Source organism: Lotus japonicus, chromosome 2 (assembly GCF_012489685.1).
Source record: "Lotus japonicus ecotype B-129 chromosome 2, LjGifu_v1.2".
NCBI lineage: Eukaryota > Viridiplantae > Streptophyta > Magnoliopsida > Fabales > Fabaceae > Lotus > Lotus japonicus.
This window is the reverse complement of record NC_080042.1, coordinates 26,462,874-26,534,962: the sequence shown is the minus strand read 5'-3', so window position 1 is coordinate 26,534,962 and position 72,089 is coordinate 26,462,874. Positions and strand designations below refer to the sequence as shown.

At 40.4% G+C, this 72,089-nt stretch overlaps 1 protein-coding gene across 2 annotated transcripts; it reads left to right on the top strand.

Annotated features, from left to right (window-relative positions):
* Positions 1 to 17,369: 17,369 nt before the first annotated feature.
* On the top strand, positions 17,370 to 60,119 carry LOC130737856 (cleavage stimulation factor subunit 77). Of its 2 annotated transcripts, none has more exons than XM_057589713.1 (23): positions 17,370 to 17,587; positions 17,670 to 17,750; positions 17,871 to 17,933; positions 18,107 to 18,216; positions 18,932 to 19,032; positions 19,293 to 19,354; positions 19,441 to 19,581; positions 19,709 to 19,840; positions 20,572 to 20,615; positions 22,171 to 22,234; positions 36,224 to 36,344; positions 36,779 to 36,837; positions 44,465 to 44,533; positions 45,681 to 45,821; positions 47,183 to 47,247; positions 47,761 to 47,857; positions 48,622 to 48,681; positions 54,978 to 55,130; positions 56,591 to 56,657; positions 56,737 to 56,832; positions 57,435 to 57,521; positions 58,238 to 58,459; positions 59,748 to 60,119. In XM_057589713.1, the coding sequence occupies exons 1-23, from the start codon at positions 17,585 to 17,587 to the stop codon at positions 59,909 to 59,911; spliced, it is 2,202 nt and encodes a 733-aa protein (XP_057445696.1). In that variant the 5' UTR covers positions 17,370 to 17,584; the 3' UTR covers positions 59,912 to 60,119. The 2 variants fall into 2 exon arrangements, with proteins under 2 accessions (XP_057445696.1, XP_057445695.1); XM_057589712.1 differs by having other exon boundaries at positions 17,373 to 17,587; positions 57,429 to 57,521.
* The last annotated feature ends 11,970 nt before the right edge of the window (positions 60,120 to 72,089 follow it).

Genomic DNA, 72,089 nt, shown 5'->3' with positions numbered 1-72,089 from the left:
TTGGAATTTGACGTTCGTACTTTCCAGGATTTCGCATCGAAATGATTGTTTAAGGACAGAAAAGAGAAGTTCTAACATTTCTCTGAGGATTTTTGGAATTAGTTTCCATCGTGTCCTAAAGCGTAAATTAACTATTCACTAATACCTTTGACCTAGGATTAAGCGTATGTTAGTCGTGCTATAACTCTTTCGGTTTTTCGATAAATTCTTGGACTTTTCCTGAACCTTTTTCCTTCCCAAATTTATCTTAATCAAATAACTCTTTTATTTTATTCACTTATCCAAAGCGTTAAACTTGGGCCTTACAGTGAAGGAGTCAAAGGCGTGGGCCTTGATCAGAAAGTATGAATCCTTCCAAATGGAATCCAGTGAGTCCATTAAGGACATGTTTTCCAGATTTCAGTTACCCATTGCTGGAATTAGACCTCCCAACAAGAGTTACACAACTGCTGATCATGTCATGAGGATTCTTAGAGGCCTTCCTGAAAGCTGGATGCCTCTGATAACTTCCTTGGAGCTCACAAGAGATGTTGATCAGATGAGTTTGTAAGAACTCATAAGCATACTGAAGTGTCATGAACTGAAGCGTGCTGAACATCAAGATCAGAAGAAGAAGTCTATAGCCTTGAAATCCAAATCTGAAAAGGCTAAAGCTCTCCAAGCAGAAGAAGAAGAATCTGAAGAAAACTCTGAAGATTCTGATGAAGATGAGCTAACCCTGATCTCCCGAAAGCTCAACCGCATCTGGAAGCACAGGCAGAGCAAGTACAGAGGCTCTGGAAAGACTAAAGGAAAGAATGAATCTTCTCCTGGTCAGAAGAAGTCTTCATTAAAGGAAGTCACATGCTTTGAATGCAAAGAATCAGGGCACTACTAGAGTGATTGTCCTAAGCTGAAAAAAGACAAGAAGCCAAAGAAGCATTTCAAAGCTAAGAAAGGGCTCATGGTGACTTTTGATGAATCAGAGTCAGAGGATGTTGACTCTGATGGAGAAGTTGTTGAAGGACTCATGGCTATTGTCAAGAACAAGGAAGCAGAGTCAAAAGAAGCAACTAACTCTGAATCAGCATCAGAGGAAGACCCAGACTCTGACGATGAAAATGAGGTATTCGCCTCTTTCTCAACCTCTGAACTCAAATGTGCTTTGTCTAATATCATGGATAAATATAACTCTCTCCTGACTAAGCATAAAAAGTTGAAAAAGGATTTTTCTGCTATTTCTAAGACTTCTGCTGAACATGATAAAATTATTTCCGAGTTGAAAGAAAATAATCATGCTTTAGCAAACTCTAACTATGTGTTGAAAAACCAGATCCTTAAGTTAGAAGAAGTTGTTGATTGTGATGCCTCTGATATTAAAAATGAATCCAAATATGAAAAATCCTTTCAAAGATTCCTAGCTAAAAGCGTAGATAGAAGCTTGATGGCTTCAATGATCTATGGCGTAAGCAGAAATGGAATGTGTGGCATTGGCTATTCTGGACCCAGTAGAAATGAGCCTCCTATGCCTAAACCTCTGCATGAACATTTTGTACCCTCTGATACTATTTTGCCTGAATCATTGCCTGCTAAAGTTGCTAAACCCTCTCGTAAAAGGGGAACTCCTTCTATGCTTAAATGTCATGCTCAAATCCCTTTATGTTATCATGTTGAGAAACCCAAGGTCATCAGAACCTCTGGGGTAACTAACAAGAAAGGACCCAGAAAATGGATACCTAAGGATAAGATTATCTATGTTGCAGATATCCTTGATCGCTCCACTGAAACACCAATCATGGTATCTGGACAGTTGATGCTCGCGTCACATAACGGGAGAAAGGCGTATGTTCCAAGAGCTAAAACTTAAGCCTGGAGGCGAAGTTGGCTTTGGTGGTAAAGAGAAGGGTAAAATTGTTGGTTCTGGTACTATTGGTGTTGATAATAGTTCATGCATTGATAATGTTCTGTTGGTAGATGGCTTAAATCATAACTTTTTGTCTATAAGTCAATTAGCTGACAAGGGTTATGATATAATCTTCAATCAAAAGTCTTGCAGGGCTGTAAGTCATATCGATGGCTCTGTTTTCTTTAACAGCAAGAGGAGAAACAACACTTATAAGATCAGATTATCTGAGTTGGAAACTCAGAAAGTAAAGTGCCTTCTATCTGTTAATGAAGAGCAATGGGTATGGCATAGACGGTTAGGGCATGCCAGCATGAGAAAGATTTCTCAACTGAGTAAGCTTGACCTTGTCAGGGGCTTACCCACTCTGAAGTTCTCTTCAGATGCTCTCTGTGAAGCATGTCAGAAAGGCAAATTTACAAAAGTCTCTTTCAAGGCAAAGAATGTTGTTTCCACCTCAAGGCCATTGGAACTTCTGCATATCGACCTTTTTGGACTAGTGAAAACTGAGTCTATAGGTGGTAAAAGATATGGGATGGTCATTGTTGATGACTGTATCCGCTGGACATGGGTAAAATTTCTATCCCGCAAGGATGAGTCTCATTCTGTGTTCTCTACCTTGATTTCCCAAGTGCAAAACGAGAAGGCTTGCAGAATTATGCCTGTCAGAAGTGATCATGGTGGAGAGTTTGAGAATGATAAGTTTGAGAGTCTGTTTGATTCCTATGGAATTGCACATGATTTATCTTGTCCTAGAACTCCTCAACAGAATGGGGTTGTTGAGAGGAAGAATAGAACTCTTCAAGAGATGGCTAGAACCATGCTTCAAGAAACTGACATGGCAAAGCACTTCTGGGCTGAGGCAGTAAACACAGCATGTTACATTCATAATAGGATCTCTATCAGACCAATTCTGAATAAAAGTCCTTATGAATTGCGGAAGAAAGTAAAACCCAACATTTCTTACTTTCATCCTTTTGGTTGTGTTTGCTATGCTCTGAATACTAAGGATAGATTACATAAGTTTGATTCTAAATCTTCTAAATGTCTATTACTTGGTTACTCTGAACGTTCTAAAGGCTTTAGAATTTATAATACTGATGCTAAAACTATTGAAGAATCTATTCATGTTAGATTTGATGATAAGCTTGACTCTGATCAGTCAAAGCTAGTTGAAAAGTTTGCAGATATGAGTATAAATGTTTCTGATAAAGGCAGAGCTCCAGAGGAAGCTAAGCCAGAGGAAGACTCTCCAGAGGAAGTTGGTCCCTCTGATTCACAACCTCAGAGGAAGAGCAGAATTGTTGCCTCTCACCCTAAAGAGTTGATTCTGGGAAACAAAGATGAACCAGTCAGAACCATATCAGCATTCAGACACTCTGAAGAGACTCTACTTAGTCTGAAAGGATTGGTATCCTTATTTGAACCAAAATCAATTGATGAAGCTCTTCAAGAGAAAGACTGGATTCTGGCAATGGAAGAAGAATTGAATCAATTCTCCAAGAATGATGTTTGGAACCTTGTCAAGAAATCTCAAGGTGCTCACATCATTGGAACCAAATGGGTGTTCAGAAACAAGCTGAATGAAAAAGGAGATGTAGTCAGAAACAAAGCAAAGCTAGTTGCTCAAGGCTACAGTCAGCAAGAAGGAATAGATTATACTGAAACATTTGCTCCAGTAGCAAGATTGGAAGCTATCAGACTGCTGATCTCATTCTCAGTGAATCACAACATAATTCTTCATCAGATGGATGTTAAGAGTGCCTTCCTGAATGGATACATCTCAGAGGAAGTGTATGTGCACCAACCTCTTGGTTTTGAAGATGAGAAGAATCCTGACCATGTTTTCAAATTGAAGAAATCTCTCTATGGTCTGAAGCAAGCTCCCAGAGCATGGTATGAGAGACTTAGCTCATTCCTTCTGGAAAATGATTTTGTAAGGGGTAAAGTAGATACAACTCTCTTTTGCAAAACTTACAAAGATGATATCTTAATTGTGCAAATTTATGTTGATGATATTATATTTGGATCTGCTAATCCATCTCTTTGCAAAGAATTTTCTGAGATGATGCAGGCTGAATTTGAAATGAGTATGATGGGAGAACTCAAGTACTTTCTGGGAATACAAGTTGATCAAAAACCAGAAGCTACTTACATCCATCAGAGCAAGTACACAAAGGAACTTCTGAAGAAGTTCAATATGACAGAATCAATAATTGCTAAGACTCCTATGCATCCTACATGCATTCTGGAGAAAGAAGATGCCAGTGGGAAAGTATGTCAGAAGCTCTATCGTGGAATGATAGGTTCACTTCTATACTTAACTGCATCTAGGCCAGATATTCTGTTTAGTGTACACTTATGTGCTCGATTCCAATCAGATCCTAGAGAAACTCACTTAACTGCTGTTAAGAGAATTCTCAGATATCTGAAAGGTACCACTAACCTTGGCTTGATGTATAAGAAAACATCAGATTATAAGCTTTCAGGTTATTGTGATGCTGATTATGCTGGAGATAGAACTGAAAGAAAGAGTACTTCTGGAAATTGTCAATTTTTGGGAAGTAACTTAGTCTCATGGGCAAGCAAGAGGCAGTCTACCATTGCACTATCCACTGCAGAGGCAGAATATATCTCAGCAGCTATTTGCAGCACTCAGATGCTCTGGTTGAAACATCAGCTAGAGGATTATCAAATCCTTGAGAGCAACATTCTAATTTATTGTGATAACATTGCTGCAATCTCACTCAGTAAGAATCCAATCTTACACTCAAGGGCAAAACATATTGAGGTAAAGTATCACTTTATGAGAGATTATGTTCAGAAGGGCGTACTTCTTCTGAAGTTTATTGATACTGACCATCAATGGGCAGATATCTTTACAAAGCCCTTAGCAGAGGATAGATTTAAATTTATACTGAAAAATCTAAATATGGACTTTTGTCCAGTATGAAGTTGGATCAGAACCTCTGCCTATGATGCTTCCTCATCAGAAGATGTCTAGTTCAGAAGGTAACTTAGTCAAAAGATAAGTACCCATTGGTGCTTACTCTGAGAAAAGACAATAAACGTGTGTCAATACATTCTGATGCCTCGTTCCTTGTGCCCTCCGGATAATCTGTTGTAATGAGTGTAGTTATGCTTATTCTCCACCGTGTGTTTTGTGTATTAACTGTTCATATTAATGTCTTTAATTTTTAACCGTTTATTTTAATTTTGCTTTACAATCTACAACGGTTACTTTCTAAAACCCACTACGCACACACGTTCTCCATCACTTGTGTTATTTGCTTCTCTCTCTTGTATGCAAAAACACTTATCTCCAATTCTCTCTATCTCTCGTTCATCCCTCTTCTACCCAAACCTCCAACCTTCAACAATGGTGAGATCTGAAAGAGCTGATTCCGGTGAAAGATCTGATTCCGCCGATGGAAGAATGTTTCCAAGGATGGTTGTGGGTCTTCCAACAGGGCAAGTAGGTCCTGTTCTGCATCCTAGATCGACAGAGGGTGCTCAAGCACAAATCCAAGATGCTGAGGATGTTATTCCCTTGTCCCAAAGAAGCTGTGCTGTTACATGTGTCTTTCCTCTAGAAGAACTTCAAGTTCTTGCTGAATGGCGTTTCGACCTAGACAACATTGCTGCTAATGGGGTCGATCTTCGTCCTGAAGTACAAGCTCAAGGCTGGGAAGGATACTTCAATAGGTTGCATGGTCCAGTCTATGATAAACTGGTGAAGGAATTCTGGAAGCATGCTGATTGTAATGAGTATCAAGTGGTGTCCTTTGTTCTGGGAAAAAGGATCATCATTCCTGAGAAGTCGTTTGCAAGGCTTCTGGGTGCAGACACAAGTCGTGGCTACAGATTTCAGATGCAAGAGTCCAAAGTCAAGACAAGTACCAAGGAGAAGGTCAACAAGGCCTTATACTCTACATGGAGACCGGGCAAAACTGATTGCAAGACTAAGGATCTTCATCCTGACCTGAGAATCTGGCATAAGATCCTCCTGAACTGCATAAACCAGAGGCCAAAGGGAAGCTCTCCTGATTAAATCAATTTCACTCAGAAGGTGATGCTCTTCTTCATCAAGGAGCACAACAAAATCTGTCTGCCTTACTTTCTCTTCTCCTATCTGACGGAGTGCATCAAGAAGTCAAGGACTACTACTTCACCAAAGTCTGCCATCAAGTACATACCTTTTGGCAGATTACTGTCAGACTTCTTCATAGAAGACCTAACAACAATTGTTGGAGATGTCTTCACTCCCACATCATTGAAGAGAATGGGTTTAGTGGAAACAAAGGTTGAAGTTAACCCTACTACTTCAAAGTCAAGAGGAAGAAGACTCGCTCTAAAGGACTACCCACTCTGGTCAAAGGCTGATGATCCAGAGGCTATCAGGATCTATCTTGATGATCTGAAGAAACAAGGCTTTGTGATTGACGTGGATGAATTCTTCAGAAATCTTCAAGATCCTCCAGACTTTGAGTCTCCCAGGAAGAGGAAGACTAAGAGAAAACAAGTGGAACCCTATGAGACACAGGATCCTTCTGATGGTGATGATGATGATGATGATGACCCTCCACCTCAGAAGAAAGCAAAGAAGGTCAGAATTGCAAAGCAAGTCATTCATCTGGAACCTGCAACCTCTACCAGAGTCACAAGATCTGCAGTCAAGTAAGTTCATTACTCTTTCTGATGATGATGATTTAAATCTGATTGATGCAATTCCTGCTACTTCCAACCCTGAACCCTCACAAATTGATCAACCTACTTCATACACTTCCCCACCTAGGGCTTCATTCTTTCAACCCTCCATTGAGGAAGAACCCCTCTGGAAAATGCTTCAAACACCTAAGTCCACTACACCAACCTCACCCATTATTCTTCCATACAATCCACAAACCTCTGAAACAATAGTTTCTGAGACACAAGCTCAAGAGATACCAAACCCTGAAAAATCCAACTCTAAGCCTCAACCCTCTGATCACTCAAATGAGGAACCCTCTGATAGAGAAGTTCTCTCTCCTGCTCCCTCTGTTTCTTTTCCTACAAATGTTCTAGTTTCTTCTCCTTCAGATAAATCTGAGGCTTCTCGCCAATTCTTTCAACTTGCCAGAGAAAGAGTTTCAGAAATTCCTGAACATTTCCTAACTGTTCCAAGTCCAAATCGCTACTCTGGACCAAGGCCAGAACCTTTGGAAGCTCATGATTTTCCAATCCATGCTGTTCTTTTGTCCTCAGTACGACCACCCCGTCCTCTTTCTCCTCCACCTCAAAATGAAAACTCTGTCTCTGACCAATCTCCAAATCCTGAGACTGAAGTTTCTCATCAAAACCCTGAGACCAGTCACTCTGAACCCCAAACCGTGCAAATTGGTTCTCCTCATGGTGTTTCTGAAGCTACAAGTAGCAATCATCTCTCTTCATCTGAAACCCATCTTTCCATTGTTCCCTATACTCAACCCAGACAAACAACCCTGCTAGATTGCATCAACTCATTTAATCATGAAGCCTCTTTAAGGGTTCGCAATGTGCAAGGTTGCACTGATCTCAGTGAGAAACCACACTTGGTTGCTGAAGATTGGGATCATCTTTGCACTTGGATGCTTGACCAAGCGGCAGTGATGATATGTTTCCTTACTGCTGAAAGGGATCAAAGAATTGAAGCTGCTAGTCAGCGTTTCAGAAGAAGAGAAGCAATGAATGAACAAAGGTTGAGAAATCAACTTCATGCTGCCATTGAGGAAGCTAGAAAGAAGAAAGAACAAGAAGAAGAAGCTGCAAGGATTGAAGCAGAACAACGTGAAACTGCAAGGTTGCAAGCTCTGGAACAAGCAGCTGTAAGATCAAGTTTTGATCTAGTAGTACAACTCTACGTTTTGATGATTACAAGTTAACCTTTTGATATGAACAATTATGGTACTCTAACGTGTTTTTCTGAGTGTGCTATTTACAGGCTCTGACCTCAACTCAATCTCACACAAATCAGAAGCACTGTGTATAAAGAGTGACCCAAGCAACGCTTTCGCATTGACCATGTTCAATATGAACAGTGGAAAAGCTTCATAAGTTCTGAAGCTACACAAACTCTGATGTGGACTCAGTCACTAGAAGCTCTGAAGATCCAGAAGTTCTGATAACCAAGAAACACTGAAGGTTCAGATGTTCTGATGGTGCAGAAGACTCTGAAGATACAGAAGCTGAATAGTGGAAACTCTGAAGTCCAGAAGCAAGAAACTCTGAAGACCATGTACTTCCCTCTGAGTTCAGAATCAGAAGATACAACGGTCAGAGGATCTGTGCTTTCCCTCTGACTCTGATCAACCGCCTTCACAAGTTCCAACATGAAGCATTCCTCTGATCAGAAGTCTCCTAGGTTTAAAGGTCAAGTCACTATCCAAGTACAAAAGCAATTGTACCATCCTGACGACCTACCTAACGTTCTCAGCCACAGCAGAAGCTGGAATTTCCAGAACTGCCCTCCAACGGTAGCATTCCCATGCAGCGTTCAAACCCTAATCCTTGGAGTATAAATAGAGGCTGAAGATTGAAAGATGCGGTTGGAAGAATCTACACAAGCACAAGCTATATTCAAAAACCTTCAAGCATTCTTTCATCACGAAATTCATTGTGTTTACTATTAGCTTTTCAGAAGCAAATCTCTTGTAAACATTTATTTGATAAACAGTTTGTTTAGTTCCTTTAGGAGATCAAGGTTGATCGGATCCTAGAGAAGACTAAGAGAGTGAATCTTAGTGTGAGCTAAGTCAGTGTAATTGTTAGTCACTTGTAGGCTTCAAGTGCAGTTGTAACTCTTACCTGATTAGTGGATTGCCTTCATTCTAAGAAGGAAGAAATCACCTTAACGGGTGGACTGGAGTAGCTTGAGTGATTTATCAAGTGAACCAGGATAAAATCCTTGTGTGCTTTTCTATCTCTCATCTTTAGCACTTAGTTCTCGAAAAGATTTGTTAAAATCTTTAAGGTGGAAGTTTTATCTTGAACACGTTATTCAAACCCCCCCCCCTTTCTACCGTTTTTCATACCTTCAGCAGCTAAATTACAAGCTGAAGCTGAGGCACTAAGAAATCAAGCACTTGGAATCATTCCATTTACTGATGTTGCCTCCACATCTGCTCAAGTTCCTCACTCTGATCAAGCTGAAACGTCTGCTCAACCTCAGTCAGATTCAAGAATTGATCTCAATGAACAAAGACTTGATTCTCATGAAGCTCTTCTTCAAAGTCTGAAAGAGATGTGCGCAGAACTTCTGAAGAGGACACCTAAACCTTAGACTTTAGGAACTCTCTTTATTCTGTTTTTCTACTATGTTTTTCGTGTTTAACTCTGGTTCTTCTATTCAATTATCGCTTTTATATATGCTTGCATAATTCTTGTTTATCATTACTTAATTCTCACTCATACACATTAATCAACAAACAAGTCTTTTTATTTATTAATAAAATAATTCATACAATGCATTGATACATTTAAAAAGGAAGATTTTTCCTCAATACTCTACATTGCCTAAGAAGAAGAATCTGAAGAAGCATCAGAAGATTCTGATGAAGATGAGCTGACTCTGATCTCCAAGAGACTCAACCGCATCTGGAAGCACAGGCAGAGCAAGTACAAAGGCTCTGGAAAGGCAAAAGGAAAGTCTGAATCCTCCGGCCAGAAGAAGTCCTCACTTAAGGAAGTCACATGCTTTGAGTGCAAAGAATCAGGGCACTACAAAAGTGATTGTCCAAAGTTGAAGAAGGACAAGAAGCCAAAGAAGCACTTCAAGACGAAGAAGAGTCTGATGGTAACATTTGATGAATCAGAGTCAGAGGATGTTGACTCTGATGGTGAAGTCCAAGGACTCATGGCTATTATCAAAGACAAAGGAGCAGAGTCAAAGGAAGCTGTTGACTCTGACTCAGAATCAGAAGGAGATCCTAACTCAGACGATGAAAATGAGGTATTCGCTTCTTTCTCTACCTCTGAACTGAAACATGCCTTGTCTGATATCATGGATAAGTATAACTCTTTATTGTCTAAGCATAAGAAGTTGAAAAAGAACCTATCTGTTGTTTCCAAGACTCCTTCTGAACATGAGAACATTATTTCTGATTTGAAAAATGATAATCATGCTTTGATCAATTCTAACTCTGTGCTTAAGAACCAGATTGCTAAGTTAGAAGAAATAGTTGCTTGTGATGCCTCTGATTGTAGAAATGAATCTAAGTATGAAAAGTCTTTTCAAAGATTCCTGGCTAAAAGCGTAGATAGAAGCTTAATGGCTTCAATGATCTATGGCGTAAGCAGAAATGGAATGCATGGCATTGGCTATTCTAAACCAATTAGAAATGAGCCCTCTGTGTCTAAAGCTAAATCCTTGTATGAATGCTTTGTTCCCTCTGGTACCATATTGCCTGATCCTTTACCTGCTGAAGTTGCAAAAACCCCTCTCAAAAAGGGATCTTTCTCTATGTCTAAATATCATGCAAAAATTCCTTTACATTATCATGTTGAGAAACCCAAGGTGATCAGAACCTCTGGGGTAATATTGCTTTTGTCTATATTTGAGCCGCCTTCACCTTTGTGAGTGAAAGATTTCTTTTTCATGCTTGATTCTCGTTTGTTGTCTTTCCTTGATGTTCCTTTTCCTCTTTGCTGTTTGATCCACATCCTTTTGAACTTTCTGTTGAAGAGAGCTTGTTCATCCTCTGACAATTCTTCTGAGGATTCTTCTTCTTCTTCAGATTGTTCCTTTGCTTGAATGGCTTTGGAATTGTTTTCTTTGAACGCAATGTTCTTCTGCTTCCTCAGTCCTTCGTCATGAGCAAGTTCTATTTCATGGACCTTCAGAGATCTGAGGAGATCTTCCAGTCTCAATGTGCTGAGATCTTTAGCTTCTTGAATAGCGGTAACTTTGGGTCTCAATCTCCTAGGGAGGCATCTTAGAATCTTTGTGATTTGATCAACATTTTCATATTTGCGATCAAGATTCCTAAGACCATTAACGACGGTTTGGAATCTTCCAAACATATCATCAATGCTTTCGTTTTCCTTCATCTTGAAGGTTTCATATTCTGCCACAAGTAAGCTCACTTTGGCTTGTCTGACATTTGTTGTACCTTCATAGGCAAGCCCTAGAGCTTCCCAGACTTCTTTGGCTGTTGCTAGACCATCAACTTTGTCCAGTTGAGATTTGCTCAGTGCACATGACAGGAACAACTTTGGCTTGTGATTGACACTTAAGATTTTCTGCTTGAGCTTTGAATGCTTTTGAGAAGTTTGGAATGAAAGCTTGAATGCTTGTATACTCGGAATTAATTCTCTTGTCTTCAGATCTTCAAGAGTGTCTTAAATACTTGCTTGCTGGTGTTGTAGCCGTTGAGAGACAAGATCCAACCGTTGTATTAGCCGTTGTGAAGTAAGATCAAACCGTTGATTCAAAAGGCTTGGTTGGTAGCTCCATTTAATGCGGACTCAGAGGTAAGTCTATCATTTAGCTATAAAGATGATATTTGTCAGCTAGTAGGTGGTGATAGACTTTGGGCTACTTTTCAGACATGAGACAATTTGGAAATTTGATGTTGACGGCATGCACTTTTCCTTGTTGGTCAGCGTGCCTTTTGCTGAAGCAATTTGTCTTCACGTGATCTAGTTTGAATACAAGTCAATTGGTTGTCTTTTGATTTGAATATTGGACAACCGGTTGTAATCAAACTATGACTTTGGCGCTCAAAATTTGTCTTTGATAAATCTGACTGATGATGTGGCATTGAACGGTCAGAGACTTGAGGCTTGAATAATAGCTAGTTCTCCTTTGCAGAACTGTTTTGTAGTAACAAAAATCTTCTTCTATCTGAGATCTTTTTCCTTTTTGAAGTGATAGAACGTTGAAGCGTATAGCATACTTTTGAGTTTCTCCTGAAATCAAAAACGTTATCAAGAGTGTAATTTCCAGCGAAGCTTCTTGTATAAAATTGTTATGATCAAAATAAGATTTAAAAATGTTATGATGCGTTTGAACTTAACAAACATATTGAATTATATGCTTGATGAAGTGATGCTGAATGTTTGCTTGTGATTCATGTTGTGAATTGCTTGTGGATGTTGTATTGTTGCATTGCTAGAAAGGGGATAAAGTATACCATGGGATATGGTGATACTTAGGAAGTTGGCCTAATGGCTCGGATAAAAGATTTGTCTTATTACAATACAAAATTAAACATCTGAGGTAGGAGATTATAGGGAAATAATTCACCGGTTTAATGTGTTATTGTTACTTGATTTGAGAACTTGACCTACCCGTCACATGTTAGGATTCACCGTAGGGAGATAGATAATAATAATTATAAAATGAAATTAATAGACCTAGGTGAGGACCCCTTTTATCAAATTGATTATAAAAAAGTACATAACCATTACCGGAACGAATAAGAATTTTCCGCCTTAAAACCCAACTACTTGATCTCCATGGATCTCACCTCCAATCACATTGAGGTGTACTTACTTGAAGAGTAAGGTACAAATGTTTGTTTCTAGTTCGCGAGAAATTATCAAGAAGAATAAGGGGGCGATGAATGATATTTGTAAACAAATTCTCGGAGCGACAAGGAATAGGAAAGTGTTGTCACTACCACTAATGAGAGTGGGAGAATACAGAGACGCCAATGGCGGTCTTGTTCAGAGATGAATAGACCCGGGACTTACACAATGACTCTACCTCTCCATCAACTACCGGCAGGGTGTGGAAGGCCGGCCTGATGCAAAGTATCAAGAGTCGCGAAGTTGTGTATTTCTGTTTATGAGCTACTGAGCGACCATGTCCGGTAAAGAGTGGACTGTAAGGAGTGTCCATGTTCTCGAGATGACTTTCCGAAGATTAAAGAAGCCAAGGCTTCGGGCCCTATAAAAACATACTCATCACATGATAAATAAAATAAAAAGGTTGGCGATGGACTCACCATTTCGCAAGTAGTGAGAGAAGTCAATTCGAAGGATGAAGGTATAAGGCGATGGAACCTCATAATATGTGTGATATTGTGTGTGTTTGTTAACATGCTCGTATTTAATAGTATGTTATCTTGAACTTTATCGTTTATTTATTTGACGTGTATCTTGTACAAAGTCGTGTTTGACTTACCCTTGCATTATTTTTATCATAAAGCAGATCACATGTTAGACGATGAGCCTCCCTCCGGTGCTCGCCATTCACGCTGATTTTCCATCCCACACTCGCTGGTATCTCGAACCCAACACCTGGTTCTGCTTTTACAACGGACTGACTATGTTATGGTGCAGGGTACCTGGATCTGACGAGCTTGGCTATTCAGTGACTATCCCTCTCACATTTTCCTTCTATATGCCGAGGCATGCCAGGAGATTCCGACCGCCCGTTCCTGATCCGCCGCCACAGCCTCAACCGAAGGTGGATCTCGCCCCTCAAACCGGAGTAGGCCCCGATCCGCGTGTTGCAGTGGATCATGTGCCCCAGGAGGAGCCATATCGAGCATTGCCGATCCGAGTCAAGAGCCCACAGGAACTCTTTACGCCCGGTCAGGCATCCCGAGAGCCAGTAGGTTCTCCGCCCAGGGGGACTGCATCGTGCCTCAGGACCACAGCTAAGAAGAGGGTGCGATCACCGAGTTTTTCAAGGGATGCCCGGATCTACAGACAGCGGTTCGTGAAACCAGTTGGGTTGGGAGAGAGGGTACCTATGCTAGTGCCGGAGGAGGGAAACAACGGAGACATGGAGGAGGATCTTGAGGAGGAGGAGATTAGGGGATGAAGCCGACTGGTTCGATGATAGTTCTTATTAGTTTCTTGATTAATTAAGTTTTTATTTGATGACGCCTTGTGGGGATATGTATATCTTCACTTGTACACTCTATTGATTTATGTCATTTGAACTCTGTAGTGGCCTAGGCCACGCATGTTATGTGTGTGATGATTTGTTTGTTGCCAACTTGCTTGTCTTAGGTATACGGTCATCTATCTGAAAAGGTTAGAGGGGAACTCTTCGACTGGAAACGGTCGTAGTGGTCTCTGAATCGATGCATGATTAGAAATGGTAAAACTAACAAACAAAAATAATAATTTCGGGTTGCTCGTTCATAAGTGATAGGAGTTGGACGGAGACGTCACTTGTGAAAGAGGGACGCCACACAGTTCACCAACAACCATACCAGAGAGTTTTGTAAAGAAATGGAGATCCATATGAGATTCTCGTCAGTGGAGCATCCGCAAACAAATGGACAAGTAGAATCTGCGAACAAAGTAATCTTGCGGGGTTTGAAGCGCCGACTAAGCGATGCAGGCGGGGTGTGGTTGGACGAGCTGCCAGTGGTGCTATGGTCCTACAACACAATGGTGCAGTCAAGCACAAAAGCGACTCCATTCAGAATGACATATGGGGCGGACACCATGCTCCCGATGGAAATTGACAACTTCTCCTGGCGAACTGAGCCACGATTGGAAGATGAGAATGGGACCAATATGGTGACGGAGTAGGATTTGCAGTCCGAGACTCGCGAAGACTCACACGTACCTGAAGCGGCGATGAAGCTGAAGGCGGCGGGAAAGTACGATTCCAAGGTTCGCCCAAGGACGATGCAGGTGGGGAATCTCGTTCTTAAAAGGCGGATGGGGAGTACTGGGAACAAACTGAGCCCAAACTGGGAAGGACCCTATTGGATTTTGAAGATTCCGGGAAAAGAGGCTTATCACCTCGATGAGCTGGATGGAAGGCGAGTGTTGCGGTCATGGAATGCCACAAACTTGCGCTACTATTACAGTTAGGATCAGGCAATGGCGACCCAGGAAGTCTCCAAGGAAAATCCCCAAAGAAATTAATAAGGACGCACTCTTTTTCTCCGTTGTGGAGTTTTTTAACGAGGCGTCAGGAAAATATAAAGTCATGTCAATTGAACTTAATGAATATAAATGAAAAGGTATTCTCAAAAATATTCCTACGATTGAGTTTACCAATCGAATATGCTGAATTACGGCGATTGCTAGGTGAGACAAGTTAGGCCCCCAAAGGGGCCAACAAGATCCCTAAAGGTTGCGATTCCATAACGACCATTGATGTCCGAGAATCGCCCCGGAAAGTCTGACGCAATCGCCGGATTCGTTGGCGACGTGTGTGATAAGCCTCTCCAGAATAAGGGCGAGCACCCCTAACTAGGCAAAAGTCTTGGGCAACCCAAATGGCCATTGGGCCCCAAGTGTTTTAAGCCTCGTGCGGGCAAAGCCCCGGGCGAAGTCCTCGAGAATGGAGGCCACACCCTTTTTTGGGGATGTGTTTAAGCCTTGGTCGGGTAGAACCAAGCAAGAAAGTCCTAGTTAAATTACACACATTAAAGTCGTCAAACGTAATTCAGTTAAACTTTAGACGCGTGTTATAATGGCGCATGAATAAGGTCGGCGAATGAATAAGGTGGAAGGCAAGTAAGTTATTACTTAAACAAAATCGGCGAATGAATAAGGTGGAAAGCGAGTAAATTATTAAACAAAATTTGAAATTGATTAAAAGGAAAGGCCCAAAGGGCGAGTCTATTACATTGAGAGGCAGACACCAGGTGAACAGACTGAAAGCAAAAGGAAACAAAGAAGAGCACGGTAAAAACTGAAACTCCTAATTGTTTTCATTATTAACATTTCCCTCTTCATCGGTACCAGCAGCCCAAAGGTTCGGGCCCAGCCTTGGCGGATCATCCGGCCCAACCAGCCCACCATCCGTGATCTCTTTGAGCATTCCCATTGGGCTCAAGTCAAAGTTGGGAAACAGGAATTGGGCTTGGTCCTTGGCAAGGTAAAACCCCTCCACGCGCTGCTCATAGGCGTCAGCGTCGACGTCCTCTCTCGCTTTGGCAACCTTTTCCCTGACCTCGGTCAGCTCCTTCTCCTTCGCCTCAAGCTCCGCCTTCAGGGAGCTAAGTTCTTGGTCCTTGGCGGCGAGGGCAGCATCCTTGGCCGCCAAGGCCTGTAGCGCTTGCTGCTCCTTCTCCTTCAACTCCTCATCAAACTCGGCAATCCGCTCGTTGCGATAGAGTTCAGCTTCTTTTCCAAGGCGATCTTCTCTCTCGTCGTCGCCGTCACCAGTTTGTCAAGAGTGTCATCGCACTTGGAGTGGCGAAGCGGAGTTCAACATTTTCGGTGCGTAGTTTCTCAACTTCAGCAATAGAGGCCCCATACTTCTTGAAAGCATGGGCGAAGATGCACCCGGCTTGCAAGATCGACGCCACGCATTCCTGACCCTAGTCCTCTATGCCTTTGCTGAATATCTCTCCCTCAAGGTATTCACGGCCGATGCCGGAAAGCATAAATTCAACAGGATCAATGGAGTCACGAAGCGTGAGCGGGCGGTCAGAGTGACCTTCTTTTTCGCCGCCGGCGGGGGAGACCTGTTTTTGTGAAGAACCACATGTCCCTTGTTGAGTGGGGCTGGGGTTTGCAGTGGGCTTCGACGACTGTGGCCGATCTTGGTGGACTAGTGGAGTCGTTGAAGTCTAGTGAGCCGGCTGCGGAGATGGTTGGCGGGGAGGAGACTTTGGTGATGAGCTCTCTTCCCTCTGGTGAGTAGTGGCATCAGGACCAGGTTGGGAGGATTCAGTCATCTTCTTCTTCTTAGGCGATTGGTTCTCTTCACCCTCGCCATCACGTTGGGGATGCTTCCTTTTTGCGTTCTCGGTGTTGAAGGTTGGGGGGAATCGGGCGGCCCTCCTTGCGTTGGCAAGCTGGAGCTCTGCGTTTGTAAACTTCATTTCTTTTGCATAAAAATAAGTTGAGTGGCAATAACTTCAAAAAAAAAAAGAGGAAGATAAAAAATGAACAATATTGGCAAGAGAGTAAAATGCATGGTCCGGCGTTTGGCGACCTAGGTATTTGGGGGTTTTTGAGTGTCTGGCGCCCTTAAGTACTTTTGCGCAGTCGAGAATGGGGAGTTGGGCAAAGAAACTGATGATGGTCTTGTCCTCGGTGGTCAAAGAGTCCTCTGGGGGGTCAACGATATTGTTGGGCTTCTCCGTCCAGTAGAAGGGAAAACGGGCGGTCCCATCCCTTAGAGTGAAGAGGTCAGGGTAGGCATGGTGGATCGCCACCCTGAAGTACTTACGAGCAAAGCTGGTCTTGGCGTTGCTCTTGAAGGGGTTAAGGCATTTGCGGTCAGGGCGAGCTTTCAGAGAAACCCACCCTTTGGATTTTAGGGATTTGACATTCACGTCATATAGGTAAAAGAAATGGACCGGCGACGACATGATTTGAATAACGTCACACAAGATCTCGAAACCCCGCATAAACGCCCAAGCATTCGGGTGAAGTTGGCAGGGGGGCCGCGTTGATGTTAGCCAGCACAAAACAAAAGAAGGGTGAGAGAGGGAACCTTATACCCAACTCTGTGAACATGTATTCATAAAGGAAAAAGAAATGATCGCGGGCTACGTCACCATCTTCCTTGTGGAACCAGGGACGATCATTTCTTTGTAGGCCAAAAGTGGGAGACCAAAAGTACAATTAAGCCAATAAAAATTTAGTTAATTGCCACATGTTACAGTCCGATCCAGTAACCGATCCCTTACACTGGTTGGAGAGATACGCTGCCGGGAGAGCAGGATCCGGATTTCACACCGTCTCCAAATGTTAGCTTTCAAATTGAAGAAGAACACGTAATTCTCACTTACGTCTCTCTTTGGAACCTGAATAATGGTACTATTCGTTTTCATCTTCTTTACTCGTTCCTCGTGTCTTGTTTTTTCTTGCATAAAATTTCGACCTCTTTTTTTTTCAGGACAAAACCAGTAGCATTGACAAGACCACGGGTGACAAGTACAACGTTGAAACAGCAGAAATCTTGGCAAATGAGGCTCAGGTTTCGACCTAGTTCCCATTTTCAAACCTTTTGCAATTCCCTAAACCCTAAACCCTTATACTCCTATTGCTCAATCATGTTGTTCAGATTACTAATTTCATGTTGTTCATTGTTGTTTAGATTTTGCCAATTGCAGAGTCCACACCCATCTACGAGCAGCTTCTGCAACTGTTTCCAACAGCTGTGAGTGTTCTTTATGAATGCTTTTGTTGTTTGTTCTGTAAACTGCTGGTGTAATTTTAAAAGCAATGTTTTATTTTTTTGTGCTCTATGATGTTTTCTTCTGCAGTTTTGGAAGCTTATATTATACTATTATGTGACTGATTTTTTATGGTGCTTATTGGTCTTGTGCCCAGGCCAAGTTTTGGAAGCAATATGTGGAGGCACACATGGCTGTAAATAATGATGATGCTATCAGACAGATTTTTAGTCGGTGTTTGTTAAATTGTTATCAGATTCCTCTATGGTATGTTTGTTTAATCTTTGTTATGGCAGTGATTGGTGTATTATCATTATTGTTATCTTTCTAAACTCTGTTTTGGATATATTGTTTCAAAGGCTATGGTCTTATGTGAGTACCGATATTTTTTGACTACTTTAATCAACAATATGTGGAATGGCATGGAGTGGATTTCTTTTGTGTAATTCAAGCTCGCACTACTAAGAATCAGTGTATACTTTACTATTGGTTGTTCACCCTCCAAGATGTATGGCTTAGTAGATCTAACATGGAAATTGAAGCTTGGGATTGGGGGTTGGGAGGTTTCTGGAAAGAGGATGGGCTACATACCTACTGCTTGTTGTGTAGCTGAAATGTTTTTCCACCGAAATGAGTAAACTTATTCAATGTTATCTATAGATAGAATTGCAAGGGTGACTTCTAACTGTTCACAAATGGTGGTAGAATTAATTAAATCAGGAAGATCTTGTAAAATACTCATTTTTATTGGCACGATCTGTGAGTCTTTGTACTTTAATTGCTTCTTTCTTTCTGCTTGTTAGAACTTCTGATGTTTTTTTCTTGTCCTATCTTCTCTGTATTACTTTTGCTTTTGAGTTTATATTAGATTATTTTCTTGTGATAATGGATGAAATAACCTGCTTATAGGTTTGTCTTGAGATGCATACAAATAGTATTTTTGTTTCAACCTTTCATTTTGTTTCTTATCATTGCTTTATAGGCGGTGTTACATTCGTTTCATTAGAAAGGTCAATGAAAAGAAGGGGATAGAGGGTCAGGAAGAGACAAGAAAAGCGTATGATTTTATGCTCAACTTTGTTGGTAAGTTTATTTCCTTTTATCCTGCTTGATTTGTATTTTAGTTGTCATTAGATTGTTATAGCACTTATTTAGGAAAAGATGATGGAAACTCACCGAAGGTGGTTTGATCATGTAAGAAGAAGACTAATACAGACTCTAGTGAGAAGAAGATACCTAGCTTTAACATAGTGTTTGGTCCATGTATGTATATATATATATATATATGTATTACATTATAATAATTAATTAAATAACACTTATTTCCAATGATGTTCTAACAGGAGAAGACATAGCATCTGGCCCTGTATGGATGGAGTACATATCTTTTCTAAAATCATTGCCGGTGTGTTTATTAATCTCTTTTGTTTTGCGCAATAGTTGGTATATAGTTTCTTTAACTTTTAATTTTTTTGTCAAATACAACGGCAGTCTATAAATACTCAAGAAGAATCACAAAGGATGCTTGCTCTGAGGAAAGTCTATCAGAAGGCTATTGTTACTCCTACCCATCACATTGAGCAACTTTGGAAGGATTATGAAAATTTTGAAAATTCTGTCAATCGTCAGTTGGTAATATATTGATCATAAATTTATGCTTGATCTGATAATTTGTATTCATAAATCTTTAGCTGTTCTACTGTGGTATTAGTTAAGAATAATCTAAGGGCATGCAATTTGACAGTGAGGTGTTTTACAGGCTAAAGGACTGGTATCTGAATATCAACCTAAATACAATAGTGCCAGGGCAGTTTACAGGGAGCGGAAGAAGTATGTTGATGAAATCGATTGGAATATTCTTGCTGTACCCCCAACCGGATCGTACAAGGAAAAATTCTGTTTCTTTGCAAATTTTGTATAAAAGTGTTAGCTATTTTAATTTTTAGAATACTTTCTGACATTAAAGCATGCAATCGAAAATCTTAATAATTGAATTAGGATGATGGAAATATTTTAAAGAAGGCTCAACTCGTTGAAATGTTGATTAGATTCTTACTCGTTTAATTTTTATCCTGTGTTTCTTGCTGAATGTTGATTTCATGGGCTTGTCAGCAGTTGTTGGCTATATATGAAAGTAAAGCACATTGTACATTTAGAAAAATAATCATTCAGGAAGCTGTCAAAATGTTTTTTTGGTGGGTGAAGGCACATGAAAGTAAAGCACATAGTACATTTAGAAAAATAATCATTCAGTAAAGCACATAGTACATTTAGAAAAATAATCCATACGTGTACCAATTAACCCAAAAGCTTAATTTGGTGGGTAAAGGCACATGAATGACTTTATAATTTTATATCTCCTTTGTGTCGTCTGACGCAGGGGCCCGTTGGTTCACTTTGGCGTTGACAATGCCCATCCATCACCTTGTGCAAAAGTTTAATTTTATTTAGGAGTATTTGGGGTGTTAGGTATCAAACTCTAGATCACTTGATCATAAAGACTGCAATGTCCCATCTTAAGAGCTTAAATTGTTAGTTAGGTGAAAGCACCTGAACGGTTTTATGCTTTTTATATCTCTAAGACCATGACACGTTTTATTTGTTTCTTACTTTTGACAGGAAGAAACGCAGTGGATGGCGTGGAAGAGACTTCTAGCTTTTGAAAAGTAAGAAGAATGCATCTTTTTTCTTTTTCTTAAATATAACATTTTAAGTCAAGTTATTGATGCATTTACGGTTAAAACAATAGAAGCTTCTGGTTGTGTTTCAGCTAATTATTGTGTCTTTGTGCATTTTCTCAATTAACCTTTACCATAAATCTTTGCTGCTTTATACTTGATCAGACTGATGATACAGTATAGGCAGTCTCCTACACTCACGTTTATCTAATCACCTATGTATCAATAGCATACTTTCTATAAGAAATCACAATCCCTTGTTTGGATTGTGTAACCTCTATGCCCAAGAAATAACGAAGTTTGCCAGGGCCATTTGTCTGGAAGTGATGGCGAAAGTGTCTGGATTGTGTAACCTCTTCCTTCTTCCTTCCAGCCTCCTTTTTCCTTCTTCCTCCTCCTTCTTCAATGTAGAAGCCATAGCGCTATAGCGTTTTTGGGCTTGCCACTACTCTACGCTATCCGCCATTAACAACACTGTACTTTCTGCAAGTGTCTATTTTTACCTTACGCTACCCCATTTTGTGGACGTGCGTGAGCACAAGACATTTGGTGCCATTGGCAGTCATAAAACTCTGAAATTCTGTAGACAAATATTTACGAGCATTATCACTTTGTAAAGTACCAATTGGAGTATGAAACAGATTCTTAACTTCATTATAAAAAGACTGGAAGATATAAAATACCTCAGATTGATGTTCAATTAATATTAACCAAGTACATCGAGAATAATCATCAATAAAGGAGTCAAAATACTTTGACCCTAAACTAGAAGTTATGCAACTAAGACCCCATACATCTGAGTTAACTAAAGTAAAACGAGACGTAAGCTCGACGATTGACGCGACTTCGAAAAGAACTATGAATGTTTTCCTAATTTACACGACTCACAAGACAAAGTAGATAAGTTAGCAAGGTTGGGCACCCAATGTTGTAGCTTGCCAAGGATTACGCTACCTATTTACAATTAATACAAGATATCCTACTTATGTACAGGATATCTAACACTATAACATGTTTGTCGAAGATGTACGCAGTGTTCATCTGTGGTGTTTATCTCTTTTAACCCAGCTATTTAGGCACGAGCTTTTAGCCATCCAATGAGGAAAGTGCATCGATTTGCTTTACCCTGGGTTCAATTTAGTTAGTTATGAAGAATGGATAGACCAGGATTTACCTCTTGACCACTTGGACATAGACGATACCACATTAAAGATCAATTTATTGAAAAAGCTCAAGTTGTTAATAGGGGTGATCAAGAATAATTTTATATCTCAAACATTAACGTACTCAATATTTCATATATACGTTTTGAGTCGAAGATTATAAGCAGAACTTGTTTGAGAATAGAGGTATAAAAGCACGATACTCCATCCTACTTCTTAAACTTTTCGGGAATAGTTGATATTTGACTATACTTATAAATTTTAAATGATTGTTAGATGGATATAGTGCCTCTGCTCATCATGTCTTCTTAGACACTTTTTGATTTACTGATGATGTTTAGTAAACATTTTCACTTTAATTTAATCATTCTGCATTTCAGAGGAAATCCACAGAGAATAGATACTGCTTCCTCCAATAAACGAGTTGTGTTTACTTATGAGCAGGTACTACGAAACATATTGTATTGCTTTTTTTTTCTCTTACAATTTGTATTCCTTTAATAGTATCATTTTTTCCATAGTGTACTGAAAAAGTTTTTTTGTAAAATATTTATTAGGAGAAATTTATCCTACGACCCACCCCATGTGATTTAAAAAAGAAAAACAATTTTTGAAATCCAAGATGCTGCTACATTCTCAGAGTAGGGAAATGTAACCCTATTTCTATCTCGATTCATTTGTGTTTCTGTGTTTGAGTGTTTGTTTTGTCAAAGTGTTTTTTTTTTCTGTTCCGAAGGATTTAGTCACTGCAAAGTAAAAAATGATTTGTGACAACTGAAGCATGATTTCTCTCTTTGACAACCAGTTCTGCATGCACATACCGAACATATAGAATTGGACCGATTTTTTGTCAGGGAAAAGTTCTCACATGAGTTATTACTGGGTCAGGTCCCCATAAATCACAAAATACATGCTCATGTGGTGAGCTGTAAACTTCAGTTTGGATCTATCATTCCCTTATCCTTGTATGTTTCTACTAGTTTGTGATAGGTATGTAAATTGTGCAAGTGAAGAACAGAGAAGATTAATACTGAAATGAGAATTATATTGATGAAGGTAAGGAGTAATACAGGAATAGAAAAAGATAGATGGTGTATTGTTAGAGAAAGCTCTAACAACCCAGAGAAGCTCTAATGGCTCTCTTCCTAGAAAGATTCCTCTTTCTCTCTCCTATAACCGAATTTGATACTCATCAGTGCCCTCTCACCCCACACCTCACTACTCTATATACTAACTTACTAACTAACTCCCTCCTCTCCATTTTGCCTGAGACACCTCAGCACCTTTCCCTTTCTTTCTTTCATAAACTTTCCACACCTTGGGCTTTCCTAAGCCCATTTCCCCTTTTGTGTTCGAGTCTCTATCAATTCCCTCCCCCTTAGAAACAGCCTTGTCCTCAAGGCAGAAGTCTGGAAATTGACCAACTAAGACCTCATTATCCTCCCAAGTGACATCATCCACTGATCTGTTGGTCCACTTAATCAAACTTTGGTGAACCTCTCTGTCACCTTGCCTGATACTTCTGGTGCCCAGAATCTCCTCAGGATAAAAGTCAGGAGTTTCCCCAATATCTAAATCAGTAGGCAGCTCCCCTTGGACTTGGTAATTGCCTATAGCCTTTTTTAAAAGAGACACATGGAAGACAGGGTGGATTCTTGATTCTGCTGGCAGTTTGAGCTTGTAAGCAACAGCTCCAATTTTGTCTTCAATTTGAAAAGGGCCATAGAACCTTGCTGCTAGTTTTTTATTAATTCTCTTGACAACAGAATGCTGCCTGTGGGGCCTGAGCTTGAGGAAGACCCATTCTCCTATGTCAAAGCTCAAATCCCTTCTCTTCTTATTAGCATAACTGACCATCTGCTCCTGTGCTCGCTGTAAATGTGCCCTCAGTTGCTTCAAAGCCTCATCTCTCTCACTTAATTCTAGAGCAACAGCTGCTACCTTGGTCTCATTAGCTAGAAACCTGATGATGGGAGGTGCTTTTCTGCCATAAACCACCTCAAAAGGAGTTTGGCCAATGGAGCAATGAAAGGTAGAATTATACCAAAACTCAGCCCAAGGAACCCAATAAGACCAAGTCCTCGGATGCTCAGAGGCAAAGCATCTCAAATAACTCTCTAAGCACCTGTTTATGACCTCTGTCTGGCCATCAGTCTCAGGGTGGTAGGAGGAGCTCATTTTCAACTTGGTACCCTGTAATTTGAATAGCTCAGACCAGAAGTGACTCACAAAAATTGGGTCTCTATCACTGATAACAGTGTTTGGAATCCCATGGAGCCTTACTATTTCCCTGACAAAGACCTCAGCAATGGACTTAGCAGTGTAGGGGTGTTTAAGCAAGATGAAATGGCTGTACTTGGATAGCCTATCCACTACAACCAAGATTGCCTCAAAGCCTTTAGATTTAGGTAACCCTGTGATAAAGTCAAGGGATATATCCTCCTAGATAGCATTTGGAACAGGAAGTGGTTGGAGCAGACCCCCTGGAGAAATTGCACTATACTTCTGCCTCTGACAAGTGTCACATCCCCTTACAAAATCACTCACTGTTCTCTGCATTCCCACCCAATATAGAGTTTCAGCCAGCCTTCTGTAGGTTCGTAGAAACCCTGAATGACCCCCAGTAGGTGTGCTGTGGTATTCCTGCAGAAGCCATGGAATTGAAGGTGATGTAGGAGAGAGCACAAGCCTGCCTTGGTATAACAGCACCCCTTGCTGGACTGAGAACCCAGGTTTGGCTTGGGGATTTTGTTGCACTTCCTGTGTCAGGTTCTGGATGTAAGCATCAGAGGCTATCTCCTCCAAGAGCTTCTTTCTATCTTCCCACAGAGGAAAAGATACCAGGCTCATGAGATCACTCTCATCATAGCATCTAGAAAGTGCATCTGCTGCCTTATTTTCCTGACCTGGTTTGTACCTCACTTCAAACTGATATCCAAGGAGCTTTGCCAACCAGCATTGTTGATCAGGGGAAGTAATTTTTTGTTGCAAGAAATGTTTGAGGCTCTTGTGATCTGTGTAGACAATGAAAGCCTTGCCCAACAAGTAGTGCCTCCAATGTTGGATGCAAAGAACCAATGCCATCAATTCTTTCTCATAAACTGACTTGGATAAATTCCCAGGAGATAGAGCCTTGCTATAATAAGCAATTGGTTGCCTTTGTTGCATCAAAACGGCACCAATGCCTCTCCCAGCTGCATCACATTCAACCTCAAAAGGTTTTTCAAAATCAGGGAGAGCTAGCACAGGGGAACTTGTCATTACGGTCTTCAACTTGTGGAAAGCTTGCTTGGTCTCTTCACCCCATGTGAAATTGTCTTTTTTTGTCAGTTCTGTGAGGGGTTTGGCCATCTTCCCATAATTCTTGACAAATTTCCTGTAGTAGCCTGTTAACCCTAAAAATCCCCTTACTCCCTTAACATTCTTGGGCTCTGGCCACTCCACAATGCACTTAATTTTCTCAGGGTCAACTGCCACTCCTTTCCCAGATATAATGTGACCCAAATAATCTATTTGGGCACAACCAAACTTGCATTTTGCTTGATTGGCTACAAAACAATTAGATGATAACATTGTCAAGACTAGCTTTAAGTGGTTTTGGTGTTCCAACAAACTCCTACTGTAAATTAAGATATCATCAAAGAAAACCAACACAAACTTCCTCAGATATGGCCTAAAAATGTCATTCATGATGGCTTGAAAAGTGGCAGGAGCATTCATCAGCCCAAAGGGCATGACAAGGTACTCATAATGTCCATTGTGAGTCCTGAAAGCAGTTTTAGGGATATCTGCCTCAAGAACTCTAATCTGGTGGTATCTCGATTTAAGATCAATTTTAGAGAACATTACTGCCCCATTCAACTCATCAAGTAATTCATCCACAATTGGAATTGGATACTTATCTGGGATTGTAGCCTTGTTCAGAGCCCTGTAGTCCACACACATTCTCCAACTCTTATCCTTCTTTTTTACCAAGATGACAGGACTGGAGAAGGCACTCATGCTAGGTCTTATGATCCCTGCCTCCAAGAGCTCAGCCACCTGCCTCTCAATTTCCTCCTTTTGGTGATGAGGATACCTATAGGGTCTGACATTAATTGGCCCATGCTCAGGATTAAGAACAATCTGGTGTACTTTGGACCTGACAGGGGGCAATTGCATTTTCTTTGTGAATACTGCTGGGAATTCTGTAAGCACAACTCTCAGTTCCTGAGGTATGTCATGGTGTTCCTTGGTTGCTTCTGTAGCTTGGAATTGAGGCCACCATCCTTCCCCAAGGTTTCTGCCTTGAGTGTCACTCAAAAAAGAGTGCAGGTTGCTCTGATAGCTGCTTCTACCCTTCATTCCCTGCAATTTCACCACATGTTCCCCTTGCACAAACTGCATAGTCAAGTGCTTCCAATCCATGATGACTTTCCCAAGTGTACTGAGCCAGGACACTCCCAAGACCAGATCCAGCCCTCCTAAGTCCAGCACCAGTGCATCAATGGTAATCTCAATGTTCCCCACTTTGGCTTTGATTCCCTTACAAACTCCCCTGGTTATCACCTTATGGCCATCTCCAAGTTTAATGCTCCTTGTGGTGATCGGGGTGATGGCAAGTCCCAGAGCAGAGGTGATCTTTGGGTCAATGAAGTTGTGGCTCGCGCCACTGTCAACAAGGATGAGAAGTTCCACATTGCCCACTTGGCCAGCTAACTTCATTGTCTGGTGATCCCCCAAACAACCCAGAACTCCCATAGCTTTGCATTCTACAGCTTCTTCTTCTTCCTCCTCCTCTACTTCCTGTTCCAGCATCACGATTTCCCCCTCCTCATTCATGGTCTCTCCCTCTCCCAGGAAGAGAACTCTCATCGCGCGCTCCGGGCACTTGTGCAAAGTGGGGTGGTATTTGCCCCCACATTTAAAACAGAGTCCCTTGGCCCTTCGCTCTGCGATTTCGTCAACCTGGAAACTTCTGACCCCTTTCCAACGCTCCGTCGAGCCTGCACGGTGGTCGTTGTCACCCTTTCTCGCCGTTGAGCCCAGCGATGAAGATGAGTGTGCGTGGGATCTAACAGAACTCCGGGATCGGGTTTGGTTTGACCCGCTGGCCTTGGTAAAACGGGTTACATCTCTATTGAACAGCCCACTCCTATTTGAGGCTGACCCGGCCCAATCGCCTTGACCCGAGCGTTCGTACCCGCCTTTTCTTATCACCCGCTTTCCCTCTTCTTCGTCTTCTTCCTTAAGCTCGTCTTCAACATCTTTCGCAATTCGCATCATCTCCATGCGAGTGCTAGGATTCAAGGTACGCACCCGCCGTCGAATCGGTGGTTTCAACCCACTCATGAAATACCCCAGATACTGATCCTCCGGCAATCGTCCTACCTGTGACGAGAGCAACTCAAAGGCTTCCACGAACTCCTCCACGCTGCCGCGTTGCCTTAGCGTCGATAACTCCTCGAAAGGATTCTCCAATCGTCGTCCTCCATAGCGTGCAATCAACGCTCGTTTGAGCTTTTCCCAGGAAAGCTCATCCTCTGTTTCCCTCAACAGATTGAACCAATGGATGGTAGATCCTTCCATACTCAAGCGTGCGAGCTTCACGCGAAGCTCATCGGGGGTGCCTTGCACATCGAAATAGATCTCCGCTCTCGTGATCCAAGCTACAGGATCGTCTCCCTCAAACACGGGCAGCTTGACCTTCTTCCCGGCGAGACGCGATTCGCCGGAACTGGAGTCACCCGTCGAGGTTTCCCCTTCGTGGACCACTTTCTTTCCCATCTGATTGCTCAACTCCTTCAGAACCATGCTCTGCTGCTGCAGCTGGAGCGCGAGTTCCTGCAACGTGTCAGTCACGGTGCCCATCTGTGTCTCCAGAGCTTCCATACGATCAACCATCTTGGGTGGCATCTACTACACTGGTTTTCTGGGGGTGTATTGATCCGGCAGGTCGGACCAATTGATAGGTATGTAAATTGTGCAAGTGAAGAACAGAGAAGATTAATACTGAAATGAGAATTATATTGATGAAGGTAAGGAGTAATACAGGAATAGAAAAAGATAGATGGCGTATTGTTAGAGAAAGCTCTAACAACCCAGAGAAGCTCTAATGGCTCTCTTCCTAGAAAGATTCCTCTTTCTCTCTCCTATAACCGAATTTGATACTCATTAGTGCCCTCTCACCCCACACCTCACTACTCTATATACTAACTTACTAACTAACTCCCTCTTCTCCATTTTGCCTGAGACACCTCAGCACCTTTCCCTTTCTTTCTTTCATAAACTTTCCACACCTTGGGCTTTCCTAAGCCCATTTCCCCTTTTGTGTTCGAGTCTCTATCAATTTGGATTTATCATGAGGCAAAATTGAAGGATACCCTTGAATTTGAAATACGTCTAATTCTAGCCCAAAAACTAGCTTGTAAGTGAGGATTGCCTAATCTTTAGTGTGGCCAATGTGGGATCTGAACATACCCCTACATGTCCAGGACTAAATATCTTGGGTGCGAAGATAATAGAATTATTTTTTTATTGCACTAAGGAAGCCATGTATGGTAGATTATAGAACACATTAGCCCCTTTATAAGCCGTAATCTTTTTTATTGTACAAAGAAGCGGGTCTTGTTGCTCACTCATTGTACCTTGGATTCACCGATTCCTAGTCTCGATCACATTCAGTGAGAAAACATACTGTTATGATGGGATTAACAACAAAACGATGGAGTTTGTGATTACTAGTAACTCTTTCAACCAGGTGATGCCACACTGCAAGAGGATTTTCTCATCAAGCTTGATTGAAAGTTAATGTAAGGTGATTGGTGTGGAACTGGAAACTTTGGTTTTAGTTTCAAAGGGGCGGCGATCATGGAAGACACAATGTTCATCACAGGCTTGTCATTGTTAGGATTTAGAAATCCTAACAGCAGCTACCAGGTAAAAAGAGGAGAAACAGATTATTTTTTGGTATTTTTGAATATTTAAAACTGGAAAATAGAGTAAGAACTGAGAAGAGAGAAGAGATAAGGAGTAAGGGATACGAAAACAATCATAATTCACAAGAAGGAGAATCTTCTTTCAAGGGATGATCCATTCCAAGAGTGAAACCCTTTTACAAATCTAATACTCAAATCATCCTCTAACCTAAGGAGAGGACTCCTATTTATAATAAACAAACACTACTAAGCAAATGAGTCTGGTCCAACATAGGCCCAACCGCCCAACTCAAATAATAAAAACAGACTCAATACGAAGCCGTACTAAAACTAACTAATACAGATAGATAAAATCAAACTTATGCCCAAACGCAACAGTCCCACTAACTATAATTTAGAGCGCTAACAATACTCTCCTCCAATAATTCAACCTTGTTCTCTTGGTTGGGAGCTAGTAAATTTATGCACGCTTACAGTAGATAAATTCTTCTCCTCCGGATCCCTTGTGAGCGGAAAACAGCGTGAATGCCCAAATCAGCAAGTGCACCAGGTTTCATGTCCGACGGCACTGGAGGAGGCAACTGGGTCAACATGGCGAGGACCTATAGCTCCACGTGCATTGAGGGCCCACCCGTCCTCATCTTGTGGTTATCTTTCACAAAGCCGATTGTTAATTGAGTACCTAGTTCTTCGGAAGCCCCTGTGTAGCCAAACTTTTCATTCATAACATCTTTCACGTTCATTGACATTAGAGCATCTGCCATAGAGAATTATTAGAGTACATTGTATGAATGTGTACAGAGTTACACTTTAGTAGTTGCTGACTGTACTAACAGTCAGCACTAGGGTTGTTATAATGAGCTGGCAATTCAGTTAGGCTATGCGGTTATGCTTAGCTGTCAACTGACTCAGTTAGTTAGAGAAACTCAGAATTGTAAAAAGTGTTTATCATTGATGATTGAAAAGCTAATGATACAAGAGACTGATTACAACTTATATAGAACTCTATAGCTTGTTCAACAAGCTTAACAAACTCAAACTCTAACTGACTCAGTTGACAGCTAAGCATCTAACTGACTAAAGTGTAACTCTGTACACATTCATACAATGTACTCTAATATCCTCCCGCAAACTCAAGGTGGGTGGGAAACCAGTTTCTCACACACATTGAGTTTGTTTCTAAGAGCCTCAAAACGAGTAGGAGAAAGAGCCTTGGTGAATATATCAGCAAGCTGATCAATAGAAGGCACATGCTGCACATGAAGAGAATTATTGAGAACTTTTTCCCTGATTATGAGTTAAGGCCACTGCTCCCATATTATCACAGTAAATTCTTGGAGTAGAAAATGGAACATGAAGCTCATGAAGTAAGGATTGAATCCAAAGCAATTCTGCAGATGTATTGGCCAGACTTCTGTACTCTGCCTCAGTGCTAGAACGAGCTACTAGAGTTTGTTTCTTGGAAGCCCATGAAACCAAGTTAGGACCAAAGAAAATACAAGATCCGGAAGTGGACCTCCTATCATCAGGATCTGAGCCCCAATCAGCATCACAAAAAGCCTCCAAAGACACTAGTGAAGATAGAGAACAGGGCCTAATGTGTAAACCATGATGAATAGTCCCTTTGAGATACCTAAGAATCCTTTTTACTGCCTTCCAATGTTCTTCCAGAGGTTGACTAAGAAACTGGCAGACTTTATTAACTGAGTAGCTAATTTCTGGCCTAGTCAAGGTAGCATACTGCAATGCCCCAACTATAGATCTGTAAAGAGTTGGATTTTCAAAATAATCTGCACCAAATTTACTTAGTTTTGCACCACTAACCATTGGTGTTGAGATCCCCTTAGCATCAGCCATATCTGCCCTTTCCCGCAAATCACCAATATACTTGGACTGAGTTAAAAGAAGAGATCTATCCTGAAGATGTTGGACTTGTACACCAAGAAAATAATCCAACTTGCCCAATTGCTTTAAAGCAAATTCTGAATCAAGTTTAGTAACAATTTGTTGAACCAGTGAAAGAGAATTCCCAGTGATGATTATATCATCAACATAGACTAGGACATAAACACAATCTGTTGCTGTGTGGAGAGTGAAGAGAGAGGGATCACAACGGCTAGGTTTGAAACCATTTCTGACCAAAGCAGCCCTCAATTTCTCAAACCAAGCCCTTGGAGCTTGTTTGAGACCATACAAAGCTTTATTAAGCTTGCAAACCAGCTGCTTATCTTCTTGCTGAAAACCTGGTGGTTGTACCATATAAACTTCTTCTTGAAGGGCACCATGAAGGAAGGCATTATTCACATCAAGTTGGTGAATATGCCAATGTTTAGTAACAGCCAAGGAAAGAATAAGCCTGATTGTGACTGGCTTTACAACTGGTGAGAAGGTTTCAGCATAATCAAAACCATGCACTTGATCAAACCCCTTGGCCACTAGCCTAGCTTTATACCTATTGACAGAACCATCTGGATTTTCTTTCACCCTAAACACCCATTTGCAACCAATTGCCCTTCTATTGGAAGGAAGAGGAACAAGGGTCCATGTGTTGTTAGCAAGGAGAGCATCATACTCAGCCTGCATAGCCTGAAGCCATTTAGGATCCTTCAAAGCCTGCTTAGTTGTTGTAGGTTCAGCTTGTGTAAGAAGCAATGTAGGGTGAAGCCTAGGTAACACAATCCCTGACTTAGCTCTAGTCTGCATGGGATGAACATTTCCCTGAGAAATAACAGCTGCTGGTTGCTGAAATATGGACCCTGAGGAAGTAGGAGTGCCTGGAACAGCTGGAGAAGCACCTGAAGCAGTCTGCAAAGAGGGCATGGTCTCAACAGACGCAGTAGACCCAACTGCAGAAACAGGTGTACCTGGCTGAGGAGAAGGAACCACTGGAGCAGAATGTTGCTGCTCTTGGAGAGGAGCCAGTGTGTGACCATGTGGGACCAGTGGTATACAAGAAGAAATTCCCAAAGAAAAAGAGTCAGATACAGAGGAAGGAAACAATGTAGTGTAAGGAAATCTGAATTCATTGAATTTTACATCTTTGGAAATATAAATCTTTCCATCACTATCTAGACATTTGTATCCTTGATGAGAAGAAGAGTAACCAAGGAACACACACTCTCTAGACCTGAGCTCTAACTTGGAAGAATTATAGGGCCTCAAGTGAGGATAGCATGCACTTCCAAACACTCTCAAGATAGAGTAATCAGCTGGAACTTTAAACAGTTTGTGATAAGGGCTGAGATTACTCAAAACTGGTGTTGGAAGCCTATTGATGAGAAAGACAGCTGTAAGGAAAGCATGATCCCAATATTGGGAAGGCATGTTAGCACAAGCTAGTAATGACAAACCAGTTTCCACTATATGACGATGTTTTCTTTCCACACTTCCATTTTGATGGTGTGTGTGAGGACATGTAATTCTATGATCTATACCTGTTTTGACAAAGTGAGGAATGAGAGGCTTAAACTCTGTACCTCCATCAGTTTGTACTGATTTCAGTTTTGTACCAAATTTTAACTCAGCCATTGCCTGGAATTGAAGAAAAACTGAGCTGGTTTCTGACTTTTTCTTAATTGGATATATCCAAGTAAACCTAGAGTAGGCATCTACACAAGTTAGAAAATAAAGGCAACCAGAAGTGCTTTCAACCGATGCAGGACCCCAAAGATCAGTAAAAATTAATTCCAAGGGTGTAGAATAACTAGTAGTAGAAGATGAGGATGGTAAACGATGAGACTTAGCAACACAACAAGAATGACAAACATGAAATTTTGATTTATTAGGAATTGGAATCTTACAAGTGGACAATGCATTGTGCAGAGCCTCATGATGAGGATGCCCTAATCTATTATGCCATAAGTCATAAGAACTTTGGCTAGGTACAATACTAAAAGCAGAGTCACTAGGACTTGATACATCAGAATTATTCTTGGAAACAGCAAAAACAGAAGGAAACTGAACAGGAAGAGAATTCTTGAGAAATGTGGAAGAGTGCATGCCATCAAAGGAGTACAGGCCATCCTTGCCAAGTGAGCCACGAAGAAGAACTCTAGAAGTGTCCTGTGATTTAACAACACAATGAAAAGGGTGAAACTCAAAGAAAACTCCATTGTCCTTGGCAAATTTGCTAACACTCACAAGGTTTTTGGTTATATCAGGCACTAACAACAAGTTTTTAAGAGTAAGAGTGGTTTGTGTGTGATAAGGAGAAGGAAAAGAGGCAGAACCAACAGATTTTATAGCCAAACCTTTACCATTTCCCATCAGGATTTGATCACTACCAGCCACAGACACACTATCTGAAACTGCAGAGGCATCATGAGTGACATGATGTGTTGCTCCTGAGTCTGGAAACCAAGTGCCAAGGTTAGAAGCAGAAGATGTTGGTCCTGTGAGCAACGCCTGTGGTGCTCGAGGATGTGGAGCAGAAGCACGAGGAAACATGCCAAAGGGAAGAGAGGCAGGTGCAGTAGGATACATCATAGCACTTGAAGGATAGGTAAAACCAGCACCAAATCCTGCTCCAGTAAACGGAACTCCAAACTGTGCAGAGGAACCAAACTGAGACATGCCTCTGAAAGGAGAGTAACCAAACTGTGGTAGCATGCCAAAATTAGGATTGAAACCAAGAAGTGAGGCTAAGGCAGCCTGTGGTAGAACACCACTGTGTGAAGGAGACGCAGAAGAAGAAGAACTACCACGATGATAACAGATGCTTGCGTCATGGCCATACTTGTGGCAGATCTGACATTGAACGGAACGATCGCCGCCACGTCCACCACGATTGGAACGACCACCACGTCCACCGTAGTTATTGTAGCCACCACGATCGCCTCCATAACCGCGTGAGTCACTGGAGCGATTGTGATCATCAGATCCTGAAGAGTCAACGCTACTAGCAGCGTAGTTGACCTCTGAGTTCACCGGCGGTGGAGGCGCAACTGTCGTCGGAGGTGGTGCAATAGGTGTCGCCGGTGGTGGCGCAACCTGAGGCGACGGTGGTGGCGCAGATGCATGAGCGAGAAACGCCGCTGGAGACGAAGTTTGCATCTGACGCACACGCGTGCGTTCCAAACGCGCTTCATGCGCGATGATCATCGCTTCAACCTGCGAGATCGAGCAAGGTTGATCGCGATTGAAAACAATCGTCATCAGAGAGCTATAATCATCTGGCAAACCATCAAAGATCGCTTCCAAGTGCTCGCGATACGAGATCGGGTCGCCAATCGTGACAAGAGCGTTCACGATCGACTTGATGCGTTTGAGAAAATCAGATGAACTCTTCGATCCTTTGGTAATGGTTCGCAATTCAGATCGAAGCTGTGTTGATTGCGCAATCGTCTGAGCCTGAAAGAAATCAAGCACAGCTTGCCACACTTCCCACGACTGCTTGCAATTCACCACAGTTGGAAGCACAGAAGGCGAGAGTGAAGAGAGAAGCCACGTGAACAACGCTGAATCCTGCTGCTCCCAAACCTGATATGCAGGATTCTCGACTGCATTCTCACGATCTTGCTCACTGAGAAACCGCGGTGGAATCTCTGGATGAACAAGATAACTCTGTAACCTATGTGTACGAACAATGCCTTCAACGTGTTGCTTCCAGGAGAGAAAATTGGAGTCATCAAGCTTCAGCGTGAGCTTGTGAACCAATGTAGAAGAACTCAACTGTGATCGCAAAAGTAATCGCAACATTTTGACTGCTTAGAGTCCTTCTGCCCCACAATTTCTTCAAAATTCTGAGATGTTTCGGAAGGAGGTGTAGAACTCTCTGAGCTCGCTGGGCCACTAAATCTGGGAGAGTGCTATGGTTTGGAGGTATAGCGTGCTGACACTGGAAAAAGAATATTCTCCAATTTCAATTCGGACCTTTTCTTTACCTTACCCATCTTCTTCAAACGCTCGAAAGCGAGGTACATGGTAGCCTTGAGCCTTGCCATGCTCCCTTTGATATCAGTGATGTACTCTTTGATGTCAACAACAGTAGCCTTCCACGTTTCCATTACGGCAAAGAATGGAAATATAAACAGCAAAAAGATGATACTGTAACTGGCTGGATGTCCGCACTGATTCGGTGAAGAGAACAACTTTGAAAGTGGCGTGCCACGTCCGTGGAGGCTGGGCGGTGTGGTTAGCTGGTTTGTACGCATGGTAGCTGGCTGGAAAGTGGCAGTGGCTGCGGTGCGTGGTGGTGGCTGGATGAACCGCAAGGTCGGACCAATTGTTAGGATTTAGAAATCTAACAGTAGCCACAATCTAAAAGGAGGAGAAAAGGAATTTTTTTGGTATTTTGAAAATTTAAAACTGGAAAATAAAATAAGAAGAGAGAGATATTAAAAATAATCCTAATTGTTTTACAAGAAGGAGAATCTCTTCCAAGGGTGAAACCCTTTCAAAATAATCCTAATTGTTTTACAAGAAGGAGAATCTCTTCCAAGGGTGAAACCCTTTCAAAAATCTAATACTCAAATCATCCCTGAACTGAAGGAGAGTACTCCTATTTATAATAAACCAAACCTACTAAGCAAATGACTCTGACCCAACATAGGCCCAACTCAAATAATAAAAACAGACTCAATACAAAACCGTACTAAAACTAACTAATAGAGATAGATAAAATCAAACCTAAGCCCAAACACAACAGGCCCACTGACTATTATTTAAACCCTAACAGTCACACAGAGGATCACAATGCTCCCCACGAAGTGGAGGTTGACGTTCATCGTCAATGTACCTCGTAGTCATCCGATAGAGGATCTAGTTAGTCATATGAGAAGATCTCGCTGGTCACCATGCATTGTGTTTTTTTATTTGTTGCACACAAGATTGCTAAACGGAGGATGACATTCGCCATGAACTTCAAAGATGAAAGGGTTGGTTTGAATCAGTGAAGCCATGGACTCAGGATATCAAGCTCTTTATACCATGCTTAAAATCCTGGAACTAGAATGCTAGAGAAAGTGACCGAATCTGAGAGAGTTTCAGAGGGAGAAAATGGATAATTAGAAATTGTTTTATAATTCTGATACTTCATAGAAGGCATTTCATCCTTACATTTATAGTGAACTCAACTTTTTTTGTTATAACAGATAACAGAAGTCTAATACAAACCTCACAGCTTAACCACTGACAGCTGTCACATCTGCTTAGTTACAGTGCAATGATATGCCACATGCTATAGTATGTGTATACGCCTTGTCAAATTATTTGTACATCTCTTTAGCATTTTTCCTAGTTTCTTTTCTAATTATGAATATAATATAAAACATTAAGTTGCCGTAGGAAACATTATTTGTAAGAACTGGTTTTAGCTAATGAAGAAAACCATTAAGGAGTGTTATCTCACGGGGCATTAATTTCATTTTCATTGATAGTCAGTCTATTCATCTAAAAAAATATTTCTTTCTTGTTTGGATGTGGAATTGATGACATCATTAATCATGTGCTTTACTTTGATGATATTAATGTGTTCAATAACTTGTGGAATTTCTTATTGCATTATACTCGTACGCAGTGTCTGATGTATATGTACCATTATCCGGATATATGGTATGACTTTGCCACATGGCATGCTAAAGGTGGTTCAATAGATGCTGCAATCAAAGTATTTCAGAGGTCCCTGAAGGCTCTTCCTGGTTTGTAGAACTTTTGTCTCTTTATTTATTTAAAATTTTCTGATATCATTTTTAGTACCTTCACATTATTTGTTTTAAACATTTTCTCGAGTCTCTTAGCTCTTAAGAAGTTAAGATAACTTCTCTCTACCTGCACTCTTTCGAGGAAAAATCTTTTGTGATACACATACCAGGTCTAGATTTGGGGAAGAAAAATGTCTTCTTAAGTATTAAATTATATGGTTACCCTGCAGTTGCAGTATGCATTCAAAGCTTTTTCTCATAAATATCCCTTGGTTGTGATTTTTTTTTGTTTGTGTTAGCTTTTGAAGATCTCTACTATAGACAATCTTTGGTGCTATGTAGTGTAGCTCTTAATTAGGCAGTGTCTTACTTCACTATATCATGCTTGTTTTTGTCTTTCATCTTTCTCCTGTCATTTCATTTGCAAACAGATTCAGAAATGCTACAATATGCTTATGCAGAGCTAGAAGAGTCTCGCGGAGCAATTCAGGTATGAAGGTTGAATATATATGATGAAAACCATGAAATTGATTAATGTCACTGGGAATTGTGGGAGTTAGTGTATCACTTGAAAGATGAAAGTTATATCCAATAGTTCAATTATATATTATTCTTCATTTAAATATAAAACATTTATTCTCTCATATTGTTTATGAGAAAAAAAAAAGACATGTATTGGAGTTTTGGGCTCTAAATTATATAATGGAGCAATAATATATAAACGACAAGCAAAGTATACAGTTTACAACTACCCTATGTCTCATGATTACAAGATAGTATAAAATGTATACTAACCCCATTTGCTAGACACGCCTCATACTTGAGCATATAAGCCATATGCACCAGGTTTTTACATTTGCAACTTCTATGAGGACTTGTCAAGTGACATGTATTAGATGATCATTCGAAGTAACAAATCTCGTGCTGATGTCTCCAGACAAGATCTTATCCTTAATGAAATGTTAGAGTATGATTCAATGTACTTTTTCCTCTTGTAAAGTACTAGGTTTAGAGCTTGTTAGCATTAAGGATTATGTTAAGAGTTAGGGTTAGATGTAGAGTCTATGGGCCAGGCCCATATGTACTTTGTACTACATGTTGTACTACTCTTAACCTAGTATTATATTTATGAGGGAGGCTGCACCCTGCAGTGTATCCCATTACAATATCTCTTTCTCTCTCTCTTAGTCTTTTCTCTTTACATGGTATCAAGAGCCTAGGTTCTCAACCTGCCTAGGTAAGCCGTCATAGCCGTCAACCTATAAAAAAAAAAAAAAAATCCGAAATTTTTTTTTCCCCTCCCAGCCACTACAGAAAGGGCTGACCAAGGTTGCTGGGGGTAGGAAGTTTTTTTTTTGGCGGCCGGATCTTGAAGAAATCGGCAGAATGTCGAAATTGCGGTTTATGTGAGTAATCGCGAAGGTGCTGTTTCGGAGCCAGATAGCGTACGTTTCAGGTACAGAGCAAGGCGTCTTTGTTGTCTGCGGAACGCCCAGTGATTTTCACAGCCGTTGGTGGTGATTTGGTGACGTTTCGACGTGTGACGGTGTGTTTCGGTGTGCTCTACAGGTGGTAACCAGCGTTCATATTGTTCACTGAGTATTGAGTTTCTTTTATTTCTTTAGTGATTCCTCTCTGAGATATGGCTGAAGACAACTCTAAGACAAAGGGTGAAGGGAAGACCCCAGTCACTGAGTTCATGACTACTTCGTCCAAACTCACCGACATCAAGCTTGATGGGGATGGTGAGAACTATGTGGAGTGGAAGTATTTGGTGGAGGTCAGCCTTGGAGGAATGGGAAAGGATGAGCATTTGACGAGGTCTTGTCCTACAAACGCAACGACAGTGGCGAAATGGAAGATGGATGATAAACGCATTCTGGCGTTATTGGTGAATTCTGTTGATAAGCGGACACAATCTGTGATTACTCATTGTCAAACAGTGAAGGAGTTATGGGAGTTTCTCCAGTTTATTTTTGGGAAAGCTGATAATTTGAATCGCATCTATGCTCTGTTGCAGCAGATATTTCGTCCGAAACAGGATAAGCGTAAGTTGATGGATTATTTTCTGGAATTCAAGAAATATGCTGAGGAACTGACTTCTCTCCTATCTTGCAAGACAAAAGAGGATATGCTAGCCCAACAGAAGAAATTGATAGCATTGAGTTGGTTATCTGGCCTTGATCAGGAGTTTGAGGTGGTCCGGTCTCAGATTTTGTCGAGCAGGCAAGTGGATACTCTCACTGATGTCTTCTCTCGAGTCATGCAGTCCTCTTTTGAGAAGCCCAAACCTGCTCCAGATGTTGATACTTCTGATCGCTCTGCTTTAGCGGCCCATTCAGGCTTTCGTGGCGGACGTGGTGGAGGCCGAGGAGGTCGTGGTGGTGCTAGAGGTCGTGGTGGACGTTCCGGACAGATCCAATGTTATAGTTGTGGAGAATTGGGTCATTACAAGAATCAATGTCCCAATTCTCAACAGCACCAACAACATTTTCAACAGTCAGCTCCTAATCGCTTTGCCCACAACGTTTCCCAGTCAGATGTTGTCCAAACACAACCAGAAAAGCGTACAGTGGTTATGAGTGATGATGAGTTTGCCAGATATACACAGTTTCAGATCTCACAGCAGTCTCAGATCTCACAGCAGTCAGCCTCACCTTCCTCCTCCACAGCTACCTTTGTCCAAACAGGTAATCCTACTGTGTGTCTATCCTCTACCTCACGGCATTGGATCATTGATTCCGGCGCTACTGATCATATGACAGGGGATTCAGGTATTTTTTCGTCATTTAGTTCCTCTAGTATTCATTCGTCTGTAACCCTTGCTGATGGGTCCATTGTTCGTGTTAAGGGGAGTGGGTATACCACCCCAGTTTCTACCTTACCTATGTCCTCTGTGCTCTATTTACCTCAGTTTCCTTGTAATCTTCTCTCAATTAGCAAAATAACCCGTTCATTAAAGTGTTCAGTAACCTTCTTTCCGGATTCTTGTGTGTTTCAGGATCTGTCGACACAGAGGATTATTGGTAGAGGAAGAGAATCTGATGGATTGTATCTACTAGACGAAGGAGTCTCGAAGGCATCTACAGCTTATCGTACCAGTAGCGTGTCTCCTTTCCAGCTTCATTGTCGTCTCGGTCATCCATCGTAGTGTTTATTTACCTCAATTGGAGTCCTTATCAAGTTTTTTTGTGAGTCTTGTCAGTTTGCTAAACACCATCGTAGTGTTTATTTACCTCGTTTGAATAAAAGAGCTATGTCTTTATTTCATATTGTCCACTCTGATGTATGGGGTCCATGCCCTGGAACTTCTAAATTAGGTTACAAGTATTTTGTCACATTTGTGGATGATTATTCTCGTGCAACATGGTTATATTTAATGAAATCCAGATCTGAGTTATTCACTATATTTTGTAACTTTTGTGCTGAAATTCGTACTCAATTTAACTGTCCAATACGTATTATTCGTAGTGATAATGCCAAAGAGTACTTCTCTGCACCATTCTGTACTTTTATGGATAAACATGGCATGATTCATCAGTCTTCTTGCATTGTTACACCACAACAAAATGGGGTGGCTGAGCGTAAAAACCGGCATCTTATGGAAGTTGCTCGGGCTTTGATGTTTCAGATGAAGGTTCCGAAATGTTTTTGGGCTGATGCAGTTCTTACTGCTGCATATTTAATTAATCGCATGCCATCCACTGTGCTAAATGGTGTTATTCCTTATTCTGTCTTGTTTCCGTCATGTTCTTTGTTTCCTTCGCCTCCAAAAGTATTTGGTTGCACCTGTTTTGTTCTTGATGTCAGGCCTCAAGTGACTAAGTTGGATCCAAAGTCATTGAAGTGTGTGTTCCTGAGTTACTCTCGTACCCAGAAAGGGTACCGTTGTTTCTCTCCAGATCTTGGTCGCTATCTTGTCTCTGCTGATGTTACATTCTTTGAGGATTGCTCCTTCTCGGGGTGGTCGCCCTCCTCTTTCCCGGTATGTGAGTCAGAAGACACCTTCTTAACTTATATCACTACTTCCCCTGCTCCACAGACTACTACTGGTACAGGTTTCCAATTTTATGTGAAGACATATAGTCGCAGGCCGAAGAGTAGTGCTCCTCCATCGGATACTCAATCTCTACCTTCACTTCCTCTGGTGTCTTCAGACCCTCATGATAATTTGGACCTCCCTATAGCTTTACGTAAAGGTAAACACACTTGCTCTTACCCCATCTCTTCTTATGTCACTTCCAATAAATTGTCACCGGCCTCTAAGTCTTTTGTTGCTGCCTTAGATTCTGTGTCTGTGCCTAAGTCTCTTTCAGATGCCTTATCACATGTTGGTTGGAGGCAGGCTATGGAGGAGGAAATGCTGGCCCTTGAGCATAATGTGACTTGGGATTTGGTCCCTTTACCTGCGGGGAAACAGGCTGTTGGGTGTAAGTGGGTTTACACTACTAAAGTCAACCCTGATGGTTCTCTGGCTCGCTTGAAAGCTCGGTTGGTTGCCAAGGGATATGCTCAAACATATGGGGTCGACTACACTGATACTTTTTCCCCTGTTGCTAAATTGTCCTCTGTTCGCATTCTCATCTCTCTTGCTGCTACTAATCATTGGCCTTTGTTCCAGTTAGATGTGAAGAATGCATTTTTACATGGTGATTTACAGGATGAGGTATACATGGAGCAACCACCCGGGTTTGTTGCTCAGGGGGAGTGTGGGAAAGTTTGTCGACTCAAGAAATCATTGTATGGCCTAAAACAATCACCTAGGTCCTGGTTTGGACGATTCAGTGATGTTGTTATGGAGTTTGGTTTACGAAGAAGCGAGAGTGACCACACTGTGGTTTGGACGATTCAGTGATGTTGTTATGGAGTTTGGTTTACGAAGAAGCGAGAGTGACCACACTGTGTTTTTCAAGCAAACTAATAAAGGCTGCATTTTATTGGTTGTTTATGTTGATGATATTGTGATTACAGGTAGTGATAGTGAAGGAATTGGCAACTTGAAGACTTTCCTTCAGACGAAGTTTCAGACCAAAGATCTTGGAATTCTGAAATACTTTTTGGGCATTGAAGTTATGTACTCGAAGAATGGGATTATGATATCTCAGAGGAAGTATGTTTTGGATTTGCTAGCTGAGACTGGTCTTATGGGATCTAAACCATGTGAGACCCCTATGGAACCAGGAATGAAACTTACAGCAGAAGGAGTTCCTTTCTCTGACCCACAACTATATAGAAGATTGGTGGGTAAGTTGAATTACTTGACAGTTACCAGACCAGATATTGCCTTCCCAGTAAGCGTTGTAAGTCAGTTTATGTCCTCCCCGACAGACGCACATTGGGAAGCATTGATTCGCATTGTCAAGTATCTGAAGAAAGCTCCAGGAAGAGGTATCGTGTACAGGGATCATGGACATATGCGAGTGGAGGCATTTTCAGATGCTAATTGGGCAGGATCTCCTATGGATAGAAAATCCACCACTGGCTATTGTGTATTTTTGGGAGGTAATTTAATTTCTTGGAAAAGCAAGAAGCAAAATGTGGTGGCACGATCTAGTGTAGAAGCTGAATATCGTGCTATGACTCAAACTACTTGTGAACTTATATGTGGGTAAGACAAATCTTGAGTGAGATGGGAATTGAGAGGATATCTCCAATGAAACTATGGTGTGATAATCAGGCTGCCCTACATATCTCATCAAATCCAGTTTTTCATGAAAGAACTAAACATATTGAGGTGGATTGCCATTTTATCCGTGAGAAGCTTCAACAGAACCTTATATCTACTTCTTATGTTAGAACAGGCGATCAACTTGCAGATGTGTTTACAAAGGCTTTGAATGGGGTGCGTAAAGCTTGAGGGGGAGTGTTAGCATTAAGGATTATGTTAAGAGTTAGGGTTAGATGTAGAGTCTATGGGCCAGGCCCATATGTACTTTGTACTACATGTTGTACTACTCTTAACCTAGTATTATATATATGAGGGAGGCTGCACCCTGCAGTGTATCCCATTACAATATCTCTTTCTCTCTCTCTTAGTCTTTTCTCTTTACAGAGCTATATGTGCATTTGAATATCACAAATTAGTGTCTTTCACTCATGCAGCCTTTTGTTAGGATCCATAAACTCCTAACATCAAAACGGTAGAGAAAAGGGGATAAAGGATAATTTTTTTGGTATGTTCATTATATAAACTGGAAAATTAGATAAAGAAGAGGCTTAACCTTCTCCAAAAGGGCAAATCCGTTTACAACTTAATAATTCAATCCATGACTCTAACCTAAGGTGGATACTCCTATTTATAATAAACTGACTCTATCAAAGATAATATTGTAAAAGATATAATCCTGATAAAATATGACTCCTAATAAAAGATAATATTTCAAAATAAAAGATAGACCCTCAAAATAAAATATAAACTTCGAAAATGAAAGATTGACTCTAAAATAAAAAGATAGATTCCTAAATTAAAATAAATCTGAATCCATAATGATTAGATCCCTAACAAACAACCATAGATAAGAACACTCGAACAAAGGTCATTTTAGCCACTTGAGAGAAAGTGTGACCATAATACAAGCTAAATATTTGTGTGTACCCTTTAGCTACCAAACAGGCTTACCAACTGCCACGGTGAAAACCCATCTACAACCAACAATAAATTTCCCTGGAGGAAGGGGAACGCGGTCCCAAGTACCACTGTTCTGCAGGGGAGAAGGACAGTTGCGGTCCCAAGTACCAAGTACAAAGGTCATTTTTGAAGTGCAATATGGAGATCCATCTTTGCTGGTGGGGCCAGGGGCGACAGAGGAGTTGGGTCCGGACGATAGTCAGTGAGTCCGTCACTAGTTGGTAGCAATAAAGAGGAGGGAAGTTGCCGGTGTTGGTACACCTTCAGAGGAGGCGGTGATGTCTTTGGATTATCTGGAGCAGAGGATATCTCTGATGGGTAATTGGTGACAGGAACAAGAGAAGGAAGTGGGAAGGTGTTGCATGCAGACATAATCAGACTCAGAGGTGGACCCAAAGAATGAGACCGATTGAAAGATGGTATCATCTGAAATCAAGCAACGACGAAGAGTTTGAGAGTAACATTTATAACATTTTTGAGATCGCGTGTAACCCGAAAAGACACACTTATGAGACTGTGGAGAAAGTTTATTAAGACCAGGCCTAAGATTATGGACAAAACATGTAGACCCAAAGACGTGAAGTGTTAAGGAATGCATGGCATGTTGAAGAAACAACACAACGAGATACTTGGTTATTAAGGACAGAGGAGGGCATCCGATTAATTAGGTATCGAGCAGTAAGGACAATATTCCCCCAAAAATGATGAGGAACATTCATATGGATTAAAAGTGTCCTAGTTGTTTCAATTACATGACGATTTTTCCTTTCAGCAACCCCATTTTGTTGAGGGGTATGAGCACGTGATGTTTGGTAAAGAATGCCATGGGAAGCCATAAAGAATTGGAAGGACTGGGACAAATATGCACGGGTATTATCACTACGTAAAGTGCTATTAGAAACACCAAATTGTGTTTTTACTTCATGGTATGAAATGTGGAAAACAATTGTGACCTATTTTCCAATAAAAACAACCAGGTACAACTCCGGTAGTCATCAATGAAGGTGACAAAAATAATGTTTACTTTCCTAAATTACCCCTATTGGAAAACTGAATTTATTGATGAAGCATTATATATAAGGGTAAAAATGGAAAAAAATATTTAATGCTAAAAAGGAAGCATAAAAAGCTTATAAAATGTGTCTTATATATACGAAAAAATGGAGTAAACCATATGAAATTTTATGCTTGTTTTTATGTTTTATCTGCGTTGTTCGCTTGTGGGTTCCACACACGTACCTTTCATTACAACCACGTGGAACCATGTTACTGTATTTCAATTTTTATTGTTTTGTATATGTAATATATATTTTCTCTTTTATCTTGTGAGTACATATCAAGGGGGCTGATTACTACCAATTAAGCAATTCATAGAAAGCTTTCCTAAATCTTTTCTGATCTCTTTTCATGTCTATGCTTCAACATTTCTTCTCTTCAATTTTTCAATCTATAACGACTTATATTTCTTTATATTCTTGTTTTATGTCAGGCTGCAAAGAAAATATATGAAAGCCTTTTAGGAGATGGTGTTAGCGCAACAACACTTTCACATATTCAGGTATGTGAATAGGTTAGCTAATGTTATTAGTGATCAATAGTGGTATTGGATGCTTTCGATAATAATTTGGTTAAATGCTCATCAATTGTCCTCTGACATGGTGTTCTAAAAATCAGTGAACAAGTCTTGACTCTTGAGGTACAGCTGCATGGCATGATCAGAAATTTAAGACCCTGTTTCGTTTCCATTTTTCATTTTTAGTTTTAATTACAAAATTACGAAAGTCCCATTTTGTTTAAACTTTGTTCCTATGCAAAACTTTGGAGACTGCAAAACAAAGTGAAAACAATATGACAGTTTTGCAAGTTAAACTGAAAGTAGGAAACAGAAAGGAAAATGGAAATGTAATCCAACTACCCTAAATGATTTTCCTGCTCAAATTCTTAGCCTAAGTCTCTGAAAATTTATGACTGCATATATGTGTTGATAGTGGACGAATTATTAAAAGGGTGTAAACTAGGAAGAAATGAAGAATAGGTGCAGCACACGGGATTAGAGCCCAACTAACTGATTTGTAATGCACTGCGCACACACTCATCGTACTGGCTAATGGATAGTTTTATTGGAAGGGAAGGGATGACTGGGAAGGTAGGAAAGAATTGGACTAGTCTTGAGGGTAGTTCAAGGTCTCTCAGGTTATGTTTCCTTTTTTTTTCCAGCTTATTTCAATAATGTACTTTCAGATTACTCTGTCTTCTTCAATTATCCTCTGTTAATGGTTTGAGTCTTTCATGTTTTATCTGTGATAGAAGTGGAAAGAGATAACAGAAATGTAAATGCAACTGAATATTTTCATTAACAGAAAGTGTATGACAACTGATGCTATTTATAGCAATCATAGGCTTCTCTAGTAAGCTGTTACAAACGGTAACTACTAGCTGAGTCAGCATAACAGAAACCTACTGACACTAGCTAAACATTAACTCTAACAATCTGTCATATTCTTTGGTGGATTCGACCCTCATACCTTTCATCCTCATAAATTTGTTTTCATGGAAGCTTTTTGTGAGTAAAAACAAAATTTAGTTTTTTATTTGTAATTTGTGTTTATTTATCCTTTAGAGAATGTTAAGTGATTTGTTCAGTCATTTTAATGCTTGATGATAGATGTCCTTGCACAATATGTGAAATCTATTTCATGCAACAGTTTATTCGTTTTCTAAGAAGAACAGAAGGTGTTGAAGCTGCAAGGAAGTATTTTCTGGATGCTCGCAAATCCCCTACTTGTACATATCATGTTTATGTCGCTTATGCAACAATGACGTTTTGTCTTGACAAGGATCCAAAGGTCCTACTATTTCCTCTCTCTCTCTCTGTGTGTGTGTGTGTGTGTGTGTGTGTGTGTGTGTGTCTTTACGTGTGCTTGTCTCCTTTTTATTCATGTGTGGGGATTTTGGTCAGGTAGTGGGATTATATATATTCCTATAAATCACATGCTTGATAATGATAATTTTTTGGATGTGTACTGGAACTATATGTGCGAGGAATAGTTAAATATATTGATCTACATGTATGCAAGTGTAAATTTTTGTAGCCTTGCAAATTTTTTACTGACCCAAAAGAGTGTTGGTATCCTTGGAGTTTTATATTTAAATTCTTTTCTTCTAGCAAATAAACTATCATGAACTATCTTAAAAGCTTAAATTATTAGGTGAAGACACATGAATGGTTTTAAAATTATATTTTTAATACACCATATCACACAAGAGTCTTTGGGTTTGAATCACGGACAAACGCATTGGCCCACATGCCTTTTGCTGAACTTTAATTCTTTTATTTGAAGAATAGGGTTGGCAAAAGCATACGGTAGATCATATGATTATAGTCTGCTAGGGTTGAAATTCCCTAACGGCCAAACAAGAATGAAAACTGGGGCAGAGAGGTAATTTTCTTGAAAAAAAAAAAACTGATACTATTAAAATAAAGTGACCCAAGAAGGAAACCTTCTTAACAAGGTAAAAACCTTTTAACTCAATAATCAAGTCCTTACCCCTATTCCTCAAAAAAAAAAAAAGTCCTTACCCCAAACCTAATGAGAGCTCCTATTTTAATAATCTAATCCTGATAACGATAAACCTGACTCTTAAAAAATAAAGACGATAAACTAACAAATATAAAAGATTACTTCCTAAAATACTGTAAACATAAAAGATAAAAATAAACTAACCCAATTAAACAAACTCCAGCCCAATATTTTGAATCCTAACAGAGTCTCTGCTACATAATCCTATCCAGTATGACAAGATGAAGCATGTGATGATTGAAAGAAACTTCATGAAGTTAGAAACTGAAATATGAGACATTACCCTACACTAAAGTCCAAGTTACGAGAAACTAATGTTCTCGCAAAGGTTTCGTCTTGACAAGCCAAGAAACTTGATGATGAGTGCTGCGAATGAATCATGAAGTTACATCTCCTTATTAGAGAGATTTTGGTCAGCTCTAATGTTTTTATTATTTCTCCAATTTTAGGATTCCAATTTAATTCTGACTATCAAGTAATTATTTGTTTTATTTTCTATATCTTTAGCTTTTCTATATATTGTATTTCATTTCATAAGAACAAATCAAGAAATAGAATAATTTCTCGAGCTCATAAAAACTCATGACTAATAAATATATAATTACTTTATTGGATTATCCATGCAGATGGCTCATAATGTTTTTGAAGCAGGACTAAAACGCTTTATGCACGAGCCTGTTTATATTCTCGAGTGAGTTCTACTTCCTCCGAACTCTATAATACTCTTTTTCTTTCTTGCTCTCTTGATAACACACCTATATTTACTTAATATACTTTCTTTGTTAAAGAAAAAGTAACAATCCGGGCTTTCCACCTTTCATTGTGTGTGCTTTCATGGTCGTTAACATTGAGCGTCTTTGCCCGTTGACGGCGCTTGGTGTGGCGCTTAGTGGCAAGATTGAACTGTCAAACCTCAAACCCTTGCAGTTACAAAGTCACACAGTTATTCATATTGTGGCTTAACAGTAACTAGTTATCCCAACAACTGACCATTACATATACTCTAAAGATTACAGAGCCTATAATAACATGTAATGAACTAAGTATCTCAAAAACCTAAGCTGTTGGGTCTGGAATAAGGACCCATTAATAATTTAATATTATATTTCGAATAGATATATTATCATCTCACTAGTTGTAATTTTCTTAATTTATTTTCCTACCAATTTTTTTTTCCAATTAATAATTTTTCATGTTGTTTCAGATATGCTGATTTCTTGACTCGTTTGAATGATGACCAAAACATACGTGCTTTATTTGAGAGGGCTTTAAGTTCACTTCCACCAAAGGAATCAGTTGAGGTTTGCATCACTTCTTATTTCCTTGTTCTTTTGAAGATATTCCTCGACCCTGATTAGTAGTTACTAGTTAGTTAACAACATCTCTTTATCTTAATGTAATTAAACAAATTGTATGCACCGTGTGCACCAATTTATGTTTGGACTTAATAAAAACTCTTCCTTTTGATACTTGGATCATATTTGTGCCCCTCACATTAAAAAGTTGTTTGAATTAGCTATTCGCAACTTTCATTCAATCCATCTTGAAAAATCTCTTAATAAGTGATATACGTTTCTCCCTTTTTTCCTTAAAAACTACTACATATTTGTGTTAGATTGAGGAAGAAAGAGATCTTAAATAATTCTGATTTCATTTAACATTCTAAATTGAGTAGGCCACCCATCTATTTTATAAACTTTGTGTGTGTGGTAAGACATTTCGATAAGCTTAAAGCTTAGTTGACTAGCTTCAATGTTATTTAACTAGCTTATAAGCTCTTTGGAGATTTGGTGTAACATCCCGATCTTACGACTGACCTCATGGTAACAAACCACCCTTTAAGAAACAATGAGCTGAAACCCTAAGATAGGATGAAAAGCCAGACTAATGATTATTGTACTACATTCTCTGTCCGAAGTTCATGATGATTTCCCCATAGAATCAAGTATGTTTGATTTTGTATTAACTGTACTCCCAGGTTATGTACTTAATTCTGTTGGAGAATGTTTCTAGTTGTTTGCAAATATTTAATTTAGCTGTAATTTGTAACTAATCTGATCTGTAGGTCTGGAAAAAGTTTACCCAGTTTGAGCAAACTTATGGGGATCTTGCTAGCATGCTGAAGGTAGTTCCTTCAATTTTGTTTATATTTAGCATTTACCTTGCTATCTCTGGTTGATTCTTTTGTGTTCTGCTCTTAATTAGGCTTATCAAATTATTACTTTTTCATAACCTCTAGTCATTTGACAGGAGAGAGCCTTCAGGGAAAATATTGTTAATTTGCTGTCTGTTTTGCATCAATCAGTGATTGGTTGACATTGATGGAATAGGATGCTGGTAACATCCCACTGTCTAGCCTTTTGCATTATGACTGCTTTAGTAAAGGGCTGGAGATCATTGGGAGAATGAAACTCACTGTTTTCTTTCTATATTGTTGCCAAATCAACGCTCTGTAACTGAAACTGACAAAAAAGTCTGTTAGAATATAATATAAAACTATTAATGTGACCCTTACCCAACAGCTTAAGCTTTTGGGATAAGTGGTTGCTTGACATGGTATCAGAGCCTCTATGACCGAGAGGTCTAGAGTTCGATCCTTGCTCCCCTCACTTTCTAATTAAAAAGTGGAATTTAACTAAGCACATGGTAGGTGGGCCTGTGCATTTATCCACGCTTCAAGTCCAAATGACTCTTGCGTGAGGGGGCGTGTTAGAATATAATATAAAACTATTAATGTGACCCTTACCCAACAGCTTAAGCTTTTGGGATAAGTGGTTGCTTGACATGGTATCAGAGCCTATCCTAGATCCATTTGTTGTTTGTTGTGGAGACTTCCCATATTCGGGGCACCCGTTGTTGTTGATCCCACGTTCCAGGTTGTTCAGTCCTGGACGTGAGGGTGTGTGTTAGAAGCTCCGCATTGGCTAGAGATAGAGCATAGATAGCCTTTATAAGGGTAGTGCAAACCTCAACTCTTGAGCTAGCTTTTGTGGTTGAGTATAAGCCTCCTAATTTCTAATATGGTATATATTGAAAAATAATAGGTAAATGCTGTTCTATTTTATTCCTCAGCCAAAGGCTGGTATTTATAGAGAGGATACAATTATTACTCCTTGAATTAAGGAGAGAATTACTACTCCTTGAATTAAGGAGAAAATTATTATATATAAAAAAGTCAATAATAGAATCTCTAGAATTGACTGGAAAACAATAAATACTGATATATTTTCCAACACCCCCCCCTCAAGTTGGTGCATAGATATCTATCATGCCCAACTTGCCTATCAAATGCTCAAAGGTAGGTCTTGCCAAGCTCTTGGTCAGGATATCCGCAGTTTGCTGACTCGAAGTCACAAAAGGTAGACATATGATTCCAGCATCTAACTTCTCCTTTATGAAATGTCGATCAATCTCAATATGCTTGGTTCTGTCATGTTGAACTGGGTTATGAGCTATGCTAATAGCAGCTTTACTGTCGGAGTATAATTTCAATGGAAGCTCAATTTTCATCTTAAGTTCTTCTAGGACTCTATGAATCCATAATCCTTCACAAATACCTTGAGCCATAGCTCTAAACTCAGCTTCTGCACTACTTCTTGCCACAACTCCTTGTTTCTTGCTCCTCCATGTCACAAGATTACCCCAAACATAGGTACAATATCCAGAGGTTGATCTTCTATCTGTGACTGAGCCTGCCCAATCAGCATCGGTGAAGATAGACACATTTCTTTCACTAGTCTTCTTAAAAAATAAGCCTTTTCCGGGATTTCCCTTCAAATATCTCAGTATCCTATAGACTGCCTCAAGATGTTCCTCAAAAGGAGAATGCATGAACTGACTCACTGCACTAACTGAGAAAGCAATATCAGGTCGAGTGTGTGACAAATAAATCAGTTTCCCAACCAATCTTTGGTATCTTCCAGTATCAACGGGAACACTACCTTCTTCCCAAAGTTTAGCATTAGGATCCATAGGGGTATCTGCTGGACGACATCCACTCATTCCTGTTTCTTTCAATAAGTCTAGAATGTATTTCTGCTGTGAAACCACAATACCATTCTTTGATCGAGCAACCTCCATTCCAAGAAAATATCTCATGGGTCCTAAGTCCTTGATTTCAAAGTCTACTGCTAATTTCTCTTTTACTCTTGCCATTTCAACTGTATCATCTCCAGTAAGGACAATATCATCAACATAAACAATCAGGGCAGCAACTTTCCCATCATGGGAGAATTTTGTGAATAAGGTGTGGTCAGCCTGTCCTTGAGTGTACCCTTGTTTCTTCATGGACTGAGTGAATTTTTCAAACCAAGCTCTAGGGGACTGCTTTAATCCATACAAAGACCTATTTAGTTTGCATACATTTGATCCAAATTTGCTTTCAAAGCCAGGAGGAATCTCCATATATACTTCTTCTTCTAGATCACCATTAAGAAACGCATTCTTAACATCCAATTGATGTAGGGGCCAATCCAGGTTGGCAGCAAGAGATAAGAGAATTCGGACAGTGTTCAATTTTGCAACAGGAGCAAATGTCTCTGAGTAGTCTATACCATAGGTCTGAGTAAAGCCCTTCGCCACCAAGCGAGCCTTGTACCTTTCAATTGACCCATCTGAATTATACTTCACAGTAAACACCCATTTGCATCCAACTGTCTTCTTGCCATCTGGTAGTGTCATAACACTCCAAGTTTTGTTCTTTTCAAGAGCTGTCATCTCCTCAAGTACAGCTTCCCTCCACTTTGGAATTTCTAGAGCAACCTGGACATTTTTTGGAATTTCTACACTAGACAATTTTGAGGTGAAGGCAGACAGAGATGAAGACAAATTTGAATATGATATAAAATTGGAAATAGGGTGTTTAGTGCAAGATCTAACAGGTTTTCTAATGGCAACAGGATCATCTATATCAGGATACAAAATACGACTCTCAGAAACAGAGATAGACTTACCTTTCATTTTCTTAGGAGGTTGATCATTCCCCGGTTCAGATTCCTGACAGTGTTGAGATGTGGACTCATTCCTTTCTTTGTGGTGCTTTTTCACATAAACCTTCCCTTTCCAAGTCCTGTTTCCTACTTCAAATCTGTTCTCTTTAAGTGACTCATTATTTTGTGGCATTTTAATTAGATCATCATCATCCCTATTGTCAAGATTCTCATTGGTTTCTTCATGAGAAAATGTAGGCTCTGATTCCTCAAGTTCCTTACTCATAACAGGAGTAGGATCAGATAGAGTATCTTGGCCATTTTCTGTTGGTGCAGAACTATAAGTCTTAGAGCTTTGTGGTACAGGCAAAGATAATTTATTTAAAAAACTCATGTCCTCAATTTGAAACGAGTCTTCCTTTATATCCCCCCCTTGAAGATGAGTGTCATTAAAAAAAGGTTTATTTTCAAAAAACGTAACGTCCATAGTGACAAACATTTTCTTGTTTTTTGGATCAAAACATTTATACCCCTTTTGGGTTGGGGAGTATCCAACAAAAACACATTTTATAGCACGTGGTTCAAGTTTTCCAACATTTTTATGTTCATGAACAAAGGCTATGCAACCAAAGATTTTTAATGTCAAATCAGTTGAAACACGAGGTACTAGGAAAACATTCTTTGAAAGTATTAATTGGAGTTTGGAAATTGAGAACTTTGGAGGGCATTCTATTAATTAAATATGCCGCTGTTAAAACAGCTTCGCCCCACAAATAGTTTGGTACTTTACTTGAGAAAAGTAATGCTCTAGCAACCTCCAATAAATGTCTATTTTTTCTTTCAGCAACTCCATTTTGTTGAGGAGTATTAGGACATGAACTTTGATGTACAATCCCATTTTTTAGGAAAAAATCATCCAAAATAGTGTTAAAATATTCTTTGCCATTATCACTTCTAAAGACTTGAATATTTGTTTGATATTGGTTCTGCACCATTGTACAAAAATCCTTTACAGCCCGACAAACATCTGATTTCCCCTTTAACAAGTACACCCAACATACTCTTGAATGGTCATCTATAAATGTGATGAACCATTTTTTAAGAGAAAGTGTACTTGTACGGTTAGGGCCCCAAACATCACTGTGAACAATAGAAAAAGGTTTTGATGGTTTATATGGCTGTATTGGAAATTGGGAACGATGATGCTTTGCAAACTCACATGCTTCACATTTAAGCAAAGAAAGGTTCTTATTATAAAATAACTTAGGAAACAAGTGTTTTAAGTAATGAAAACTAGGATGACCTAATCGTAAATGCCATAACATAACGTTGTCATCATTATTATTCAAAACAAAAAAGGATTCAAAGCAGGAACTTATTGTTTTTGGAGGTAGTTGTGATGCAGATCCAATGTCAAGGTAGTAGAGTCCTCCACTCTCCTTAGCACTGCCAATCATCTTCCCCGAGTTCAAATCCTGAAAGACACAGTGAGAACGGAAAAAATTGGTTTGACAATTTATATCTCGGGTTAATTTACTAACAGACATTAAATTACAGGATAAGTTTGGAACATGAAGGACATCGTTAAGAGTTAACACTGGAGACAACACAACTGACCCTTTACCTGCAATGGCTGAAAAAGAGCCATCTGCAATTTTTATTTTTTGATTACCTGCACATGGACTATATGAAGAAAACAAGGTGGATTCACTTGTCATGTGATCCGAGGCACCTGAATCTAATATCCAAGTATGACTGGGACTGACACTAAGACATGCAGAATTACCTTTTGTTGCTATAGAGCAAGAAGGGGTTGAAGACTCGAGGAGTTTGAGCAGTTTGTCTAGTTGTTCCGTAGTGAGCGGAAGCTGAGTCGAAGAGGATTGCTGCCCTTGATCAGAATTACTTGCTTGAAATGCACGACGACCTTTCTTCTTCCAGCTAGGAGGTTTTCCTATGAGCTTCCAACAATTTTCACGTGTGTGCCATTCGCGCTTGCAGTGATCGCACCAAGGAACTTTTTCTGACCTTTTTCCCTCGCCGAGGTTCCTAGTAGCCAGAGCAGAGCCTTCAGATTCAGAACTTCGTGGTGTCTTGCCCATCATAATTCCTTGTCGTGCCTCCTCCCTTCTGATTTCTGCAAAAGTTTCACGAAGAGTTGGCAATGGTATTTTTCCTAAAACTCGACCCCTTACCTCATCAAGGTCTGTATTTAGCCCAGCAAGAAACATGAAGACACGATCATTTTCTTGCCTCTTGAGAAACAGAACACTATCTTCTGTACACCTCCAATTGTCATCATAACAGAGATCTAATTCTTGCCACAGGGTCAACAACTCATTGTAATAAGCAGTTACACTCCTGTCACCTTGTTTAGCCTGCCATAACTTTGATTTTAAACCAAAAATTTGGGAGGAGTTTTGAATATCAGAGTATGTTTCCTTAACAGCTTCCCACACATCCTTTGCAGAAGGCAAAAACATGTAAGGCTTACCTATTCCAGTTTCCATAGAGCTTACCAACCAAGCAATAATCAAGGAGTTTTCAGATTTCCATTGTTTGTAACGAGGGTCTCCGCTTGTTGGTTCAGCTACTGCTCCTGTTAAAAAACCAAGCTTCCCTTTGCTATCCAATACCAAGCGAACGGTTTGGGCCCATTCATTATAGTTCTTCCCATTCATCTTAGGAATATTGACCTTGAGGGAGTATGAGGAACCCTCTTGGTCATTGCAACCTATATTGACATTACTGTCACCATAAACACTGTTGTTTCTGTTTTCATTGTTGCCGTCATTACCGCCACTGTTTGTGACGAACTTTGGTGTGCCATCTCCACGACCACCACCATTACCGCGGCCACCGCCGTCTCCTTTGCCACCGCCATCACCGCTGTTGACGCCCGAGTCAAGTGATTGTTCGCCGTGGTTGGCTGTGGATCCGGTGTAGGCCTCTGCTATGGAGGGCCACCTATTGCGACCTGCCATAGGAGGCTAAATGGGTATGTGAAACGGGTCGGGGAAGGAAATAGGTTGATCAGACTAGCTGTGGAAAGCTCTACAGTAGAAGTCCCAACCTAGGGCTCTTGATACCATATTGAAAAATAATAGGTAAATGCTGTTCTATTTTATTCCTCAGCCAAAGGCTGGTATTTATAGAGAGGATACAATTATTACTCCTTGAATTAAGGAGAGAATTACTACTCCTTGAATTAAGGAGAAAATTATTACATATAAAAAAGTCAATAATAGAATCTCTAGAATTGACTGGAAAACAATAAATACTGATATATTTTCCAACAAAGTCTATGCCATGGTCAGACAGACATTGATTTTTCGCAACAATATCTAGAAAAAGGTTCTTGAGGGATCGCAAGAAAATGTTATTAGAATAATATCAATAATATTATATTCTTAAGATGCTTATGTCAGTAGAACAGCCCATGCATGGGCAGGCAGTACACGGCTTTGATAATTTATCCTTGAACCTTATGTAGGTTGAGCAAAGAAGGAAGGAAGCACTTTCTGGAGCTGGTGAAGATGGAACAGCTGCATTAGACAGTTCCCTGCAAGATGTTGTATCCCGATATAGTTTCATGGACCTGTGGCCATGCTCCTCTAATTATCTTGATCAATTAGCTCGGCAAGAGGTACTAGTCATTTGTATATTTGTCTAAAAAGGATGTTTAACATATTGCTTGTTAATGTTATGAAGAACTGACTATCCCAAACTCATCACTCAAGGACTTTCATCCTTGTTGATTATGATTGACATATTATTTCTAAAATATGTTTGTTTTAAAGTTTCCTGATTGGTTTCCCCAAACCAGTGCAGTCAATCTCACATAGCGACACATGTTGCCAATCCTAAAAATGCTATAGAAGTAAATCACTTAGCAGCACCTGCTATACTTAATTTTTCTATACAGTTTATATAATTTATACTATATACATATATAATTGCTCATAAATGATATAAAAAACTCAATATTCATTAGCAGTTATGAATTAGGTTCGAGCCGTATTGAGAAGATGATGACAGTGTTTTTGCTCAGCCTCACTGTTTGGTTGAGGTGTGTGAGGAAAACTAGACTGTTGTATGATGCACTGGGAAGTCATAAAGGAATTGAAGGGCGAAGAATAGCATTCCCTTACATTGTCAGTCCTAAAATCTCGAATTGTTCTCCAAAATTGAGTCTTAATCTCTTAACAAAAGGTTTAAAAGGCAAATTCAGAATGATATTTTGCTAAAATCATCCAGATACATCTTGAGAAATCATCAATAGAAATGTCATAGCACCTTTCTCTGAAAATAGGAGGAACACGACTAAACCCCAAATATCTGAATCAAAATTATCAAAGCGAGAAATAGCTTTACTATTGACACTACTAGGAAAGACATCCTAACATGTTTACCAAGTTGACACGACTTACGCTTGAAGGATTTCAAATGTGAAAGTTGAGGAACCAATTTCATCCAGTTTAGACTTAGTTGACCCAAACAATGGTGAATGAGACTAGGAGACTCTAAAATAGCACTCATGCTGGATGATGAGGCTTGAAGATAGTATACATCTCGTCATACCGATCCTGTTCCATTCTTCTGTTTGTACTCTCATCTTGTATGAGAAAATAATCAGTAGTAAATGTTACAGAACAGTTTCTTGACCAAGTGAGTTGACTAATTGAAATCAAATTAAAAGGGAAATCAAGCACAAATAGGATAGAGTTTGGTGACAAGGAAGGAATAAGTGAAGCCTTACCAATAGATCTCTAGTCATTGTGGGACTTCTCAACACTATCTACCCTAATTAACGAATTTAAGTTACAATATGAAGCATAATCATAATCATATCCCTAAATATATTTACTCTCTATTTATGATATCCCAACACTCTACATTACTAGTTTAGTAACTTAGTTTTCAAAGACACCTCTATTGTGCAAATCCTTACTATCACTATTGTGTAAGGTAATCTACTTTCAACAAGCTATTGTTTTGTTTGCAAGTGCCTACATGCAACAACAATTTTTAAATTTCCCAACATAGAAGTGTTTTCCATTCATGTCCTATATATAGTAATTCAAATTTTCATTTCTACCTCTTTAGTGGCTTGCCAAAAATATCAATAAGAGAGTGGAGAAGTCTGTCATGCCTAATGGAAGTGCTCTTTTAGGTACTGGTATTATATCTATTTTAACACACGGTTTGTTAATATTTTTTATCATGTGATGAAGGCTACATTATTAGTGCAGATAAGTCATCTATGGCAACCATTTCAACTATATCCTCGAAAGTTATTTATCCTGATACTTCAAAGATGGTGTTATATGATCCAAAGCAAAATCCTGGTAAGTAGCCCTTCTTTTTTGGTGATATACTTCCAGTGTGTGTTACTCACTATGGACAACTACAGTCTGATTACCATCGCATATATACCTTACTGTAGCAAATGTTAAGAACCTTTTATATTCGGATTAATAATATTCCTTGTTCTTCAATCTTTGAAAAATACGGTGACTATAGTTTTAAATTTAGCAGCAAAGCCTGAAGGCGTTAGAAAAAGAATGCATGAGAAAAATTGACATAGTTTTGAAGTCATACTAATTTACCTGAATTATTTTAATTTATAGACTGTTAAAGTTTCAACATTTTTACTAGTCATGTTTATGTTTCTTATGTAGTTAGTTATAGTTATTTAGCACAAAAAGAATGCATGAGAAAAATGCACTCCTGATTTTTTCTGTGTCCGAATATTGCTATGGTATTATTTTAACTTTTGAATAGGAAGGTTTCGGGATGGAGTTATTGTTATTATGATTATCAATTTTGTCTAATGTGAGTTATAATTTCATTTTTGTCACTGCACAATATGAATGGTTGCTTGTGAATTTTTTCTGTGTGCAATTACTCTTGGTTTGGGGACCTTCTCTAACTCAATTACCAGTGGCAGGTTCTGGAACAAATGCATGTAATGAAATTCTGAAAGCTACACCACCTGCGTTGTTAGCATTTTTAGCAAACCTACCTGCAGTTGAGGGTAATATTAGAAGTTATGACTATTAATTACAGTTTCTTATCCATTATAGTATACATTACATTTTTTATGCTATTTTATAAGCAATCTATAATAGACTGGAATGACAAAGGTTGCGCCGTAGAAGAACCACTACCTTGATAGCAAAAAAATTCCGAAGACAGTCAGTGCAATCCACTGTCTGGTTTTCTGCTCAAGGTTAACACAGATGCACGCAAGGTGCTGAGAACTCATAATCTAAACGTGCTGTAGCCATTTTTAAATATAGAAAGGAGAGGAAGAATGGATCTTCATTATCTCTCAAATAAACTTTCTTTTAGTCCTTTATAAAATTTGACAAGGAATGAATAACCAATTTATCTAATTAAAACCAATTATTTAATGGATTTAAAAGGTCATGAAAACGGAAACAAACAAAACAGATTTTGAGATTTAAGGAGACTTAATGCAATGGCCAGCACAAGAGATATGTTACTTGTTAGAATTGGTTGCCATTAATCCTTCAATTCACCACTAATGGCAAGCAAGTGAATGAAAATTGAATGAAAACAAGCTGTACTTTACTTATATAGACTAAGAAGACAAGTGAAGTTAGTTCAGTTAGTATCTGACTCAAACAACTCTATGGCAGCTGTACAATAAGCTCTAAGTAACTCAAAAAAGAAGGCTAACTACTATGGTTAATAACAAGACTGAAAACTGTGTTTTGGGGTTTCCAGGTCCAACACCAAATGTAGATATCGTGCTATCAATTTGTTTGCAGAGTGACCTACCAACAGGACAAAGTGGGAAGAAAACAGGGGCTCCAACACAATCGCCAGCAGGTCCTGCTCCTGCTACAAGTGAACTTTCTGGTTCAAACAAGTCTCACCCTGTTCAAAGTGGCCTATCTTTGAAGCGAACTGGTAATAGACAACATGGGAAAAGGAAAGAATTAGACAGTAAGTACATAATCCATTTTGACTAGACTTTATGCTTGTATTTTCTTATGCCTTCTCTTTTTGATTTGTTAGAAGTCCCACATTGGCTAGAGATAGAGCCAAGATAAGCTTTATAAGGGTAGTGCAAACCTCAACTCTTGAGCTAGCTTTTGTGGTTGAGTATAGGTCTCCCAATTTCTAATATGGTATCAGAGCCTATCCTAGATCCATTTGTTCCACATTGGCTAGAGATAGATCCAAGATAAGCTTTATAAGGGTAGTGCAAACCTCAACTCTTGAGCTAGCTTTTGTGGTTGAGTATAGGCCTCCCAATTTCTAATATGATTATTATCCTGTACAATGATGTTTATTTAAATGAGCCATGGGACTTTTGGAGCATTTCTGCATGTGTCCTTAAGTGCTTTTGGATGGTCTTAATATTGAATATGGTGAGCGTTTGTTTCATAGTTTTGGTTAAGTTACCTTGGTTTTTTCACATGTTAACTTAAGTTTGTCCTTTTCTATTGTTCGGCAAAAGTCAAGTAATATTATTAACTTGTGTTTTCTCTTCACTAAACTTGAGTTTATTTAAAGTAGGTTAATGTTACTTTTCTGTTATTGTTTCCTCAGTTTAGTTCTAAAATTACCTTATATCCCATATTCATCTCTGTTTACCACTTTAAACGGTTACCCACTATATCTATTTAGTAATTTTATCCGATTTCAATTTATCCTTTCCATACAATATTCATTTTTCTAAAACTTTCTTTTAGACTCATTCCCAAACACAAATTCATTCTTTTAAACATAATTCTTTCAAACTTACTTTTATCAAGCTTAATTTTGTCCATCTGCAAAATAAACAGACCAAAGGGTCATGACTCGGTTATGATTCTATAGCAGCTTCAGAATTCATTTCATGCAGCTCTGCTTTTATACTTATTAGTAGGCATTATCGTGAACACTGATTCTCTGTTAAAGCTATGTTGGTACTTTAATCCGAGCTATGCCGCTATGTTTACAACTTCATTTTGCATGCATAGTAGTTGTATACAATTAATGTACCTTTACGATTTCGACACGAATAGTTGCCCATATTTGCACAAGTGCTTTCTTTTCATGCCTAATTTTATCCGTTTATGGTTCAACACAAGTAAACTTGAAATAACAGGAAATCGATTCACCTCGATAATGATGGTTATAAATTGCAACTTTCAGATTGGACGCTTAGTAATCAAATGTGCATGTCTGTTTTTGACATCAAAATTTATGTTTTCTCCCATTTGATATTTGTCATTATATTGTCTAGGACAAGAGGATGATGATACTACAACTGTCCAGAGCCAACCACTTCCTCGAGATGCTTTCCGGATACGACAGTACCACAAAGCTCGAGCCAGCAGCACTTCGCAAACAGGATCAGTTTCATATGGAAGTGCATTTTCTGGCGATTTATCTGGTAGCACTGGTTGATAAAATATTTTAAACCACTTGTGGTCTGTGTAAGATAGAAGACCTTTTTTAGTTATATAACATTATCCTTTCCATCCATTTGCTTATAGATAGATTTGACTACTACATTTGCAAGTATATAGGTCAATAAATCATTTGTTGTAACTCCCATCTGAACAGTGGTTGACTTGTTGAATGGATAGAGGAATATTTAAACATGGGATGCAAATCAGTTGTTCTCTTTGCCTGGTTCCTTTGTCATTCCAATTGAAAAATGTTAAGTCGTTAAAAATAAATCTTTTTTAAATACCAACATGCTCGTAGAATTTTTGTTCCAGTTTCATTTTTTTTAATTATAGGGCAGGAAAGGACAGACAAATGTGAAGGTGATGTGTATCCAGGCTCTTACCTCCTTTTTCATGTTTCTTGAAAATATGGTGATTAGCTATAACCTCATCTTCTCACATTGAACTGTCTTGAGGTGGTCGGAACGATGTGTGATCAGAGAATCACAAATTGGTTGTTTCAATAATATCAGGATGTATAACTGATGTACGAACAAAGAAAGGAATTATTGTGGAGATTACTTGATTTTTTTATTTTTCATTAATGCTGCTCTTAACCCTCTCTTAAAAGGATAAATACTTTAGAAGGAGCTTGGGAATTATTGTGTGACCCGGTTTGACCACCAGAGATCTAGATTTGAAGTCCAGGAACCTTTAAACCCGATAACTCAACGTGGGGGCATGAAGTGGAAAGTCGACCTGATCAACGGAGTCTGTGAGCGTGGAAGGTGGAAAGCTTACCGGTACCCATGCTCTCATGTGATTGCGTCATGAGCCCACATGGCAGTGGACTTTTATCAATTTGTGGACCATGCTTATTCTATTTAGAATGTAGCACAGGCATACCAATTTGAGTGGTTCCAATTGGCAATGACCTGAACATGCTGCTGAGGGTGGGGCCTCGTATTGTGCCAGATCCTGCAACCAAGCGTGGTAAGGGGCGTCCTAGGTCTACTCACATCCGGAATGAGATGGACTTGGTAGAGACCGGACCATCTACACATAGGTGCGGACAATGTGGTTAGCGAGGCCACAATCGAGCTGGTTGCCCATCTTTACATGCGAGTGTGAATGCAACCATGAATGATTTGTTCGGGGACGACAATGTGTATGATCCATAAAGGTCATATTCCTAATTGTAATAAGACTTCAAATTGAAAACATGCAATCTTAGTTGTTTTTCCATTAAAACAGTTCTAAATTATAGAATCACATCATTACAACATAAATTCACTACAACATCAAATCATTCCAACATCAATCCACACTATTGGTACCGTCGTGACTGCCTAGTGTCATACCTTTTGGAGGTCTCCATCACGAGGTTATCATCTCCACCTGAAGCCAATGTCATATTCAAGTCTACCTCAGTGGCAGTCGGTTGTACAAAGTCTTGGTACCTCGACGTACCAGACGACTGTCCGAATGGAATATCATATGAAGTATATCCAGCACCAAGGTGTTGTGGAGGAACATGGTACCGACCCGGTGGTGGATCCCCAACTCGCTCAACCGTAAGGACTTTAGCAGTCAACAGCTTCCGACCACGATGAATACCTTTTCCTTCTTTCATTCCAACATATGGGAACTCATCCCTATTTAACTGCGGAAACACCATTCTCGGAGGAGGAGCATCATGTGAAGGTGCCAAAATTCGGTTTAGCTCCCCGATGGTTCCAAGGCAGCGACCGATCTCCGGGTATACAAGCTCAATGTCGTACATGGCACGCCTTTCAGGCCTTAGCATGTACCAAAGATAATGGAGTTTCTCAGTCTACAATAATATATAAAATTAGGTCACATTGTAATCAATTCAAAATGATAATCCAAAAAAATGCTTGAGCTAATGTAAAATAACGTCACCATAGTCACAAGAGCAACTACATCATGCGTCATCTAGCGACGTGTGTGTTGATTGTACCACATCATATATTCGTCGCTTGGGCCGGTCTGACGTTGGAAAATAGGTTGATTCGGGTACACGTGCCTTTGTCTCTCCTCCCAAAGTTGTATATATTGTCACATCTCGTGTCCCCAGTCTTTATCAATCTTTCCTCTCAAGGATATATCATGCAGATGATCATCCTGACGAGGCGGATCAGGAACATGCTGCTCCTCTCCGAACTGCCTCATAACTCGATCTGAGTGGTGATACTCGTTGACATGAAAGCATAGTAAAGGCACCACAACTTTCCACAAAGCTCTATCTTGGACACAATGAGGAGGGAGAAGACTGAGGAGATGCTCTGGATATGGTTGCTACACAAACTACACACAAATGTCCCAATTATTCATAAGTAATACTCTTCACACATCGCTATATTAAAAATATGCTTGAAAAATATTAACTTACTTCTGATTCGTGCAGTGTCTCCAGTTTCCTACGGTACCACTGGACTGGATAACTTGGACAGGTTGTCTCTTTCTTCCACCTGTTGAAAATGTAACAAATACAATGTAACCATTTAAAAATAAAGTGTTTAAATTTAAACTTAAGAGGGCATTAAGAAAATAAAACTTACAGAGAGGGAGAAATAGAAAACAGAACCAGCGAAACAAGGGGGAGAAAAAAAACAGAAGAAACGCACAACTAACCTCAAATCAAGTTGTGATACGTCTAATCTGAGTTTGGATGCACACCAACCATTGCCATGGCATATGCTTCCACAACCAACCTCAAATCAAAATCTTATTTGGGCTAACTAGCTTTTGAACACTCAGTTTATATACATCGAGCACGAGACCTCACGAATATTCGTCATATGTAAGTGGATGCCATACGTGTTGAACCTTCCAGCCATGCATGTGGCCTCAGTAGCTACAACCCTTTGGTTGGATTTTTTTCTTATAAGTCAAATGTATTAAGGAAGTACTAGATGTACTTCAAACCAAAAATAAATACATAGAGAGGAAGAGGAGAGGATAAAAATCAAAAAGCTCTACAAAAGCCCAGAGAGGACAAATGCAGAACAAACAAACGGCTAACTAGGCCATTTGGGACCTGTCCCATATACCCAAGACTCTAGTACAGATATAGCCAAACCATCAGTATACTTTCCTAATGATAAATACAAAGACATAACAAAGAAAAACAAAAGAATCCATGAGGAAGCCAAAGATTTCAGCCCACAGTAGACAACAATTATCAGCATTTTCTGATAAACATTGCAGAAAATTTCAAAGACATCTAATGCAATATCTAGGATTATACATCCAATCCTAAAATGAGAACTTAAACTTGGAGTATCTTGCCCTCAACCAATTCCAAGCTCGCAGCTGAGCCAAATCCCAAATTCTCTCAAAATTATTTTATTCATTTGGTCGGATGCAATGGCCCTTTGGTTGGCTACAATAGTTTTTTGCTGTGACAACACCAGTTCCTCGTTTAGGCGTGTAGATTCAGCTTCGTAAGTCCACCACCTCGCTATGGTTCTAATCCACTCCACAACCAACCACATCATAAGAAGACTGAGACTCTCCTACAACTTAGGTTAGACCCGGCCTAATATTGCCAGACAAGTATGTGTGTAGTGTAAGTGACCACAACTCTTCCCTCACAACCTCCTTCTATATATGAAACTTACCAACTGTCTCATGATAAATGAAAGACAATGCTACAAGACAGTCCCCATAAGAGAAGAAAGGTCAAAGTTACAAGATAGTCTGCACAAACAAAGAACAGTCGAATCTCCTAGACCGGATGCACAAGAGAAGACTACACATATTGAATACATTCATCGTCTATCTCAAAGCTGACAAATGAAAGCAGTGTCCAGAGATTGAGGGCCTTCTTGAAATTAAAAGTATCTCTGACATTCTTGAGGAGAAAGGCAAGTGCAAAAGGATCATGTGATACTCTACAAAGCACACTAACCAAGGAAAAAAGTACAACACTGTCATAAATGAGTTTCCTCTTTCTCTCTCAAAAGGAATGGGACAAAGCTCAAGTGCTACCTACCGGCTGATAAGATACATTTTGTAGCAACAAGTCTCAATCAAAGGGTACAATGCATTTAATGCACCTGCCAAAAGGACCGTTTGATCAAACGACTAGAACTTGATGTGCTCTACACTCTCCAACGGCTATCAACAAACCCTAAAAGCACTTGAAGTATAAAAGGAGGACTTAAAGATTTTCAGAACAAGAATCTCCAAAACAAGAACTTTCATTTGACTTAAAAATCTTCATCAAGTAAGTGAAGGTATGAAAAACGGTAGAAAGGGGGGGGGGGGGTTTGAATAACGTTTCCAAGATAAAGCTTCCACCTTAAAGATTTTGACAAATCTTTCGAGAACTTAAGTGCTAAGAATAAGAGATAGAAAAACACACAAGAATTTTTATCCTGGTTCACTTGATAAATCACTCAAGCTACTCCAGTCCACCCGTTAAGGTGATTTCTTCCTTCTTAGAATGAAGGCAATCCACTAATCAGGTAAAGTGTTACAACTGCACTTGAAACCTACAAGTGACTAACAATTACACTGACTTAGCTCACACTAAGATTCACTCTCTTAGTCTTCTCTAGGATCCGATCAACCTTGATCTCCTAAAGGAACTAAACAAACTGTTTATCAAAGAATGTTTACAAGAGATTTGCTTCTGAAAAGCTAATAGTAAACACAATGAATTTCAGATGAAAGAATGCTTGAAGGTTTTGAATATAGCTTGTGCTTGTGTAAATTCTTCCAACCGCATCTTTCAGACTTCAGCCTCTATTTATACTCCAAGGATTAGGGTTTGAACGCTGCATGGAAATGCTACCGTTGGAGGGCAGTTCTGGAAATTCCAGCTTCTGCTGTGGCTGAGAACGTTAGGTAGGTCGTCAGGATAGTACAGTTGCTTTTGTACTTGGATAGTGACTTGACCTTTAAACCTAGGAGACTTCTGATCAGGGGAATGCTTCATGTTGGAACTTGTGAAGCCGGTTGATCAGAGTCGGAGGTGGACTGGGCGGGACATAAAGAAGATTATGCTCGCCCAAAATGAACCATAAACGATTGAAGACAGCCATGGCGGGAAGTATGACACAACGAGCTTCTTTGCCCTTCCTTAGATGATGGACCCACAAGCCAGCTGGAAGATTCCTTTGGATTTGTCTTATATGTACATGGATTTGGGCCCTGATTGTCAGGCCCAAATTTAGGAAAAGTCCATGTCATGACTTCACCCTCTATAAAAGGGAAGGTCATCAGCTTGTACAACTTAACTTTTTCAGCATTAATGAGAATATTCCTTTTATGATATTTTTGCCATTCTGAGTACTCTGCTAGGGTTTACTTTCAGTCATTCTCTTACGTAAGCTTTCCCTAGTATAGAACATTGGCGTCGTCTGTGGCTCTGACCTAGATCTTTCATTGACGTTGAAGGTAGACGTTACGAGCCATGGAGACCCGTTCATGCAGCGTGGGCCGCCTTGATCATCGCCGGCGTGGTGGTGGTCGTGACGGCGGCCGCGGCGGCGGACGGGACAACAATCGTCCTATACTGGACGAGCAAGAGCAGGAAGCTTCCTCGGAGGGGGTCCACTCAGTGGCGCCGTCGCCAGCGTCGCTGGTGAATGCGGCTCCGGGAAGACCTTCAGATCTGATCGCTAAATCAGATCCAGGCGTTCGGCGGCGATCAACGCCGCCTGATTACGTAAACTTAGAAGACCTTAAAACCACTGCCCCACTGAGAGCGCAGGAGGCAGTGACGGGTATCACGCCTGCGGCTTTGCAGCACATGTTAGAAACTTTGCAGAAGGTGCAATCCCAAAACGAGCAGTTGCAAGCCCAGGTTGAGTATCTTACTCAGAGGCAAGATTTTAAGCAAGGACAACGTCTGGAGGCGGAGGACGTAGTCGAATTTCAACCTTTCGTTCTAGCCATTACCAAGGTGGACATACCAAAGCACCTGCAGACCATGGCATTAGACGCCTTCTCGGGCGACTCTGATCCTATGGAATACCTGAGGTATTTCAACACCAAAATGGTGATCGGCGGGGCAACGAATGCGGTAAAGTGCCGATTGTTGCCTTCTACGTTCAAAGGCATGGCGATGCAGTGGTTCATTCGACAACCGCCCTTCTCCATCGATAATTTCACTGATCTGTCTACTAAGTTTCTGACTCAATTCTCCGCCAATAAAACCACAAAAGCAACAATGTTTGATCTTATTAGCATACATCAGCAACCAGGTGAAAAGTTAAAAACCTACATGGCACGCTTCAGCAAGATGGCGGTTCAGTTGGAGGAGGATAACCCGGATGTATGCTTGGCATCTTTCAAAAATGGCCTTCGGGCGGGAGACTTAAATCGGGACTTAACGAGGCGACCAGCGAGAGATATGATGGATCTTCGTGCTCGCGTTCAGGAATTCATATTAATTGAACAGGATGATCAGAAGAAACAAGAAAGAGAGGAAGGACGCAAGCAGACTCAATTTGGCGGTGTTTCACAGGAGAAACCCAAGGCGGGGAAGGAAACCAGGGTAGCACAAACTCCCTGTGTGCCAAGACCGGGACCATATCAAAACTCCAAGCCCGGTTTTCAAAATACATGGCACAGAAATTCCCAAGGTCCCACTGCAGCCACAACTGGTCAGCATGGTTCTTCGCCAGCACCAGTTCCACTTACCAAGTTGAATGCTCCCTTGAGTACTATTTTAAGAGCAGTCGGGCAGACCAATGTTGTGCAATACCCACCGCCTCCCAGGCGGCCGCCAGCTAATGTGGATACGAATCGGTGGTGCGAATACCACAAAGCTCTGGGGCATACCACGGATAATTGTTGGAACTTGATGCGGGAAATTGATCGCCTGATTAAAGCTGGTCATTTAGCAAATTTCGTAAAAGACACGACAGCACCAGAGGCCGCTAAGACAGCACAAGGGGATAAAGGCAAAGGAAAGGAGATAGTCGAAGAGTTGGGCGATCCTGTTGGGGAATGCTCATCTATTGCAGGAGGATTTGGAGGGGGAGCAATTTCAAGCAAGGCCAGAAAGCGTTATGTGGCGGCAGTACACTCAGTACATGAGGCATATGAAGGCGAGTGTTGGATAAATCACTCCCCTATAATATTTACTCCCCAGGATTTTGCGCATGTTATTCCCCATGAAAATGATCCAATTGTAGTAACAATCAGGGTCAACAATTACATGACAAAGAAAGTGTTTTTAGACCAGGGATCTTCGGCGGATATCATTTATGGAGATGCCTTTGATCGCCTGGGTTAAAAGAATCAGACTTGAGGCCGTATAAAGGAACCTTGGTAGGATTTACAGGGGACTGTGTCACTGTGCGGGGATATGTGGAAATACCAACTGCCTTTGGCGAAGGAGAGTTCGTAAAGAAATTTCAAGTGAAGTACTTAGTCTTGGCGTGCAGAGCCAATTACAATGTACTATTGGGGCGAGACACCCTCAACAAGCTATGTGCGGTCATTTCAACTGCTCATTTGACTGTTAAATATCCAGCCTGCAATGGAAAGGTTGGTGTATTGCATGTGGACCAGAATGCAGCAAGAGAATGTTATTTAAGAAGTGTGGCGCTCTATGGGCGTAAGGCCGCCAAGGAAAGCCACAGAATTACAGAAATCTTTCCACAAGAGGGATTTAGTTTAGATCCAAGAGACGATGCTGATGATTTCCGCCCACTACCTCTGGAAGAAACCAAGCAAGTGCAAATTAAGGATAAATTTTTAAAGATTGGCAGCAGTTTAACAAAGGAGCAAGAGGAAAGATTGATCGCCCTCCTGGGTGATAATTTGGATCTCTTTGCATGGACCATTAATGATGTACCAGGGATTGACCCCAATGTGATCACTCACAAACTGGTCATTCGACCAGGGGCGACCCCAGTCATCCAGCCAAGGCGAAGAATGAGTGATGAAAAGAATAAGGCAGTACAATTAGAGACTGAGAAACTAATCAAAGCTCGCTTCATCCGTGAGGTGCAGTACCCAACGTGGCTCGCCAACGTTGTGATGGTCAAAAAATCCAATGGGAAATGGCGAATGTGCACAGACTACACAAGCTTGAACAAAGTGTGTCCCAAAGATTCGTATCCACTTCCCAATGTTGATAAGCTTGTGGATGGAGCTTTTGGGAATGAACTTTTAAGTCTCATGAATGCTTACTCGGGCTACAATCAAATCATGATGCATCCATCGGACGAAGAAAGTACAGCATTTATGACCAATTAGGCGAACTATTGTTACAAGACAATGCCTTTTGGTTTGAAGAACGCAGGAGCCACGTATCAACGACTCATGGACAAAAATTTTTCAAGACAAGTAGGCAGGAATATGGAGGTATATGTGGATGACATGATTGTAAAGTCCGCCAGGGCTGGTGATCATGGCGGCGATCTTGAGGAAGCACTTGCTCAATTAAGAACATATCAAATGAGGTTAAATCCTGAGAAGTGCTCCTTTGGGATCCAGGGAGGAAAGTTCTTGGGATTTATGTTAACGTCAAGAGGAATAGAAGTGAACCCTGATAAGGGAAGGACGATCTTGGAGATGAAAAGCCCAACTAGTGTAAAGGAGGTTCAACGTCTGACAGGACGAATGGCTGCCTTATCACGTTTTTTGCCAATGGCGGGTGACAAAGCGGCCCCATTCTTCACATGTTTAAAAAAGAATTCAAAGTTTCAGTGGACAGAGGAATGCGAACAAGCTTTTACCAAGTTGAAAGAAACTTTAGCCACGCTACCAGTACTCTCCAAGCCAACACCAGGCGTTCCATTAATACTCTACTTAGCGGTCACTGACAAGGCGGTGAGTACGGTGTTGCTCCAGGAAGAAGGAAATAAGCAGAAAGTTATATATTTCGTGAACCACACTTTGCAGGGGTCGGAATTGCGGTACCAAAAAATTGAAAAGGCGGCTTTGGCAATTCTAAAAACGGCAAGGCGTCTCAGGCCTTATTTTCAAAGTTTCCAAGTCAAGGTTAAAACTGATGTTCCCCTAAGGCAGGTACTTCAAAAGCCTGATTTATCAGGGCGATTGGTCAGCTGGTCAGTTGAGTTATCAGAATATGATATACAATATGAGCCAAGGGGCCAGGTTACAATCCAAAGTTTGATCGACTTCGTGGCAGAATTAACACCCACGGGAGGAGAGAAAACACAAGGAGAATGGGTCCTATCTGTGGACGGATCCTCTAACAACGCTGAAAGTGGGGCGGGAATAACTATTGAAAGCCCAGATAAAATGATCATAGAGCAATCTCTAAAGTTTGAGTTCAAGGCGAGCAACAACCAATCCAAATATGAGGCTTTGATCGCCGGCTTAAGGTTAGCTATTGAGTTAGGCGTTCAAAAGTTATTCATCAAAGGAGATTCGCAGTTGGTGGTTAAGCAGGTGCAGGGCGAGTACCAAGTGAAGGATCCGCAACTCTCTAAATATTTGGAGGTTGTGCGCGGATTAATGATGGAGGTCAAAGACATTAGGATAGAACATGTCCCGAGAAGCCAAAATGAGAGGGCTGATGTGCTAGCAAAATTGGCAAGTACAGGGCGATTGGGCAATTACCAAACAGTCATTCAAGAAACCCTGCCTCGCCCAAGTATTGATTTAGTGGAAGTGAAGTTCAAAGCAGTAAAGTCAAAAATTGAAGGCGAGCCTTCATGGATGGAGTCAATCAAGATTCTTCTACAGAACCCTCCACAGGATGACGATCTGAACACGAGAGCAAAACGCAGGGAGGCCAGTTTTTACACGCTAGTGGATGGGGAGTTGTATCGGCGGGGAATCAAGTCTCCTATGCTCAAATGTGTTGATACCAAGGACGCCCATGGAATAATGGCGGAAGTCCATGAAGGTGTGTGTTCCAGCTATATCGGCGGGCGATCCTTGGCAGTAAAAGTTTTGAGAGCAGGATTTTATTGGCCGACAATGAAGAAGGACTGTCTGGAGTATGTTAAGAAATGTGAAAAATGTCAAGTCTTCTCTGACTTACACAAGGCTCCGCCGGAAGAATTAACAACCATAATGGCGCCTTGGCCATTCGCCATGTGGGGGACTGATATTTTAGGATCATTCCCTGTAGCGAAGGCACAAATGAAATATATCATCGTGGCAGTTGATTACTTCACCAAATGGATAGAGGCTGAAGCAGTGGCGACTATCACAGCCGCCAAGGTCAGGAATTTTTTGTGGCGAAGGATTGTGTGCAGATTCGGGGTCCCTATGGCATTGGTGATGGACAATGGAACCCAATTTACGAGTAATGTTACCCGGGAATTTTGCACGGAAATGGGAATTGAAATGCGATTTGCCTCGGTAGAACACCCACAAACCAATGGACAGGCCGAATCAGCAAACAAGGTCATTTTAAAAGGCTTAAAGAAGAAGCTGGATGAAGCGAAAGGACTTTGGGCGGAAGAAGTACCAGGCGTCCTATGGGCATATAACACCACTGAGCAATCAAGCACAAGGGAAACCCCATATCGCTTAACTTATGGAACTGATGCCATGCTTCCTGTCGAAGTTGAAAACCAAAGTTGGCGAGTGGCTCGGTTTAATGAGAATGACAATGGGGAAAACATAATAGCAAATCTAATCATGCTGCCTGAGGAACAACGTGAGGCACACATAAGGAACGAGGCGGGGAAAGTAAAGGTCGCAAGAAAATTCTCAACGAAAGTAGTGCCAAGAAAGATGAGGGTAGGAGACTTAGTGCTCCGAAAAAATACAATACCTGACAAGCACAACAAACTTTCGCCCAATTGGGGCGGGCCTTACAGGATTATAGGCGACGTTGGAGGAGGAGCCTATAAGTTGGAACAACTTAACGGCCAAAAGGTTCCACGAACATGGAACGCCTCTCATCTGAAGCAGTATTTTAGTTAAAAGAAACAACAAAGGTGAATGAAGCCGCACTCTTTTTTCCTTTCTTTGGAAAGGTTTTTAATGAGGCGGCATGTGTAAAGAATGAAGGGACAATTGTTCCCATGTATGAAAAAGTAATGAAAAGATCACTTCAACAGAATTGCTATTTTTTAACTTATATTACGAGTTTATGCAAGGTAAATCGTATCAAGGTATATACTACCGCGAATAAACCTTTCGGAATAAGAAAGTATCGCCACCAAATATTACAAGCCTTGGCAATTCTAGTGGCCACTAGAAACCAAGCCTCGTCGAAAAATCGGTTAAGGTATGTAAACCTAAATAACAACAAAGTGTGGTAACAACCTTAAAGTAACAACAAATAAACTTAAACAGATTTCATTAAAGGTAAGAAAGGGGCGAAGCCCATACACAACTTGAAATAACAATAAACAAAAGGGCAATGCCCGGAGCAAAATATTGACTTCATAAAATAAAAACAACAGAATAAATTCAAGCTACGTTCTCGTTGTTGGCGCTGTTTCCCTGGCCTGCAACAGCTTGAGGGTCTTCCTTTCCTTGGTCCTCGCCCTTGTTCTGGCCATCTCCATTCTCGCCATCTTCTTCTTCTTCAAACTCACTTTCATCATTAAATTGAGGAAGGAGATCGAGGCTAACGTCATGCTCGCCAACCACTTGGCCATCCTTAATGTCCTTCAAATAGCCAATGCGGGAAAGATCAAAGCCTGGCTCAACCACACTTATCTGCTCTTTGGCCGCCAGAAAGCCTTGAGCAAATTGGAGGGAGGCGCGCCCTAAAATAGAAGCATTCAGACGATCATACTTCTTTTCCAGCTTTTGACACTTGGCTTGAACAGCAATATGTTTGTCGTTGATGGCTTCTTTCAGAGACTTGGTCTTTTGAAGAAGTAGGTCCGAAGCCGCCAAGTCATTTGTTAACTTAGCACACTTCTCCTCAGCAGATTTCAGCTTTTTGTTGGCAGTCTCAGCATCAGCCTTAGCTCGCTCATATGCAGTCTTGTAATCGGCTGCCTTCTTCTCAAAACGGTTCTTGGCTGAAATCAACTCCTTCACACACTGAGCCATCCCCGCCACAGTGCTGGCGGCAGAAAGGGCGTGATGGATCGCCACAGAAGCAATGTTGGGGGGGCCCTGACCGGAAATATCCTTATGGATCCGGTTGTCAAAAGTACGAGTCATAAAGTCCAACCCGTTGAAGTGAGGATCAGATAAGCTCAGCAAAGGGGGAGGAGCCTCGCCACCAATAGCTGAGCTAGGGCCAGCTTGGCCAAACGGAGTTG

Coding starts and splice junctions, on each gene's coding strand:
- LOC130737856 (XM_057589712.1), top strand. Junction 17,751..17,870: donor TCTTGGCAAATGAGGCTCAG/GTTTCGACCTAG, acceptor ATTGTTGTTTAG/ATTTTGCCAATTGCAGAGTC. Junction 47,248..47,760: donor GAGCCTGTTTATATTCTCGA/GTGAGTTCTACT, acceptor ATGTTGTTTCAG/ATATGCTGATTTCTTGACTC.